The sequence below is a fragment of the Myzus persicae genome, unplaced genomic scaffold (genome assembly GCF_001856785.1).
Source record: "Myzus persicae strain clone G006 unplaced genomic scaffold, MPER_G0061.0, whole genome shotgun sequence".
In the NCBI taxonomy this organism is placed as follows: Eukaryota; Metazoa; Arthropoda; class Insecta; order Hemiptera; family Aphididae; genus Myzus; species Myzus persicae.
This window is the reverse complement of record NW_019101298.1, coordinates 1,685-73,773: the sequence shown is the minus strand read 5'-3', so window position 1 is coordinate 73,773 and position 72,089 is coordinate 1,685. Positions and strand designations below refer to the sequence as shown.

At 28.2% G+C, this 72,089-nt stretch overlaps 5 protein-coding genes across 9 annotated transcripts in view; 3 read left to right on the top strand and 2 right to left on the bottom strand.

The window, feature by feature from the left end:
* LOC111028574 overlaps nt 1-7,698 on the bottom strand; it is a 12,506-nt gene extending 4,808 nt beyond the window's left edge. The window contains exons 1-8 of one of the 4 annotated variants that reach the window (XM_022307267.1): nt 6,751-7,698; nt 6,303-6,472; nt 6,056-6,069; nt 5,875-5,970; nt 5,601-5,812; nt 5,367-5,516; nt 3,419-3,474; nt 1-9 (exon numbers count right to left, since the gene is read on the bottom strand). The exon at nt 1-9 is cut by the window's left edge and continues 44 nt beyond it. In XM_022307267.1, the coding sequence (XP_022162959.1) occupies nt 1-9; nt 3,419-3,474; nt 5,367-5,516; nt 5,601-5,812; nt 5,875-5,970; nt 6,056-6,069; nt 6,303-6,472; nt 6,751-6,798 (755 nt within the window). In that variant the 5' untranslated portion in view covers nt 6,799-7,698. Of the gene's footprint in view, nt 10-3,418; nt 3,475-5,366; nt 5,517-5,600; nt 5,813-5,874; nt 5,971-6,055; nt 6,097-6,164; nt 6,473-6,750 lie in introns of those variants that run through there. The other 3 variants (XM_022307268.1, XM_022307269.1, XM_022307270.1) reach the window with 3 other exon arrangements.
* Nucleotides 7,699-7,832: 134 nt separating this feature from the next.
* LOC111028573 (N-alpha-acetyltransferase 25, NatB auxiliary subunit) lies at nt 7,833-13,449 on the top strand. Its single transcript, XM_022307266.1, has 15 exons — nt 7,833-8,120; nt 8,191-8,276; nt 8,369-8,507; nt 8,565-8,758; nt 8,922-9,059; nt 9,138-9,292; nt 10,021-10,274; nt 10,513-10,682; nt 10,923-11,086; nt 11,146-11,318; nt 11,396-11,565; nt 11,647-11,814; nt 11,888-12,577; nt 12,657-12,788; nt 13,010-13,449. Exons 1-15 carry the CDS (start codon nt 8,051-8,053, stop codon nt 13,358-13,360), a joined length of 3,054 nt encoding a protein of 1,017 aa, XP_022162958.1. The 5' UTR covers nt 7,833-8,050; the 3' UTR covers nt 13,361-13,449.
* Nucleotides 13,450-26,221: 12,772 nt separating this feature from the next.
* Nucleotides 26,222-53,147, top strand: LOC111028572. Its single transcript, XM_022307265.1, has 4 exons — nt 26,222-26,482; nt 51,195-51,313; nt 51,376-51,499; nt 52,046-53,147. The coding sequence occupies exons 2-4, from the start codon at nt 51,201-51,203 to the stop codon at nt 52,877-52,879; spliced, it is 1,071 nt and encodes a 356-aa protein (XP_022162957.1). The 5' UTR covers nt 26,222-26,482; nt 51,195-51,200; the 3' UTR covers nt 52,880-53,147.
* Nucleotides 53,148-53,503: 356 nt separating this feature from the next.
* On the bottom strand, nt 53,504-62,698 carry LOC111028571 (squamous cell carcinoma antigen recognized by T-cells 3-like). Its single transcript, XM_022307264.1, has 16 exons — nt 62,424-62,698; nt 62,032-62,158; nt 61,284-61,388; nt 60,825-61,009; nt 60,530-60,748; nt 59,413-59,722; nt 59,156-59,335; nt 58,570-58,738; nt 58,305-58,463; nt 57,832-57,919; nt 57,314-57,437; nt 55,125-55,330; nt 54,919-55,066; nt 54,025-54,158; nt 53,797-53,963; nt 53,504-53,733 (listed from the first exon to the last, which is right to left on the bottom strand). Exons 1-16 carry the CDS (start codon nt 62,529-62,531, stop codon nt 53,604-53,606), a joined length of 2,559 nt encoding a protein of 852 aa, XP_022162956.1. The 5' UTR covers nt 62,532-62,698; the 3' UTR covers nt 53,504-53,603.
* Nucleotides 62,699-64,140: 1,442 nt separating this feature from the next.
* Nucleotides 64,141-69,538, top strand: LOC111028580 (apoptosis-inducing factor 1, mitochondrial). Of its 2 annotated transcripts, XM_022307279.1 has the most exons (11): nt 64,141-64,543; nt 64,629-64,751; nt 64,824-64,921; nt 65,648-65,782; nt 65,860-66,015; nt 66,955-67,021; nt 67,083-67,222; nt 67,288-67,983; nt 68,044-68,184; nt 68,258-68,369; nt 68,859-69,538. In XM_022307279.1, the coding sequence occupies exons 2-11, from the start codon at nt 64,709-64,711 to the stop codon at nt 69,260-69,262; spliced, it is 1,992 nt and encodes a 663-aa protein (XP_022162971.1). In that variant the 5' UTR covers nt 64,141-64,543; nt 64,629-64,708; the 3' UTR covers nt 69,263-69,538. The 2 variants fall into 2 exon arrangements, with proteins under 2 accessions (XP_022162971.1, XP_022162973.1); XM_022307281.1 differs by lacking the exon at nt 65,648-65,782 and having other exon boundaries at nt 64,147-64,751.
* Nucleotides 69,539-72,089: the final 2,551 nt, after the last annotated feature.

Genomic DNA, 72,089 nt, shown 5'->3' with positions numbered 1-72,089 from the left:
GCAACATCACTGGAAAAAAGTACATAATTGTAAAATCATAAAAAAAATGTTGATTTTTTAAAATTACAATTGTTGTAAATACTGTGACATGATTATATTCTTAAATGTCCTAAAACCTAAAAATTATTACTGTATTAAATTCTAAAATATAATATATAACTTATGGTTTAAATTAGATTCTATGATCTCCGACATCCCCACCGTGTGGTATCCAGTCTTTACTTGAAGCTCAAATGAATTTCAGTATATAATAATGATATTTACTTAAACCTGAATACAAGAAAAGGCTTGTAACTAGACTGTGAGGTTAGGTTAGGTTAAGAGATTAAAGAATCTAATAGCACTCAGAAAAAAAATATTCGTTTCCTGAATCAAGAATCAAGAGAAGAGATTAAGAATAGAATCATGTTAATCTATCTATACATCTACCTATGTACCTATAGTAATAAACCTAGATTTTTTTGTACTCGTATTCCTTAAGACTACTAATCCAATTCACATGAATTTCAACAAAGATATTAGGCCGGCATAGGGGAAGATCAGTATCCATATGATGATCACAAAATATGCCTATCTGGCACGGGAAGTAAAGATATGAGGGTTTTGCTAGTGGCGCGCTCTAATGGATTAATATTCTATACACATAAAACTGTTGTAATCTATATTAACAAACATTTTAATTGTTGATTTATATTAAAAAAGGAAAAAACTAATAGTGGCGCAGTCAAACGGTTTTATATTTATCAACTATTGGAGAAATATGAATGTCATACTTTTATCCAGCATGAAATGCCCAAAAGAAGAGAATATTGGATATGATTGCTATCTGATTTTATTTTATACAGTAAAATATAGTGTAGTACTCTTATATTATTGAACAGTACTCGATAATTTGAATCAAACAAATTATTACGAGACAAGAATTTTTGGACAATTTATTTATTCATTTATAAATTCTATAGATATTATGTGACATCAGGTATTTTAGTGACTGTTAATACACAATGTTCATGGTTCTTCCATTTTCACAATGTATGTAAAGATTTTTTTTTTTGATTAAGATCACATTGAACTTTTGGACATTATAATATCAAAAGCTTCAAAGAAAAACAGAGGATAAGATTGAGATAAATAAAAGTCAAAATTGGAGATTATAAATACATCAAAATTGTATCTCTAATAAAATCATCTAAACCAATAATATTTCCGGATTTACTATACTCTATTCAGAATAACTTTGCCCACTCGTCCGACGAAAACTAGTCGGGTTCGCGCATGTCTGTTGCCACGACCAATCACAGTGCACCTGACTCTCGCCGGGGGTCTGACGACTTCCGGCGGCTCAGACGCTCAGTTGCGTGCGCTAAAGAATGGAGTATAGAAGCGATAATGTATATGAATAGAAAAATAAAATAAACCAACGAAATAAAATAAATAAAATAAGTGATATAAGAAATAAAAAGACAGATTGAGACAAGATGTGATATGTATAATTTGGAAGAATCAATGTTCACAAAACTTAAAAACATTTGAAATCTAAAAAAAACCCGACTGCATATACCACTATAATTAAACCTATGCATTGATGATAAATTCGTTAAAACAAAATTAAAAAATAATAATTTTAGATGTAATAGCGGTGGTTGAAAAATTGGTGAATTCGACACGATATATTCAAGAAATGGGATAGTTAAAAAAAAAATACAATTAAATTATGACAGTAATAAAGCAAGTCTTCAAAAATAAAAAAATTATAAATATTTTCATATTTTCTAGATAACACTAACTTTATGAAATGAAAATACAGATAAATTCCTCGGAAAAAAATAAGTTTATATGATAAGAGTAATAGAACATGATTGTTTTGAATAAGCAACCACCCATTAGTGGTTCTTGGCTAATGACAATTTTTTTTTTAAATGTTTAGTTATTATTATTTAGAGAGTTAGACATTAAAGTTTAGTAAGAGGTCACGGCTGGAAAAAAAAAAAAAAAAGATATGACCATTAAAATAGAACGAGCTCCAGTGAATTTCGCCATAAAAAATATTAACCTTCAATACAATATGGTATTGCACCATAAATTGTATGACTTCTGAAATGATAGGGTATTTATTTGTATAATATTAATTCATGATTTTCATGTAATTTATTATTATTGTTAAAAATCTCAGTTCCTACGAATGGTACTCCTCATTGAAATATGATACAGTGGACAAGAAAACAGAATAACCAAAACCATCCTCAACAAAAAATATAAATGAAATATAATATCGTATTATAATACTATATTTAGATATCGTTATTTCCGATTTCTTTGTAATTAAATTATGGTAAACAGAATGGATAATCATTCTATTTAATATCAGGCTAATCATAAAAACAATTCTTAATTAACTTAAATTTATTGTTTCACAACCCAGGCAAATATTATAATAATATATTGGTGTACCTGCAGGTCAATAAATATAACTATACAATTTCTTAGCTGATCGACCAATGGCCGCCCATAGACCGGGTAACCACAGCTATAGTGGTTCACGAAATTAAAGACTCGACTTGAGCGCGACAGGTGGTGTATAATCAGTAGGGCTACTCAAAATGTGCCTTAAAAAGGGCGTGTGAATTGATCTGCTACACACGGCCGCTGTAATACAGAGATGCGCTCAATAATTCCAAGTTCACAAGTTCACAACACTTATACAAAGTTTAAACGACACTGAAATCCAATATTTGACCACCAGTTGCGCTACTGTCGAGTCCCTTATTTCGTGAAACCCACTGTGGTACAGCACATAATACGTTGATTACTTGGCATAGATGACTACAGAATTTCCATCGTTACAACCAAAGTTTTGAATTACACTTTTTAATTTTTACATATTAATATCGGCGGCAACTTTGTTATTATAATTTTTGATATCCGTTATCACTCCGGCAACTAATAGATAATCGGTTAAATTTTAGACCGAATCATATGATTTCTTAGTAGAAATAATTTTAAAGTATTATTCATTTAAAATTTAACGAAATAATATGTACGTATTTAAACCTTAGATCATATACTATGGATGGAGCCATGTGTATTATTTAGTTGCCGATATTAGTGACGAGTCTCCAAATTGGGTGATCGATGTGCGCATTATCGGTGGATAAATATTCGAGAGGTTGTGTTGAGCATGCGTATATCGAATACCTAATTCGGTGACTCATCACTGATATCGGCAACATTTTTTTGTATTGATTTAATACGCTGTGGCTCCATCCATAGTATATGATCCAAGATTTAAACACCAATTGAAAACAGTTTTAATGATTATCTTATCGTAAATTGAAAAGATACTTGATATGATAAAAAACTATGTAGCCAAATATGAAATGTATGATATTTTAACTATAAAAAAACTATTTTTAATTACCATAGAATATTTAAAGATGAGTTTTCGGTTGATGTTGTTGGAACATTTTCTTGTGGCTAGATATAAACAATGAGTAAAATATTAACACTGATCATTTACTTAAAAGTAATACATTGCACGATATCATAAAATATTATGTTATGTTACTTAAATTAGCACTACGATTTAAGATAGCATGGTTGCACAACGATCTACGATAAAACGGTATACGATTTAAATCATGATTCCGGTGCTAGCGCTTTTAGTGGACTATTTTTAAATTGTTGTTAGTTCTTTAATATATATAGATACATATATTTATGACATACTAACAAGTAATATTACTATCAATCATCATCATACTATATAATTTACTAATAAATTAATAATCATAAATATTATTTATAATATGATTATTATATATTTAACATAATAATTTTTATTAGTTTTCATTTTAACCGATATGAGCGCTATGTGCGGAAGCGTCACAGATCACGTGACTTTTGATTCAAATCGTATGCCGTGTGATAACATTTTTCTAATGGGTCGTTGGGCATTCATATTATTTTAAATTGTGGTTGCACCCAAAAGCGAAGATTGAATGACCTGGAAATGAAATCTTAAACATCGGGCAACTTAAATTTAGAACATATTAAAACAGGGGTGCACTGAAGAAATCGCAATAGAAAAAATGAATACGGTACTCTGGTTGGTCACCAGCTAAATCAGTGTGACCATATTCGCCAATCTAGATATAAACTAGTAAAAATGATATTTTAAACGATTATTTTTCGACCGTTGTCTACTAAAAACTGGAGAACGGCGTGGACGCGTGGTAGCTGACCGATGTGAACCCCGAGATTACATGATTAACATCAGGAATTAAAATATACTGGCTATCCAACGACCTATATGAGTACCTATTTTTCTTGGACCCAAACTGACTTGCCAGAACAGCTGTTGCAAACTACACCTGTGCTTGTTATTATAATAGTGGTAACTTTTATCAAAATAATTTAACTTGAAATCTGTTAATGCCACAAATTTAATTAATTACGAATTTAATGAATGCTTAAATTCTTTAAAATAATCATAACATTATATCTTTCTATTTTATATATTTTTAAATAGTCAATCTAGTAGTATACATTTAATTCCCTTGCAGCGCTAGTATACCTTTACACTTTTGGAAAGTCAGATTTGGAGCTCCCTATCATGTATCGTTGGGTATCCAGCATATTTTAATTTGTGATTAAATAGTTTCAATTTATCACAGACAAACAATTTTAATTTAAATATGAATACATGAATGCATAATATATTCTGTTTGTTAAATTATAATTAATATTAACGAATTGTTTTATATTGAGTCATTTAGTAGTTAATAATATAATATAGAACCTACAGTCAAAAAGCAAGTTTTAGGTATATATTAGATTAATACAAAAATTGCACTTTTAAAATAATAATATAATAAATCAATACAAAACAGGCGGTAGTACCAGTACCTATAATATTAGTTAGTTGATGAAGTTTAATACAAGGGGAATGGACAAACACCAATGGACCTACTTTTTAAATTTATTTATCTTAATAACATTAGTTACTATGCCACTAGTTATTATTAGTTATGATCATTATCTACATTATGTACTACACTAATAAGTATTATGTTTTTCGAAGTAATCAATGAAATATTTTTAAAATATAAGAATAGTACAATTGTTTGACTCGCATGGACTTTAATTTCCTTTGTTATTTTTTTGGGACTTTCTTTTTACCTATCAGTTTCAATCTGTTGACATGGTCACGCTGATTTCAAGGGAATATTATAGGACAGTTATCATTTACATCTTCATGAGTGAGTGCACAATCTGTTTTCATCACAGACAAAAAAAAAATGGACATAGTTCAGTTTTTTTATCAGCAACTACACGCTAAATCTTGCATAACAATTTTATCCTATTACCTTTTTATACATTTTATCAATTTTACTTGGTATGTTGAAAAATTTGTCCACAGGTAAACTGGGCAGTTCACATCGATTCCTCTTTGTTGTAATACTTTTAGTACCTAATAATCCACAACCAGGAGTGAAAATGTCAGGATATGCTAATTCCTATTTTTTAAAAAATATGTAATATACATGCAATAATATAAACAATAATTAATTATTAATTGTAAAAAACATTAAATGACTAACAAAGAAATCATCATGTGCTGGACAAATCCACCTCATACTGTGATCCCAATCACGAATAGGAGGATCCAAACAATTGAGGTGGTAAAGTCGAATGCAATAATGACATTGCACCAACCGTCCTTGAAGAACACCTTTTTTACACACAACACATCTATCACTCTTCCGAATCATTTTTAGTTTATCCAACTGTTTTCTGGCAGGAAGTTTAACATCTGATAAAAAATAGTAACAATATCGAGTGTTAAGGGTGTATAAAATTAAACAAAACACATACTGTATTTGCGCTGTATAGGTACTTCTTCAAGGAATGATTCAAATGGATTGCACGGATATTCAAAATCAAATATATTTTTAATCTTGAGTCTAACATCTGCAAAAAAAAAATAATGATTTAATAAAATAATAATTTTAATTTTTTTTATGAAATTTGGTAATATGTTAAACTAATATCTAACCTTCATATTTATTCCTGAAAATTAGGATTGAAAACATCATTCTAAAACATACAATTTAACTAGTTAAGACAAACAAATTATAAAGCTGTAATCATTAAATTTCACTCACATAATCGATTCACATACAGTCCCCGCTTGATCCATGCCCATCAAAGAAATTATTCATTGCATGAATACAAATATTTACAGAACATAATAATATATTAAGTACTTAATAAAATATAGAATATAAATAAAATTATTTTACGGGGTATCTGAGCATTTTTCATATTGGCCACTGCATACGATTCCTGTACTTTTGCTACATAGTTCACAAGTTGTAGGATCAACCGTCTTAGGTGGATGTTGGAAATAAGACACTTCCAGTCTTTTTTTGTTGTTGACCGAATTTGGTTCAGCAATTAATTTCATTATTTCCTAAAAACCAGAACAATGGTTTAACAGCCGATTCAGGTACAGAAATATTGTTAAGATTAAAATCGAATGGTATAGGTACATTCACGATCGTCCCTACAAATCATTCTCAATAAAAAAATGGCCAGACACAAATCTCACGATGTGAAAAAATAAACGAGGCTGACGCCCCGTCCGTCCGAGCAACGCAGCACAGCTCGTCGCCGCGTTTTGCTCGGTCTGGTCGCAAACTCCGAAAACGAAAAGGTAAAAGCGACGGCGGGGAAAATGTCATGGCTTACCTTCATCAAGTCAATGGGTCCGGGCGAAACTGATTTTTTGGAGGCCATTGCGACGACGATCGAACTCTTGAGACGAGTCGATCACCGTGTGTGCGCGTATTCGTGCTCGGTGTAATGGACGACGGTTGACGCTGTCGGCGAGCACTAACGCAGTTTACAGTTCGCAAGAGTCTAGCGGCTAGACGACAACGAAACGACTAACCGACGGAACTCGCTAAATGGGCGGACACGGATAACACTCGGAACGCACGAAAAATGGAGGAGTCGGTCCGGCGTGGATGACGAAAAAAGTTGTTCGAGCGATCAAACGACCGTTGGACGAGTCGGGTGCTCAAAGTAGAGCGACGGTGATAGATTTCCACTAGAATAAATTAAACGCAGTCAGCCGCAAATTAGGTCGACAGACAATGCGGTTCTGTTTTTCTCAATGTCGAACAGGTGGTCAAGCGAGTGGCAAACGAGCCGTTCGGACGGTAGAATGAGAGCAACACAGTGGTGGGCGCGACAACTTGCGTGTCGAGTACGCGGGGCGCTCGCGAGTCGCGATGGACGTCCGTAGTATCGGACCTATCGACGGAGGACTACAATGGATGTCGGCGCGCACAAAGCATACAACTTTAAGGCACACGTAAAACTACGATTGTACTACGGTTGCTGTGGACCTGAGAAATCTAAGCCGCTGTGCAGTTATTGGTCCGCCGTTCGTTCGATACAACGCGAACACTGGGACAACATGAACGACTGCCGAACGCGTCCTAAAACGTATTTTTTATAACATAACTATGTATTTATGACGACGATATAAAAATAATGTGACGCCGGCAAACGGTACGAGTAGGAGAACAGACGACCCAACACGAGTTTAACAGGTTAAAAGGACTAAAAACTATACTACCAAAGTGATTATTTCTTTGTTTACGACCGCACCGACCCACCGACAGGGAGTCTTGTATGATTTCACTTTCCATGACGCCATGTGTATAATCTACCTCCGACCTCCATGCGTACAACCACAGAACAATCGTACGATTTTCGTTGTCTCTTTTTGGGTTTTGGTTTTTATCAGTGCGAGCAACACTGATTGCGTTGTTTCTCTCTCTTAATTTTTTTTTCCTTTTTTTTTGTGGTTATAAAATATAAACACGGCAAATGTGATTCTCAATCACAATTTTTATTCAAACCCCATGATAAAGTACATTGCAAGTACAAACTCCAAGTCTTTTTTTTCTGCCATTCCTAGGTACTCTTAGATCTCGGTCGGGAACTTCATTGGAAAAAAGGGTAATTTACAACGGTACCGATGGCGCCCAGAAGCACTCTTAGTAGGAACGATAATTCTATGGCGGAACGGCGGTTGAGACCGATTTATGGTACTCAAAGAGTTGTCACTCGCTTCGACGTTCTTAAATTTAATTTTTGGTTTTTTTTTTTTACTTACAGAGTGGATAGACAATGGAAATTATAAAAAGGCCTTGCACGAGTTGGACAAATTAATAAAAAAATTACCCAGTCAGAATTGTTCTAAAGTATGAACCAAATGTTTATACTAGATATAATTCTTTTAAGTAGACTTGTATTCAAATTATTTGGTATTATAATCATATTTGATTTCATACAGGCATTGAAGAGCTTAACATTAGTTCGACTTGGAAAAGACCAAGAGGCACTAACATTGTTGAAAGAAGTTAGAGAGTGCAAACCATCTGATGAATCGACATTACTTGCGTTGACAGCTTGCTATAGAGAACTTAAAAAACGTAATATTCATAGTATTTATGTTAAAGCCTAAGATATATTTTATTTTAACTCTATAGCTCATATGGTATGTGAAGTATATGAAGATGCTTTACTACAAGATCCAGTCAACGAAGAGTTATTGTCTAGTCTTTTCATGTCCTATGTCCGTGTTTGTGATTACAAAAAACAGCAGCAGACTGCATTAGCTCTTCATAAAGTTAAACCAAATAACCCATATTATTTTTGGGCTATAATGAGTATTGTTATGCAGGTACATTTTAAGTTAATACAAGTATTACTACCATCTAGTCAACAAATAGATTAACACCTTTCTTTTTTTGCTAGGAAAAATATTCATAATCAAGGATTTATTAATATTATTAACATTGTCTTATTACATATAATTTCATAACTAAGATAAATATTATTTTAAGGCATATCAAGCAAATGATGAAATATCAAAAAGAATTACTTTACCATTAGCAGAACGAATGGTACAAAAATATATTAACGAAGACAAAATTGATGCTGAACAAGAAATTCAATTGTATTTGATGATATTAGATATGCAGGTAAAATTGATTTTATGCATATTCAAACATAAATTACATTTTTTTTTTAAAGTTAAATATACTTTACTAATTTTTTAGAAAAAATACAAAGAAAGTTTAGATATTCTTAATGGACCACTCGGTGAAAAACTACATCGAACTGTTGGTCTCACGCGAAAAAAAATTGATATTTACTTTGAATTGGAAATGTATGCTGAAGCAAACTCATACCTAAAAAGTTTACTCCTTAAAGAGTAAGTCATTTTTTGCGGTTTATTTTATCTTATTGACATTTATTAATATTTAATATTTTGTATTTGAAATCAATCTTTAAAGGTACTTTTATAATTTTACACAAAAAAAAAAATAAATTATACATGTGGACTTAGCTTACACAGTTTAATATTATCATTTTGTACCAAATGATTCATAATGATTCACAGATAAATAAAATATTAAGTATATATTTTTTTTTTAACTAATTTTATAAATTCTTCTGTAGAATACTAGAACCATTGATTAAGGTGTTATGGTTATTTTAGATGAATAGGTAAACTTTTTTAATTTAAAATATTTAATGTCATTACTATTTACTTACACCAAAGAAAATAAGTAGGAATTATATTAGTCGTATTTTTTCTTTAAGAATAAGTTATTTTTAATAATATTTTAGTATAATAAATTGAAATGTGTACATTTTGTACGACCTTAAATAACTTACCCTTATACATACTTAGATTAGATTGAAATAATAATATAATGTTTGTTCATTGTATTTCATATCCCTAATTGCACAAAGTTAATTGTTTTAAGTTAATTTAAAACAATTACATTATTAAAATTTTTATTATCTTGTTTGGAAAAAAAAACATAAATATTATTAGGTGTTAAACTTTCTTTAAGGTTTTTCTATAGTTAAAGGTTTAGATATCTATATTTAAATTATGATATTTTTTCTAACATACATTTATTTATTTAACAGCATAGATTCGTGGATTTACTATACTAAATATTATGATTCATTATTTAAAATAATTGAATCTAAAGATAAGTACCTAAACTGCAATGGCAATACTGATCATGTACCTCACTTTGACTCGTCTATAGAAGAAGCTTTGTTGTTCCTAAATGAATTGCAAAAATTAAATTCTGAGCAAAACTATCCTCAAAGAGGAGTATACCTCGCTCGCCTTGAGTTATATTCTAGATTAAAAGAAAATGCTTATAAATATATGGGTAAGATAATTTAGTTAAATAACAATCCAATACTAAAAACATACATTGTTTGTTAATTATCCTTGATTAGTCGCCTTAATTTTTTTCGATTCTAGAAGAATTTATCAGTTATCATAATAGTAATTATTTCAATTATTCTTAAATTGTTAGAACATTTTATACTTGTTAGTTACCTTATTTTTTTGTTAGCTGTTTTTGTTCCCAAATTATATTCTATATTATAAATATACTATTTCAGGCGATGCAGTCAATCTTTTAACTGAATATTTTAAGATATTTGGACAAAAGCCATGCTGTTTTTACGATCTAAGACCGTATATGTCACTTTTAAAAGAAGAATTACTTGATGAGTTTTTGAAGGTATTGGATAAAATTGTTGATTTAAAAGAAGGAGAGTTCCCAAAAACTGTGAGTACCTATTGCTTTTAAGAGATATTTATTAAACATAATTCCATTAAAAAATACTGTGGCTAAATTTTACTCGCATCAGTGAAATGGCTCCACTGAGCAGGATAACACATTCATTAAATAACACTGATATTTAACATCATAGTCACAGTATTGAAAACAATTATAATTATTTACATATATCTATATCACTAATTTTTGTGGATAACTTATAATTTATAATATTTCATATATTTTCAGAAACCTCAAATGGAATGTTATTTATCATTTCTCCAATTAGCTAGACATGTTGGAATTCATGACCTCATGAACACAGAAGAAAAGTTAAAACTTGCTGATCGCTTACTCAGGTGCTATCACAGATGTGAGATATTTAATAATAGCAAAAGATCTTCAGAAATAATGTAAGATAACATAATTGTTTATCTTGAAAATTATATTTACTGGAAATATTTTCTATTAGGGCAAATGACACTTTTGTTATAATGATGGCACATTTAATGTATGACATTTGGGTTGAAAACAATAGACTCACATATATAAGGGAAGCAACTGTTGTGCTTGAGTATGCGTATGCTCTAAGTCCCTCAAACTTCCATATAAAATTGTTATTATTAAAATTTTACCATATGTTAGGTAACTATATTTCTATTTTACATAATATATTAATTGTTTTTTACTACAATAATAATGTTTTTTTTTTTTCTTCTTAGGAGCATCTGATGCATCAAATTTAGCATATATAAATTTAGAAATAAAAAATACTCAATTGGATTCATTAGGTTACCTACATACTTTTCAATTGTTCAATGAAGGTCGTTTCCAGAATGCATCCAAACTGTACTCTACAACTGTCAGATTCTTCTCACATAACTATCGAGAGGTGAGAAAACAATGCAAAATATCAGATTTTATTTATATCATTAATTTTATTGAATGTTCTTTTGCTTACATTTTTTTTTAGGTTGCGGATCATTTAACAATATCATACAAGTTTGGATCTTTTATCAAAATTATTGAATTTGTAGAATTTAGAGAAAAACTAAAATATTCTATTCATAATTCTATGTGTATTGTTGAAAACTATTTAATTTCGTTACTTGATGTTGATAATCTGGAAGATTGCTTAGAGGTATTTCAAATATTAATTGATTTAACTAAACATTATTGGTCACAATATAAATTGTGTGTTTCATATTTATTAGATTGTATTAAAAATGAATGATGTGCCTGAAATTGCTTCAAAATCACAGCTCAAAAAAATGATTAATAATAGAGACTATTCAGTTCTAATCAACTACAATCCTCCTACACGATGCTTAACTACAGAACATGCAAATCAAATATTTTCTCATGATTTGCGTTTACTAGAAATCCGTGCTGTCTTATTAAGTTGTATTTATTACAGCGCAAGAATGTTAAAACAGTTCAGTGCTCGAAATATTAGGTCAACTTCTGAAGTAAATGAAATTAATCCTGATGACGAATCTCTCAATTCAGATGGCTTAGAACAATTGGATTTTCATTTGAAAAGTCTGATAAACTTAAACAGTCAATTGGAAAGTGATCCTCCAATGCCAGTTCCTAATAATGTATTTGGAAGTTTTTTTGGATCTAAGTTATTTGGCTTAAATAAATCTAAGTATATGTTGAACATTGTTATCAACTTCATTGAACTGATACAAACAATAGGATCAGATGTAAAAAATTCTGTTTCCCCAGATGATGAGTGGACATCAAAAATGAAAATTAATGCTAATGAACTAACCATTGCATTTGAAAAGTCAATTACTTATTGTAATTCTATCATTTCAAAAACAATTAATGAAATAGATTCTAGTCTAAAATTAGAAGGAAGAAAAGAAGTATTAGAAATACTTACAAATATGATAGATGTAAGCAGTATTATTGTATTTATTATTACTACTAAATAATGGATGTTGGTTTTTAAATATTTTATTTTTTAATTTTCAGACTTTGAACATTTCATGTGTATTTCTTTCCTTAGCAACATACTTTATAAAAAGTTTTCAAAACAAAATAGTTTCTGATCCAAAGAAAACAAAAGCAAAACGAAAAACTCATTCTTCTTCCTATAATTCTGAGGTAAACATTTTTGATAATAGACATTATATAATTTATTAAATTTAAAATGTTGGCGTTGTGTGTATCCTTAGTTGTGTACGCTCTCTGAGTATATACACAGGTCGGCGTTGCTAGCTCCTGGGTGGGTGACAACCCGGGATTTTTAGTAACAAAATTCTTTCCACACATACAATACATGTTCCAAACCAACCATTCCAAAAATCATATAAATTTTTTTTTAGGCTCAATATAAAGGCAAATCAGAAATTTTACGTGAGGTTGTGAAAACTGTTCAAAATAGCACTAGTCAAGTACTTGTTAGTGTAAAGAATGTGGAAGAAGCATGGAATCGTATGGGATGTGGCAATTCCAATTCTTTGATGTTAAAAAAACATGATGCAGACTATACAGTTAATAATACTGATGAAGGAAAGGAAGCTGACAAAATACGACAGATCACTGCTGACAGGTGGCGACAGTTAGTAGATACTATTGATAAGAAGATAGGTGACAGTTATAGTGGAGCGTTAGATGAAATGGTAAAAATACTAATAAAGAAACAAACACAAATCAACAAACTACCAGCGTTTTAAATGGTAATTTATAACTTTAAGAATACATGTAAATATTTTATATTTATTACAATAAATTGGTACCTAAAAATATATGAACATGTAATTGAGCTTTGAATTTTAGTTTATATGTCTACTATTTACTATTGACCTTAACATTTTAAGGTACATCATTGTATTCAAACAATATTTAATACATATTCATTTATCTTATTCAACTATAAAAATTTTTTTTTTAATTTTTAAAATAAATACATAAATTTTCATTTTTCTTAACCAGACTATAAAAAAATACAAATTAGTCACTTTGGTTATTATGTTGCAGTAATTCATTACCATGTAAAATCTTAAGTTTTATAAATAGTAACTTTAATTATTGAATTCTTCACTCAGAATTGTGTATGAATGAACAAAAAAAATATTTTGCTGCAATAAAAACTGCAACCTAGATGTCTCATATATATTGTCAACATTGTAATAAATAACTTCCGTAACCCAAAAAAGTAAAAATATTCACAGCCTGCATGGAAGTTTTTGTGTGTAAAAAATTATAAAATATGCCTAAATATTATGTTTTTTTACTAATTCTTTCACTAACTTATATTTCACATTTTTATTTCCATCAATTATATAGTTATACTCCTTAATCATATTTAGTATAAATTAAAAATTATCCAGTAAAAAATTGACATTTTAAGTACTTCGTAAACTTTCAAAGCAATCAAATTGTTTTGACTGTATGAATAAATCTTACTAATTACTGTTGGTTATGAAAATATATTGATGAGTTTCTATTCGATATATTTAGTAAGGTTTGCTAATAAATCTGTCATGGTGTTACATATTGTTAATGACTTAATCATGACCTATAATATTGATAAATATGCTAAAATTAGTTAAACTTGTATTTTTAGTTTTTATCTGACAAAATAGTTATATTTCTATACACCAAGAATTAAAATATTTTCAACAAATAACGAACAAAAATGTATTATTATGAAAACGGTTTTATTACTCTTTTAATATATGTGTATGTATATTTTATTACAATGTTTAATACTTAAGCTTGGACTTTAATACATGGGTTGATTTAAAGAAATAATATATCATTTATATATCATTGCAATCTACAAATTGGTAAAATAACCCTTGGACTCTTTAGTTTAGATTTATAATTTTTTACAAAATTAATTTGTTTACGTTAAAATGTTAAATTCAGTCTCATTCTATTCTAGCTGTCTCGTCCAGCATTGTCCGTGCCAAAGATTTGTTTTTTTTTTTATAAAATTGTTTGAAAAAAAAATGTATAGCCCATATTTCTAATAATTATAATAAAAATAATATGTATAATACTACCTATATTATATGTAACCATTGGCACCCATATAAATTAACAAAAAACGATATAAACGTGGCAAGTTGATTTATGATATTACCACATCTGCCCTAGTTTCTCTATCAGGAAAATCTCTGAATCATAAGTATGTTTTTGTTTATAAGTAACCATGACAACAAAAACCTTACAAAATATCGGTCAGAAACCGGTGTAATCATTCTCAAATTTTGGTTAGGTTTACGAGAATGAAAAGAATATCATTTTTATTATAAAGATTATTTATTATTTTTATTAGAAAAAAAAATCGTAATCTTTCTTAGACAGTTATATCAAATAGATTGGTACTGACTCTTTCAACATTTTTTACAGTTATAAACGAATATTAAATGTAAGTCGTTTTTACAACATTATTATTCAATTTCAAAATAAAAAGTCTTGTGATAAAGTAAAAGAGAACACCAAGTCTTTAAATTGTTTAAAAAAATGTATGTTCAAGTTTTTATAACTAACCATATGAAAATTATCTTAGTATATATTCTTATACTCTTAGTTTGTTTTGTACAATCAATATTTTTTCAATGGACTTAATTGTAATGGTTAAATTGATGATTAAATTCAAATTTTAAATTAAATTGAAAATTCACAAAATATATGTACCTACTTTCAATAGTGTTCAAATTGTACCCTAAATATTAACAATATAAAATAGTTAGAAACGCTTAGGTTACTTTTGAAATTTAACAGACTGCAAATGTTGTTTATGAGTGATTGGAATAAAAAAGTAAATATTATACTATTATTAAATCTATGTTTTAGCGAGTACAATTATCTTTGATTTATAAATGTCCATATTATATACACAATTTTTACAAACCCTTTTGTACATAAACATTTGTGTCAAATTGAATTTATAATGTTTCTATAATAACAATAATATCCCAGAATAGAATAATATGTAATATATATAATATAATGTATGTAGTATGAAGTATACATACATATATATGAACTACATAGTAAAGTATAATATACATATTATACCCATATGATAAGTACTTTGTATTTATTAAGTTAAATTAATAACATAAACAGTTTTTATGTAATTTACAGTTTTATTCATCAATTACTTATTGTTATTTGTTTGTGTTTACCTATTATAATTAATTTTTTTTGTATGTATTCAATAAAATTATGTTAAACTAAATAAAGTAAAATATGCAACTATTAAGCTTGTATTTTTAGATATGTATTAGGTACACATTATTTATTACCTATAATATGATGATACAGCATACTGTTTTCAATCAATGTAAAAAACTATAAACATGGGCACATGGCAATATGAGAGTAAGTCACACCTAGTCAGTACTCAGTAGTCATTAGTAAAAGAAAATAATTAACTTGCACTGTTATAATACTTAAAGTAGGTAACATGTGGAGAGATATAAATCATCTTTGATCAGTGAACATCAGTAACAATATGTCTTCTAAATACTACCTAACTTACCACTTGCACATTCAGTACAATTAAATTGAAAAAGATTGACAAGCCAGTACCCGCTGTAATGAATCAAAACTGAGCTTGCGCGTTGCTATTGATGAAACCTTACTTTATAATAATATACTAACTAGGATGTATAGTTAAGTGCTTTTTATAGAATATAAATGATGGGAATTTAAATGTCGACTTTGTTTACTTTATTTTTATTCTTTATTAAAATCTATAAATTATTATTATCATTAAGAATGTATTTTAGTAGGGTTAGTGAGTAAAGATTTATATAAGGAGATTATTTTACCTAAATTACCTAGGCTTGTATGCCTATTTATTTGATGATTTAATATATTAATATTATTACATTTTTCATTGGTTATGAATGAATATATTAATATAATTTCTTACGTGTGTACAGCGAACAAATAGGTATTGAGTATCTTCTTTTATGGAGAGCTCAAGAGATGAAAGTCCATAAAGGGAATGAACTCAAAACAAGGAATTACTTCTTAGGTAGTTAAATTACTTTAAACACTTTAAATTGAATAAAATAGTATTGATTGAATATCTCGCAATAAGTAGTTATGGTCAACGTAATGAAGTAAGGCTAGTATTATACCAGCTCTGAACATATGCACTATATGAGACAGGTATGGCTGTTATGAACAAGGTGAGTTGCTGAAGGCAGATAGTTTGTAGTATCAAAATTGGGCCCTACTTATATCATTGATCTACTGCACTTGTTGTTCAATTTCAAATTGTTAATGTTTATTTGAAAAGGTTATAGGTACAAAATGCGTTATTACAAATGCCTATTTTGTCATATTATTTAAAATATATAAATATATATATGATTATCTTAAGTGATATAAATATTTTTTAATTATAGTAAAGTACATGGTACAATTATTTTATTAGGTTTTAAGAGACATAATTAATAGTATTATGATGATATTAACAGTGCGTAGCTTTTGAGTGAAACGATAAAAATAAAATAAAAATAAAAAATAAAAAACATTCATCGTTTCACTCAGAATCTAAAATTAAAAATGTAGAGTGACCGATCTCAAGTAGACTTGACGACAAATCCAAATCTGTTTTCAGAATTCTTATCGCTTCACTTTATCAATCGGTACGTTTGCCGAAAAACACCTCTGAATTCTTATGTTGCGCGTGTGTTAGACAAAGACAGTCGTCACCGCCACCGATCCCCTTAACAACCATAATTTAATAGATTGCTTATATTATATTTTATATGACGTACCATTAATAATTTGCAGCGGAAATACCTGTTATAGGTATTCACTTTCCTGTACCAGAAAAGATTCTAAAGTTGAAAATCGAATCAGTTTTTCTAGTAGAAAGACACATAATTATAAAATCAATACCTATGATGTGCATCGCTCAGCTAGAATCTATAATAACTAATATGCACATATGTGAGTGGTATTACATTGAATAATACACCTACTGAGTACTGTCAGTACTGATGCAGACAACAAGCCAACAACTAACAGGTACCTACCTAATAGGTAGGTACTATTATTTTTTAAATGTGATGACCTATGGTATGTATAGGTAATATATTAATTTGTTTTTGTAGTTACATAAATATTCAAAAATCAGTTTAATAACTAATAACCTATAGGTGATCACAAATAAATATGAAATAACAAAAATTTTATAATTTTTTTTAAATCGGTCTTGCACGGTTCCGGGATGGACGATGGTATTATGGTAAAACTGCCGGAATCATCATCCAGCAACGATATACATACGTAATAACTAATAATCAATTTGTAATATATATTTGGATTATAGAATAGATATTTTGAGTTCATTTTGCGCCATGGATTTGGAAAGTATTCCTTATTTATATTTTCGTACGCTTATCAAATGGAATTTTGAAATCTATAGGCACTATAGCCACTATAGGTACCTATTATATAGGTACATAAAGATTCATATATCGGTGTATATAAAGGAGGCCACATCGAATATCTGGAAAACAGACTATTGTATGTTTAAATTACTGCAGAGCCAGACAAGTGATTGGTCGGACGATTTGGTACATTATTGGTACCTACGTATCTATTCAAAGCATGAAAATCATAACCTTTTATGCGAATATCGATAATAGTACCCGTAAGTATAGGTAGGTGTATGGCCCATCATTACTTTCATTCTATAGAATTGAACATATTTATATTTTATATACTCGTAGCTAGTACTCACCTCTGTATATGTAAATACAATTTATTCTAGAATAAATGTACCTAATAGCAAATATATAGACCGTAGCACACTTTAAAGTAGGTACCTACCTATATAAATTATAATATACTGTAGTAGGTACCTACTCTACAAATCTATACTGTATAGTATATAGGTATTTATATATATACTTATAAGCATTGGTGCAAATGCCAAATAACAAGTTAGTAGGTACCTACTTGGTATTAAGTGAATATAATTTTTAGAAAATTTTATGAGGAGATTAAGTTTAAGCTTCCCCCACTTCCAAAAAAAAAAAAACTTGGGTTATTATTTGGCCTATGCTTATAATAGTAATAATACTGTATCATTAATCTATATATATAAGAATCTAACTTGATTTTGGAGACGAAGGAAACCGGTTTTGAACCCTCATTATAATAATAATAATAATTAACTAATTACCAATTATTTTCATATATGCGCCGATAACTATGTCTGTTTCTTTTTTTTATTTTATAATCATTGTATTATTTGTATAGCCAAAAAATAGTCTTATGTTTTTAAATTAAATTTTAAAAAAATAATTTCTCCCGGAGGAAGATCGGGCAGCTAGTTCATTATAAGACCATCAACTTTAAAGTAGGCTTGATTAAAAATGTGCGGTAATGCATGTTAAAAAAATTAAAAATAAATATATAATATATTATGGCATTATAAAACGTTGATTTGCAGATTTGAAGCAAACTTTGTTCAAATATTCAAAGCGTGTAAGTTTCTCATTAATTTCATACTCAGTCATACAGTTTTCCGAGTATTGGTTATTTCTTTCCTGTTTGCTGATAAGTTTCCTTGCATTATTACTTCGAAATTTAATATAACGCCAATATAGGTAACATTTTATTGTATATTCTATAGAGTGTAGGTACATTTATATTTTTTACTAACTAATTTATATTTTGTACCAATACAAGCACTTAAACATATAATTTACTATTGCAAAATAATGTTCAAAAATGAAAATTGTAACTTTTTGACCTAAACACAAACGGGAACCAATTCGTCCAAATGGGACCAATGCTCCCGTACCTACTCAGCCTTATACACCTGAGCCTAAAATTAGGTATACCACTATAATATAACCTATACCACCTATATTATTCTGGCGTCAATGTTTTCGACCAAAATGTACCCTTCTCTTTTCGGCCAGTCACTTTTCGATCAAAAATTTTTTATAAAAATTATTACCTACTCGTACAATTGTGTATTTTAAATGTTTATAAAAAATTAGATTTTTGGATACAATTATATTTAATAAAATATAGAAATTATTAAGTTCTTGTGTTGTTATAATTGTATATTTTAAAGACAACTATACTTTCCAAAAGAGAACTCTAAGTTTTGGCCAAAAAGTGACAGTGGCAGAAAAGGGAAGTGTAAAACAGTGTTGGCCAAAAAAAGGAGGGTATATTTTGGTTTAAAAGAGGGCTGCCCCTTTATTCTATAAAAATCCAATATAGTATATATTGACTACTGGTTAAGACGTTGAGTCACTGATATTACGCATCAGTTAAACATAAATATAAATAAGATATTTAAAGTTTAAATTTTATACTATTTCTTTCTCAGAATTGATTAGTTTCATAGTCATAGCTTAATTTATTTATTTGTGGGATGAATAATTATTATTTTGAACACATTATTTCAAATGCGTTAAAATAATAATAATACTAAACCAAGACAGGATATATATATTATGTTTACTCGAGTATTAAGGTTTTTGCAGTGACTGATAATATCATCGTTTTTATAAATTTAAACGATGAATCATCGCATTAAATTATCCTGGGTGGAACTCGGTTTACTATAGATACTATTGTAATAGGTATACCCAATATAATATATATATCGGCATAGACTCATTAGACATAAATACCTAATATCTACTATTTTTGTTAAAATAATCGATTTTGTCACACCCAGGTAAGATTAAGTGGGCCAAATGTATTTAGGTAGGCAATAGGCGTCGCATCTTTCGAGTCATCTATAATAATGAAATCATTTTTTCATTGCTATGAATAATTTTAAAAATAAAATAATGGTAAAATGTCAAGCAAAATCAATGTTAAAGAAATGAATAATAATTGAATAGGTATAGGTCTACACTACATTCTACATAGTATATTATAGTAAGAATGAGGTTCTAGAGTGGGAAGAAGAAAGACGGACCAGATATTCATAATAAATAATAATTATGACAAATATTTGACGATTGAATCAAAGAACTCGGGAGTCAATAATGTGTATACGGTAGGTATATAATACAAATATTCAAATTAATTTTAAGTTATATATAGTATATGTCTATAACATTTTCAAGAATTTTTGGCCTATAGCCTATAGGTAGTTAGAATTTTTACCAAACAAGTTTTCCTAAGGCCTATCTAATACCCTAATGGCCTAATCAGTTATAAAATGCATATGTAATTATACAATGTTTATTTTAACCTGCAATTCGTATTTTGTCGTATTCACTTAAATTGTTAATATTTTTTGTTGATGACGATAATCATTATTTTGAAAAACTCGTAGGTAAATTTATATTTATATTGTAACTGTATTCAAAATATTAAATAAGCGATAATGTGAACAAATTATAATTGTAAATAAAACAATTTTTTAAAAAATGCAATTCTTATTAATAATTATTTCTTATAGGCCAAATAATATTGTACAAATTAATCGTATAGTACCCAATAGTTTTCGAGTGTTCATTGTTAAAAAAAAATTGATTGAATAAATAAATATATTATATATTATTTTGTTTAAAAAAAAATCATAAAAGTGTAAGTTATAAGAAAAACGTAACTTACTCTAGTCACGTAAAATTTAACACCACTACAAAGAAAGTTGTTGACGTTATCAGAATTTAAAAGCGGTTGTCGGCGCATAACATTATTTAACAATATAGTGAAATTCTGAGACGGGTTTCGTTTTTAAATTGTAATCTTATATAGTAATTGCCACTATGTAGGTACTATTCACGACTTAGTAGTCATATATATAAATAATAATAGGTACAGATAGGTTAGATATTTGATAGGACATCATACTTATGTTATGTAATTCATCTGTTAGTGAAATTATAATAATTGTCTTACTTTTCTTACAAGTAGAGGGTAGGTATGTACAAATAATATTATTATCTATTACCGTCTGTATTATTTTTTTTTTTATTTTAAAAATATTCATGTAGCCAGTAATAATTTACAATCTGGCAGATTCTATATTCTTATAATTGTACTGAAAATTAATTAATATTCTATTTTTATACGATAACAATTTGTTTGTAAAACCTATGTACTTACAAACAGCAATTCATAAAGAATAGCAAAAGACAAAAGTATATCTATTAATGTGCTTGAGCTATTGATACTCATTCTACGTTTTACAAAACTACATTTTTAAACACCACTACCTATTTAAATATAAGAATACATAAAAAGCCCAACCTCAATAGTAGAAGGTATTTATGAGAAGTGATATAACATTGTTAAAATGGCGTTATTATTTATTTCAATCATAGAATTGTTAAATTACAATTATTGCCAATACAATACCTACACATTTACTGCATACAAATTATTTGAAAATAAATGATTTGACTTTTTTTTTTAAAAATTGAAAGTTATATTAACGTATAATTGATGTACATTATTATTCATTGCAATGAATTATTGTAAGATAGATTATAACTTATAGACTATAATTGTGGTATAGTGATATGCATCACAAATCAAGAGAAATAATGATGAACTTTTTTATTTATTATATTTTCTTAATATTATGTTTAATATGTATAATGTACATGGTAGGTAAACCAATCTAATTTATTATTCAAAATGTAAATTGCATATTATGTTAAAGTTCACAAATGTATTATAAAATTGTGTTTGTATTTCGGATACGTACAACGTGCCTCCTCAATATGTCTATAATATATTTCTTTTTTATGTTAGCTTTTAGTCTTACTACTACAGCTCAACAATTATATAGTCGAGGGATTCTCAAACTGTGGTACGCGTACCCCTTGGGGGTACTCAAAATGTTTTAAGGTGTACGAGTCTGGCCAACAAACCAACAAGGAAAACATGCTTTAAATATTTTAGTTTAATAACTAAGAAGTAACTCAACAAAATTAATTGATAAAAAAGGGTACAGTGTTTATTACATTTTGAGAATCCCTGATATAGTCAATAATATTTATTGAATCCAAAATCAAGGTCTTTAAAACTTAGGGTATATTTTTACCGGATGTTTTTTTTTTGATTGTTTTATATATCTTTCCCAGACATTTGTTAAGCACAATTATAGTAGGTATACCAATAGGTACTTTATATATTATGTAAACACGATTGGAATATGTGATATTGGGATGCTAATTATTATTATTTGTCTACGATTTGCGGAAGTATTTTTAGACGTACAAGTTATTATAAAATATTACAGTACCTAGTTGCAAATTTGCCGTTGACTTAGGATAATGAATATATTTTTATCGTAAGATCCTAAAAAGATTGCATAGACGATAATAATAATGATAATGATAGTAATAACAAAAAAAGGTTATTTCATAATGTCGTATATAGACGAATTACAACAACGTTAAGTACCTACCTAAGTCGTGTCTAGTCAATTATATAATATTATATTCAACGTGCATACACTATTTAGGTATAGGTACACGCGGTCTCATTGATGTGCGTATTTTTTTTTTATACGAGTACGTTATATTATATTATGTAGTATGTACCCACTATATTATAGCACGTTACATTGTTATTGTATTATATTCCACCATTATATATACCACGGTTTTCATTGTTATCATACTGTTAAGTGTGTACTTAATGAAGCCGGTGGAGTGTGGGTAAGACTGTAAGAGAAATCATAATATACAATATATATTAAGAGATAGAAACACGGGGTGGCTTAGATACAATTTCAAAGTTAAATTTTTTGTTCATATTAGATAGTTTTTAAAAATATATAATAGGTACCCACATTAGTCTCTAACAAATACCTACCTATAGTAGTGCCACTAGTGCCTACCCACAATTTTTTAAGTATATGCTTGTGGTTTTTATTATTTTTACAAGTTATTAATTCAAATCTAAATATATGACTGTTATGACTTTGGAGTATATGCCGTATGGCACATGTGTAGGTACACGTTTTGTAACTAGAAAATATTTTTCTATTTCTAAATTTCCTATAAGTAACTGCCACTGCAGTATTTAGGTGACAATACAACTGTCATTAAATTCCTATCTATATAAAAAAAAAAAACACTTCGGTAGTCTAAATAATTTCTCACCAACATTTCATAGTAATTATGGCAAAGCTTGATGATCACGGCCATGTATACAATTCGCTGAGTATCACCTATACAGACATAAGCTAATAGTATATTGTATACATGTGAATTGTATTTTAGGTTTCTAAAATTACGATCACAATTATAAATTACTTGATTTTTCTGTCGACCGCATGGAAATTTATCTTAATTTCAATACAATTTATATTGTATTTACTATTTTATGATTACTAATAAACATGAGCACATATCTCTTATATACATATCAAACATTTTCAAGGACCTACCTAAATAAAAATAATTTGATTTAACTACTTTTCAAAATAAACATTATATAAATTGATTAAATCAGCATTGGTTTTAAAAATTTAAAACGTTCAGACTTACCCGTCATTTTATTAATCAAAATTTAAACCGAAAAACGTGTATTTGCAGCCAAAACTAGAAAAACATAAATAAACAGGCAGATATTTTTTCTCACGTTTAAGTGCTAATAAAATGGCCCATAAATCATAATCCACGAGGAACGGAAGAAACATTAACAAGCAAGCTATAAAAATGCCATTTTTTTTTGACATGGTGATGATAAAATATTTATCACATAGTTTGTTTGGTTCCGGTATAAACAAATATAATGCACATGGTTGAGTCACAGTCAATAAACACCGATCGATTTATTTTCTTGTATAGGTACCTGCCTATGTAATTTTGTCCAAAACTCTTCCGTACGACCATGATAACACGAACTGAATGAATACAAATAAGTGTACACGATGATATACCCTCGCAAAAATGCTTATAAGAAAAGAATATAAAATTATATAACACTACCTATGACTATATGATTTTCAATAAAAACGATCATTTATACATTGTGTTTGTATTTATTATTTACATGTTACAGTTTCTGATTCATCGAGTATCCTTCCTAAAAATTTGACTCCAATACGATGAGTCATTTACGAGTATGTTAGTATGTACCTGCATTATACTTATTGCTACTGTAAGGAGTTGGTATATTACACAAAAGATTTTACTGAACAGACAACAGTATTCATTTCATTGATCCATCGATCCTCACTGAAGAACAAACCATTGACAAATCAAATGTACCTAGGTAGTAATTAGTAGGTATCTTGCCAAACATTATAATAGGTATACCAATATTGGCTATAGTTATAAACGCATATTATCATATGCGTATGATTTTTGATTTAAAAAAAATATTTATATGTATTGCTAAATATTCACTATTTTTTAATTTTAATCTGTTGACTATTATTTATAATTATTTATGTTAATTATTTATCACCTATCTGGAAATCATAATTGTATACAAAGTAAAAATAATCCGATGGCTGAAACTTTGAACCCATTTAAAAAGATATACCATCTTAATTATTTACTTAAAAAAAATTATCTTTATAACATAAATAATTTCAGCCTTAACAAACAACTTTATAAAGCTTTCACACATTTAGCCATATTTAATTGTTTGTCCAAAAGGTAACCTTTGTTTCACGTTCAAATGTATAAGTTTTTATATTTTTGTTTACATTAACTAAAATATTGAGAGTTTTGTTGCTGCTAGAAAACAAGCATTTCCTATCATTAAACATTTATGTCAACACATTTTTTATCTTTTTTTTCAGCAAATTTAAATATTGTACTCTAGGTGGAGATATTCTCAAATACAGTAAAAAAATTAACTAAAATTATTTTAAGCAGGTACCATATATACATTTTTTTGCTTGAAAATATTTCTTTAATTGACTTTAGTTTTTACTTCAAACAATTAGTATTGAAAATTTAATTTGTATATTGTAAATTAAATATACAAAAACAAAACGACTTTATAGGTACTCATTTAAAAACTATTCATTCAATATAATTGAATATGATATTTATTTGTGAAGATTCAGTTAAACGAAATTCGTTTAACGAATAATTTTCCTTTTATGCTGCATTATATAACATCGAAGAAAATCTCCCTAACCTAACTATAGTCTATAATTATTGAAATTACCTACACATTTGTAAGTACTGCCTAATCGTAACTAAAGTTAAAATTTGTGTTATATATATTATAGCTACCTATCTACTTATTAGAGCTAATTATATTTGTATGTACAATCAAAAACATTTAAAAATACAAATTAGTTATTACATGATATTATACAAACAAATTGAAATAGCTCTATAAATTCAAAACTTTATTTTATAAAAAAAATCAATTAACTTGGAATTAATGTTTATATTTCACTGATTTAAATCAGGTCAGTGCTTATATCCTAAAATCTTGTTGTGAGGCGAGTTGATAATTTTTATTTTATAGAAAAACTGTAAACAGAAACCATAAAACCACATGCAATACCAAAGTCCAAATGGATGTTTAAAGTGGGAGTAAAGTGAAAGAATCGTTAGTCGTTATAGATGTTACCGTTAGACGGTTAACGCAAACGTACCACTGCAGTATCGCGACCGAAACCACCGATAGGTAGACGTGCGGTTGGTGTACCTTGGATATATCGATTTATGATAATAATATTATTCTGTTTTTATTCAAACAAAGTGAACTTCATTATATTTTTTAATAAATAACAATATACGTGCATTGATAGTTTCGTGAATAATTGTGCTTAAAGTATTTAATTCACTGTAAAGATTTTAGCAATCATGACTTCGTTTCCCGGTGCTTAAATTGGAAGATTCTTTAAAAAGGTAAATGTTTTTAAAAATAAATGGATATCTATAGAGTACCTACTACCTACTAGCTGATTAGTAATGAGTAATGACTGATTAATGGTTATATTGACAATTTAAAGGCTACTATAAATCAGAACGATAATTAGGTACTGATTTGCACCTATTTATATTTTACTCGTACTGATTTTTAAAAATGTTGAACTAATTATAGAAAACTATTTTTAATATATTGATTCCTTTAAACATATAAAATAAATATATCGTGTATAGTTAATAAGTTAAATTTTAAATTGTCAAAGAGCTCAATAGTCAAAAATTAAAAAAGCAACGAAATCTTGGTACCTATCACTAATATCAGTGGCGCAACCTCGGCTGGTAGGGATGTGTAAACTAGTTGGAATTTTTTTTCTTAGTTCCAACTATCAATTTTTGAGGTACATAATACATAATATATTGTTCATTATTGTAAACCAAAACGAATAACGATTGTATTGACTGTATTGATGACGAGTGTGCGTTATTTCAATTTTTATATCTTTATTCACTAAATGGTATGATACTATAAAGAATAGTACTACACACAAAAAAGTAGATATAACCCACGGTTTGTCGGCTGATAATTGATAACAAGTTGAAAAAATAATTAAATATTATTGGGGCACCTATATTTATTACATTCGGCAGTTCACATTTAGTTTTGTGCGTTTTTTTTTTAGTGAATTTACTTAATATTGTCAAATTTAAAGGTAATAAACTAATAACATATTATCTGTGTTTTCTCTGAGGTTTTTATTATATTTTAATGTCCAAGTGATGTTATGAACGTTTTCTTAAAAAGCTTTAACATATTTTTAACTCTGTTTGAACTTGAAAAATCAAAAAAATCCGAAGATAGGTAGTCAATTCACTCAAGTATTCAAAGAATTAAGTAATCAAACCAAACGTGATCTGCGAATATAAATTGGTGTTGTAAAATTGTCTCGTAAAATGGAGACAACAAATGCGTGACGTCCTTTTTGACATGGAAAATTTTTAAAAAAGATCAATTTAAAATTATAAGTATTTTGCTTAACTTTTTGCTATTTTATGAATTGTAACTTCCATATAGAAATCACTTAGTAAAGGTATAGAATTTATGGTATGGTTAATTTTTTTAGCTTAAAATACGCCCAAATCGTTCTTCCTTTATTGCCCAGTTAGGTATAATTAGGTATAACGAACTAATTTATGTGATTATTAAGCAGACGATAAAAAAAAAATACTATTAGAAACAACGCAGAGACACTGCCACACTGGCCAGAATACTGGGAATTTGTGTTGAGAAATCGCCTGGATTTTAGCGCAAGTCAGTGTTGGAAAACTATAGTACCTAATATAAATTTAAAAATAATCGCTGCATTATCATTTATCGACACTAATCATAAGTTATTGCATTCATAAAATTATTTTAAACAAATCGTTAAAAATATCATGTCTTTTGGACTATTTTTATTGTTACAGAAAAATAACTTAATAATTATCTTTTCTATACAATTTTAAAAGTGACCTATTAAAAAAATATCAGAATTTTTAAATTCCAAAATATTAAAGAGTCAGAAGCCGTTTAAAATGTTTCCATACATTTCCCATCCATTACTAATTAATTTATCATGATTTTAATATCTTATTATAATTTAATAATTTTCTCGTGAACTGTAGAATACATGAATACATCCAATACAATCTGACATTAAATATAATATTTCTTACTGTCATAATTATACTACTTAGTACTTACCCATTATAATTCCTTACAGTGCTTATTGCTTAATAAAATCACCTACCAATATCTTTCAATGAACTAATAATTTATTTTTTGTTTAAGCAATTAATAATACATACAGTTAGACAATAGGATCATAATTTAACTAAACTGAAATTGATTAAACTTAATATATAGTTATACAACAAGTTAAATACCAAGTCTAAAATATTTTTTTATTATTATTTAGTTACCTACCATAGTAATATATATGTGTTATTTGAACTATGTTAAATAAAGCAAAATAATTGTCTCGGTGAATATTTTTTTCCGTCGATACGGTTGCCAATTAATAGCTGATGATTAAATCAACTATGGGAAAGATATTTTTTTTTATATACGAAAGTAAATCTTAAATTGCATTAAACTCTCTTAGTAGAAATATTGTTTACAATACAACTAAATCGATGTCACTATTTAATGTAATTAGAAAATACATCAGCAGTGAGAGCATGAACTAAAAAAAAAAACAAACTTATTTTCGTATAGTTGTTTAAATGTATAAAGATAAACTATAACAATAATATTTAATTGTTACAACAAATAAAAATAAATCATTTAACAATATAGCTGGATTTATTTATGAAGCCTGTGCCGGGTTTAAGTTATTTGTCACCAAGAGCAAATTTAATTTTGGCTCCTCTTAAACTACCTCCCCCCAAACAATAAAAAACATTTTTAATGTTTTTATATCAACAAATTGTATAATTATGTACATAGACACAACTATACGATTATTAACTATTACATGCCTCCGTCTGTTTTTTGGAAAAGTTATTTAATTCTTCTTCTCGTTCCCGATTTCCAGCACCACTAAATTTTTTTTATACATAAATACATTAACATTATTACAAATACTTCGAAAACACCGACTGTGGTAGTGTCAGCTGACTAGTTTACAGTAACCTGTTGAAATATGTAATGAGTAACGACTATAATAAATAATAATTACTGTACTCACTATACCCTGTGTCAAGTTCTGTACCAAATTGTAATTATTGTTATAAATATAAGAGCTAGGTAGTAACAGTTGTATAATAATCTTAATTTAAATTAAATATTTAAATATTCAAGAGTCTGTCACTGAGATTTGAGGCGCCCCGACACCCTGGGACAACAGCCACTGCTTGCCACCCCCCTCATTCCTATATCTGCCGCTGAATGCATCTATGAAGCTAGACTTACACTTACGTCTAAACTACATACAACATCTGTATCACAGCCATCTAATATCAGTACTATCAAAATAACATAATATACTATTTGTTGAAGTCGTCAAATTTAAAAAAGAGTAGTATAACTATCTGGTTAGATTCGTATATTACATTTTGTATTATAACTACTGAAATACGGTACTATCAAAATTGACAATCACTAAGAAAAATAAAATATGGAGTTCATTAAAGAAATTTGTAAATAGCAATCAACACATAGGTACCTATCTCATTTTTACGGTATGTACATTTTATGTAAGTACCTATGTATTTGATTTTAATTCATATTTTCTGGTATATTGGAGGCTTATGAACATTTTTGTGATGAATGTCCGAGAAACTAATAAATTAAATATGGGAATACACTATACGCAGTTTCTTCTATACACGGTTATCTATATGAGTAGGTAAAGTAAAATAAAAATAATATTTTTTTAATCTATCGACTACGCTATCTTCCTGTACCCACTAATTAATAAATAATAATTTTTAATTATAATAGTTGTCCGACGTTATACCGTGAAGCCCATCCGCGGTGATGGTTCCTTATGTTTACGATGTTTACATACGTTTCACCGCCTCCCGCGTTATACTAGGTCGAGATCGAGACTGGTTAGTAAAACTCTCCCCGCGTTAACCTCACGCCGCTAACCTCGATTTTTCGCGTGTTAGTTTCAATTGTGGAATAAGATGAAAATAAAACATCATCATAAACGCATTATTATTGTCATGGCTGTACACCAAGGAAAACATCAAATGGCATATAATAGTTTCATTTATTATACATGAATACACGATACCTATCTATAAGTAGGCAAGTAGGCTCATTGGATAAAGATCAACAGACGTTTATTATTTTTGTATTAGATATATCAATGATAAAAAATACCATATCAGACCCCTTTGTTTTTTTTAGAAATGCAACGAACCACGAAGGTCACGTTCCCTACACGTGTCAATCCGATTATTTCCTATTGTCTAATTTGTACACATTACTGTAGAACATTACTCAAATGTGTGAAATTGCCGTCTTCATATTGTCTATATGTGCGATGTATTAATTGGCGGACAATTAACCTGTGCACTGCAAGTGATGAAATAAGCGATGGGGTTGAGACTAAAATTTAAATCTGCGTTAGCTGCAGTTAAAATCTTGATAATGTAAGGCTTACGAAAAATATGGTTTTGTTCTTATTTTATTAATAAATAAAATTTAACTAACTAAACATAATATAATGAACTATTAACTATTTTTACAATAAGGTAATACGAGTTAAATATATATTTTTTTATAAAGGGTGATCATTGATATACATGAATTTAAAAGTGATTTAAGAGTATTATTTTATACGTTTTTATCTTGAACAAAATATTTATTAACTGCTTAGGTGCTTGGTAAATACTAAAAACATAGCTATCAATACAATGCGATAGAGTAGTTTACTATTTTGAATTGATGAGGAGTATAAGAGTAAATATAGAAAAAGACTAAAAGAGTATACAGAGTAATGAGTAGTAATTATGTGCCTACATAATGTATACTTATTATATATCGGAAAATGCAAGTATAACTACCAGTAAATTGAATAAATATTTGAATGGGAAACAATTAATATAAACGCTCAAAATCTAAAAACGTTGAAGTTATTTAGCATTTTAATTTTGACTATTATTTGAACTCAGCCCAGACTATAAAACGAATAGCTGATAAAAAAAAAGTATTATTTTTACATGAAGAATCCGCATAGTATATGATACCTAGGTACCTAATATACCTATATCGATATCGTACTTCAGATGATGGCCGTATAATATTATAATTTATAATATTTATGTGTACCTACGTGCCACATGGCTATGTTTTATGTGTATCGTGTAAAAATATTAAATAATATAATATTACATAGAACTTGTGTTCAAAATTGTGGAACTGGAAAAAAATCGTTATTACTGAAGGAATTCTCGGTCCATTGACATTATCAAAGTGCACGCAGAGTCCGACGGCACATAGGTACAATTTATTATATATATTATATATAATTATATAGGTATATAAAAACGACATATAATATACAATAATATAATAGTAAAGAACGAATTACTGTCATAGAAATGTTAACCGAAGTTTTTCGCCTGTTAACTATAGTTTTAGAATTCCGAATGTTCGAGCCTATAAAAAAAAAAATCGTCACGTACGACTATTATAAACGTATTAACCATTACAAAATCATCTACGCATGCAGTGCATTGTCCCCATTGCAAATAGTTATACCTATATCAAATATACGCCAATAGATGTAATATTACCTGCAATGTATACACGTACATAGTATTATACGTATTACCTATATATTTTGTACATTTGGGTATTCGATGTGCGTTCCAAAGTTTGTCAGTGGCACGCGCGATGGGAAATGCATATTATATATTATATCGGACGAATAAGTAGGTAGGTGCCTACGACTGTTATGTATTATATTGTGCAGCCGATGTTATACAGCCGTCGTTAATATTCCAAAATATCGTGTTCGTCGTCATGGTTTATTGGTGGGCCGAGAAAGAGTGCAAATCTTTTGACTTCGACAGAAATAAAAACACTCCTGCGCCCGCAATGATAATATAATATAATTATATTATACAGTTGTGCGTGCGTCGAGCGACGTTCGTTGAATGAACACAGTACACTTTCTTCCGCGGGGTAAACGCGAATGATCGTGATTGTGGTTTTAAAAAAGAATTTTAAGTACATTTTAAATCACTCCGATCGATGTCAATAGGTTGACACGGATTTATAAAACGAACTTTTATCTTTATTCATTTGGAGGATCTGATGGGTGTTGTAGACGGCTATCTATCGACGTTGCAGGATAACAATAATTGTATACCTAATAATATAAATATATTATAATGATCTGATTTTATAATTGAAGTTAAACATCAAAATAATGTATGTGATTTTTACAACCATGCTGACCATGCAAGAGAAAAAATTGAATATTGAACAATAATTTATATCGTTTTTGAATATATGACTTATTTTACAGCTGCAACTCTGCAGACCATAGAGAGCTCCGAGACATTTTAAATAGTTTTAAAAATGCATTACTTGTATACTTATTTAATTTTAAACAACAAAAATATGTATATTACTCGATTACAATTATTCTATGGTTTTTGACATTCTGGTGGGTATGTCGTTGTAAGCTAAATTTAACCTTAGTTGTTGATGCTTAACCATGAATACAAAAAAAAATATAATAATTTAATCATCATCTAGGTAATATAGGTACTCTAATTGAGGGAGTTTACATTTTTTTTTTTTTTTAAAACAATGTTGAATGAAGAATGATGATTGCTCGAGTTTGAGACGAAATGTATACAAATAGCAAAGAGTAAAATATAATACGACGGATGAACAAAGACATTTATTATTTTATTATATTTTATAATATGTTTGTAGGTATATAAAATATTTAAATTTATTATGTGGCCATGTTCTAGGTACCTACCTATTATAATTGCAGATAATTATTTTATAGTTTGTATTTTTTGATAAAAATGTTTTCAATATTTAGATATTTAAAATATTAGGAATAATTTATTTAAATACGCAATTCATGTCACCGGAATAATTAAACTCATCGAATGACATAGTAGCTATTATTTTATTTCAGATTACTTTTTTTGATTATTCATTCTTTTAATCAAGATTTAACGTTTTTATTTATTTTTTGTTTGTTTCATCTGCAATAATTTTAATTAACTTGTGAAATTAATACATACTATATAAAATATATTATATTTTATAATTTAATTAACATTTTCTTTCAGCATGAGTGTATTTTAAGATACATTACAAATATTTACAATAGGTATTTATATTTTATTTGTTTCGTTTAAACTTTAAACACTATTGTTAACAAACCAACCCTTTTTTTTTAAACATTACCAATACTCAATACAAATTGTAAAAACCACATATATAAAAGATAAATATTTAACCATTTAAAATAATACCGTATATTAGGTAAAATATAATAATCAGTTAATTTCTACTTAAAAATGAACTATATTGTAATTTATAATAGTATTGATATGTACCTTCTATAAATAAGTCACTAATCAGTATAAAATATTTAAAAGAATACACCTTTAAGTATTACTGTAATAGTCGTGTTTATTATTCTAAACAAAATATGTAATGATTACCTATTATGAGTTATGTATTATAATAATATTGTATTATGGTTATTAAAAATGTATTGTACAAATAAAGGCATCACGTTATACACGCATCTTACCAGGTCCACACCTATAAATCACAATTCGCTAAAGCCATAATGTTTCATAGCACTCCTACGCACGCATGGTCCGCCTTCTTTTAGTTTTGAACTTGACCTTTAATGGATTGCATACTTTGAAAACTGCCAAAAATGTTGCTTTTTATATACATACATCGTTATTTCATATATAATATATTTATATATTCACTCTCGCGGTTTATGACCTTCTGCAAAGAAGTTAATTAATGAACTTTATTCACTTGACTTCTGAACTTCAATCGTACTACAATAAATACATTTCTTACAAACAATTCTATAAACCACAAAGAAATTATATTTTGAAAGTATTTTTTAAAAATTTTAAACCTTTTTTTAAATGATTATTATCTACCGTAAAAGAAACAATAATAATAAGTTAAGGGAATGTTAAAGAATACATAAAAATTGTACACTTATTATAGATATATATATATTGGCCAATGACTCTCCAACAATAATATAATATTTAAGTGTTAAATTGTAATTTTTGAATAGAATACATATACACTATAATACTATACAATATTATAAACAAATACTATGTATTATTTGTTGAGTTATTATTTTGTAAACTGTAATACGATACTCACTAAAGAATATATTTTTTTATACGTATACATTATAAATTGGAAAATTGCTCAATTTTTTGAAAATACATCAATGCTATTAATATGTTTATGCAATTATACATAAACATAATACACTTCAATAAATAATTATTTATTTATTTCTAAAAGTTACTTGGATTTAAACTGATTCTTACAAATAAGTAAGAATATTTTATTTATTGAATTAAAAACGTAATTAAATTAAAAATAATAAGACACTTTGAAACAAAAATAAAGAACAACAAAGGTCTAAATTTTAACAATTAATATTATTTTATTGTACTTTTTTAAACTGTAAATATTAAAAGGTGGACATTTTTTCATTTGATTAGTATAATTATTAATAGTATTTATTATCATGTCTACATAAGTCGTACCTAATAAGCATTCAGCTATAGCCTATAACTTATTTTTTTCCTATATATATTATCATAAATATCCAAACTTTTTATAAAATGATTTCAAGTATATAGTAGGTAATCAGTTAGTATCATATTAGAGTTATAGAGAAATTTAAGATTAATTTAAGCGGTTTTCTTTGAAGCAAATCCAAGGATTTCGTATGCAATTTTAATGTTTAAAAGAAAATAATAAATACCTGGGTAGAAATGTATAGTTTGAAACAACAATTTTTAATTTTAACTCGTAATGGTTCAGCAGCGTTTTTGTCCGAAATAGAAATCAAAACCACAATATTATACTTAATTCTATTCCCTCAGGAGCATCCAACCTATACATGCGATGTACAACACTGGAGTCTACCACAATCAAACAGGTGTACCGAATTGACAGCAAATGAATAGATATATGTTTCTAGATTGAAGACCCTAATGTCATACAGCGAGAACCAGGGGGGTAGTGAAGTAACGTTTCCGGTGCATTAACCTCTGACAACATAATAAAGATAATTTTTCTTTTTATGTTAACCGTAAATTAGATATTTTAATATTTATCAATGTTTTTTTGTTTGGATATCAAATAAGAACCAAGAGCTTATAGACGTTGCTTTTGTGAATAAAGTTAAGTTTTTTATTTGAGTAATATCACAACATTCAATTAATTCTTTGAAAATAAATAATCGCCTATTCCAATCATTTTAAGTCTTTCATAATAAGTTGCCCTAAGGAACGAAAGTGAAGTGAAATTTTGATATGATACATTTTTTGGATAATGATTATTGGCAGTACCTACATATTTTCACTAAATTGTCTAATAGGTAGGGAACAACTAATACATTGAATTATGTTGTATGTATAAGTATCTACGGACTAATAATGAAATTCATTGGTTGGTTTCTAATGTAGATTATATTTATTTGCAAGTATACATTTTATTATTATGATCTATAACGTATAACATTAATTGATGAAAAATATATTATTAAGTATAAATAATAACTTAACTTTTATAGCTTACTATTCAATAAATTAATATAAGGTATGCATATCATTGACAATCAAGTATAAAATATAAATATTTATTTACATTTTGTAAAAGAATCCACATATAGAAATGTGTTTAAACATAATAATACAATTTCACTGACTACCATCATACATCTATGTGCATAACTATAAATTAAGTATAGATACCTATGAATAAATATTTTAAGACATAATGTATTAGTGACACAAAGACCAAACCTCATAAAATGTAATCAAACAACGCTACTACCCAACTGCCTTAGTATAGTGTGTTAATTGTCGTCTGTCGATAAAGTAAATCAAAATAGTAGTAGTTATTATAATTTAGAAATTTAACTTTAGCTTCTGTATGGCAGTATACGGATAGACGTTTAGTGTACATAATATATAAACTTATATATCTACATTTGGCAATACAATAAAATCATAGTATAGGTATAGTGTAAATTGTAATGAAAATGTCCAACTGTTCTTTATAGTATTATTATTTTAACTGGTACCTATATAATGCCGTAATAGTGGGTTTTATTCAAATTAGATATTCGCCATAGTAGATTCGTTTAAGTTCGACATCACTAAACACAAACAAACATTCAATAAATTAAAGATAATTGTACTGATATAATACATACATTGTATATGATATATCCTACTTCCATAAAACATTGTAAAAATTCGGAGGTATACATTATTATTTGTATAAAATTATAAAACTATTTATTTTTGTGTTGAAACTATATATAATATTAATATTGGTATAGTAATATGATTTATTTAGATTTCGAGAACGTGAAATATATATTTTTTTTATTCTATTGCATGAACTCCCATTTGTTTTTAATGTTATAATATAGTTCTTTCGTGCAACTGTGTCGTGTTCCTTTCGCCAATCTAATTTTATCAAGGTCCTTAATAAGTATTTTTCATAGAGGACTACAATAAAATATACCTAACATCTATTTGCTCCAATAATGAGACTGGAGTGGACCATACAATATCACGCTATACATATTGCAACAGTGCAATTACGTCGATTACCAACAATACGATCATAATATTTAATTGTACAAAGTTTGGAGCTATATAAAACAATACCAGCTACATAATATCATATGAAAAAGACACTTTGTAAAACAATATTATTATGTTATATAACACATATAACACTTGCCATTTGCGTGTTGACTATTGATAAAATACTACTGTCTGAAATAATGAATTTATTTTAAATTTAAAACGTCAATAATAGATTACCGTTTTTTAAGTTATTGAATCGTTTCAACGTCACTTAAAAAATATATGTTTTATGAGGATACAGAGTTTGAATTATAGCAATAGCAATATTGTTTTTCTGTTTGTGACTATGAACAAATTTTTAATCAATTTCATAAAAATAATTTCTGCGTAAATATGCAATACAATTATTATAAATATCTCAAATATGCTTCTTGAATCCTTTATACTTAATTATCAGATATTAATATATTATACCTAGATAGACACACACATATAAAGTATAAATATGGATAATACGCGAGATGCGTCAATGAGTACAATATATCTGGTAGTTGGTATTTAGTACCTGCCCATAAACTGCTACACCCAGACTGGGTAAACTTTTTATTAACAAATGAACACTTCAGCTGTTTAGTAACTAACCTAACCAGTAGTTACGCTCTGCAATTTTAGAGATTAAAATAAACACATGATTGGTATATATTATGATGATGGTTAGGTAGTTAATATTGGTAATAGGGATGCAGTATGTAAACTCGTAATATTTGTTGTATGGCCTTTTATAACACTAGTTGTTAGAAGTTGTAATATGGGTATGGGCACTATCGAATATAAAATTTGATGACTGTGAATTTAAAAATATAAAAATAAATTATGCAATAACATTTTTGAGAGATAACATTATATTTTCAAATAAACATAACAGTTATGTTTATACAAAATGTTTTAAGGTTTCAACAACTGCTGTGAATACTACGTAGTTAAAAGTGAAGCAGCAGGTATACCTAGGTATATATTTTTACGGAAGCTTGGTCATAAAATTTTAACCATTGGGTTGACTAAGTCATCTATACTCAATAGGCCTCTCAATAAGGCCCCGTCGATTTCAACTTGGATGTGAACTTAAGTTTTTATAAGCAGGTACAACAGTACAAGGTACTCATTATTTCCAAACTGCAAACACTGAAAATATGTAGGCATACTTAATCCTCTTGAGCCTTGAGCCCTTGAGCCTTGAGGTCTGTACCTATATTATGTTGTTTGTGTTTTTACTTTGTAGCCGTTAAGAGTTGTTTATTGTTGTCTGTAAACTTATTTGTGCCGATCGGAATGTGATTGTATTATAATTAATAAGTGCTTCAATAATATTATTTATTTACTTTTAAACTGTTTGTTTGTTATTACTTTGAAACCTATTTGCTTAACTTATACCTATATAAAAAATAGGCTTTATTTAACGACTTTTATGACATTTAACTAGAAAAAGCCAAGAAGATTATCGTTATAGGTATTAGACAAAAGTATAGGTATTATTATAACATCGTAATTACTTCAACAATTTACCCCGAAATTATGAAATTCCTATTTTCAATTGTACCCACTAGTCAATAGTATGAAATCAACAATACATAGTGAATAACGAAAATGAATTTACTTTAATACCTAGCAATGAAATTATACTGATTCAAGGTCTAATAATATAACACTAATTATAATTACTAATGGAGTATTAAGACTTAGCTGTATACTTACCAATTTTTGAAAATATAACTATATTATACACAACTGCAATTTTGTTTTACAAATTGTTTGTAGGTACACAATATTTTATTATATGTATTAACTACACAACGTTTATAGTCCATAGTATAGTCTTAAGGGAGTTTTCATTGATATAAAATGTTGATTTTAGTTACATAGTTATTAGTTAACAAATATATTATATAATATCCCAAATTAAAAGGTTTTCGCTTCCAATTATTCTTATACGTAGTAGGTAACTCGGTAAGGACAAGTTAAAATAGTACCTAAGTATAACTTTAAGATGGAACTATAGATTCATTTAAGTTGTATCCAAGTAGGTACGTACAATAAGAACCGCAAGAGCAAATTAAAACTGTTTTATCGTGTACATTTGTACAAGCTTGTATTAAAATAGAATTTGAGTAGGTTAGGTCAACAACACTAAAATCACCCACGTGAAAAATGTTCTCGGAGGAAGTCGAATTATTGGTTGTGTAGTCCATTCAACTATAAGCCACCTAAACAAAACAGTAAAATGTATTTACCATTTTAACCGATTTGAATAATATTTCATTATAAAAATGTAATTACCATAATTTATAGATTCCTATGGGCTACGTAGTAAGATCGGTAGGTATTTTAAACAATATTATAACGATAATGCTAGAAAATAAAAATTTAACCAAAAAATAGTACCTACATAAAGTGTTTTGAAGAAATTAAAGTAATTATTCATTTCCAAAATAAATCAATCAGTTAACATATTGTTTGAACTCAACAAAAAAATTAGCTGTATAGTGCATATTATATAGGTATACTGTATACCTTTAGTATCACTTTCGCGCGATGTCCACTTTTACAGTTTTCTAAAACAATTGTATTTTAATAAGTAAATAATTAGCATTTCTCACCGTGGGATACATTTTAATTGCAATTGAGCGTATTCATTTTAAAATCACAAGATTGGACTGAAATATGTTTTTAAAAAGAAAATGTTATTTTCTCATTAGAATATTGATATTTTTATTTTAGGTATTGTGTTTAGTTTAAGTTTTTTTACACTTATAGTTTAAATATATATTTCATCTTTATTAATTATTGAACGTTTTAAAACCAATTACAAATAATAAGAACATATTTTATTTAGATGCATCATGTTTAACGGTTTTTAGTTAGGATATTAAATGAAAGTAGTAGGTAACTTAATAAACAACATTCAAAATTGATTAAATTTAACTGAAATCTGAATCAAATACATTGAAGAGCAAATAAACATAATATAATACTTTCAGTGTGTGGTTAAATGTAAAAGTGGTTTAAGAAATGTTTAGAAAAAGAAAAGCTCTTTAAAAAAATATTGTGTTTCCAGTTTTGGTCTATTTAAACTGGTTTACTGGTTTTCAGTTTAGTTACTTTAACAAAGCGCTTATAGAATACGTCATGTGCATTCAATATTGCAATGAATAATAATTTGAAACCCCTTTCAACACTGATGGTATTATTACTTATACAAAACAACATTTAGCACATTCAGGGACATGACGATTTATAAATTATGCAATTTCCATACCTAATACAAATATACAATATCCATCTATCTATCCAGTTCTCGAAAATTTAACTTAATATAGTAACTACTAACTAATCAATCACTAAGCTACTTATTTTAACATGTTTTATTTTAAAGTATTTTTTTAGATTACTATATTAAAACGTTGTTTGTTAATTTCCAAAACTCGATCTGTTTTATTAAATATGTTAAGTAACATTTATTTCTATAAGAATACTTTTTATCAACAAAAAATTACTTGTTGTTTCGTTCCTCCAATAAGTACCTATTATTTGTAGCACATTAACTTTTTTGTATTATCTAACATAACGTTCTATATTATACACGTGAATTACCTAAACTTACTCATTAGATACCAGTGTACTACAAGGCACACAATTAAGTTAATAATTGAATATTTCAATTGGTACTACAACATTTTTCAAGGTGAACAGGTTTTCAAATTGTATACATTTATCGAGACTTGTTTCATGTGTGTCCTAAAATCACTTGGTTGAAACAAAATCCACAAATAACTTTGAAGACATGATATTTTTATAGAATATTATATGTTACAGAAATGAAAATTAAAAATATTTTGAACTTATGAATTTATAGGTACTTTACACAAATACAAAATCATTCAAATTAATTTATCAATTTGAAAAAATTGTATTGACAAAATCAGCGATAAGTACTTACCTAATTTGTTTTTTAAAACATTTAAAATTGTAGGTATTAGGTTTTTCCAAACTTTATAATTATTAATTAAATATTAATTTATCCATACTTCAATACTTGAATTATTATCAAGCTCTACGTTTTATTATTAGGTACCTATCTATACTATAATGTTATTTGACATGTTAATGTATTTCATATTTTACTATATTTACCTATAACAATATCGGATGACATCCCATTTCTTCTGCCATTTAGGTAAATGTTCAAATTTCAATAACTTTATCTATACAATTAATCTTTTATAAGTTCGTAGTTAACCTGTTCATTATTATGTATCTGTTTTTATCATTAACAAACATAGAACATTATTGCGAGGTCATCAACTCTACCTATTTCAGTAATCTTCATGAAGATCGTTAATCTGGCGACAGACAGTAGAATATTTGAGATTTAGCACCTACTAAATCTGGTAAACTACATAAACATTATTACTATAGTACCACGGTCTGTTGGCTGTTTTTAATGAATAAAACAAAGCTAAGAAAAATAAGAATGTAGGAACATAAAAAAAAAATAACATCACATTTGAATTTATTTAAACAGTTCGAACATTATTATTTATTAGTTTGAATCGGGATCTTAGAGGTCTAACTTGGAAATAGATAACTTACCTATTCACTTATACTACAGCAAAATGGTGAGAGGAGGGGTTCATAAGTAAAAATTAAATATTTTATCGTTAATTTTATAAATTATAAATCAAAATGTTCATATTTGAGTATAAAATTCCACTTGGGAGGTTATCTGGAAAATCTATTTACAACATCATATACGTCAAATTCATAACTTCGGTAAACGATATTCATCGAAGCCAAACCAACTATCTAGTACTATCACAGATTAAATGAAACTAATTTTTCATTTAATCTGAGGTACTATATTATTCAGTAGATATTATAATTTGGCGGTAACTATTAAAAGACCGCGGAAATTTGAAAAAAAAACACTGGATATTTCTAGTACAATAATTGTTTATAAAGTCTTTTTCTTTCACAGTTTTTCATTTATATATAAAATATCTATATTATATATTACTATATTAGCCATTAGGTACTGCTAATTTTTGTTAATCAATCGTATATCATAATTTATAAATATTAAGTACGAGGTACCTACAGTTATTGTTTATATTCGGCGATAGGATAAGAGATTGTAATTTAGGCATAATATGGTAAATCGCTCTAAAAAATTCACTTGCAAATAAAATGATCCAGAAATAGAAAAAATTATGTTTTTTTTTTAAAAAAAAGGTTCCGGGGTGGTCGCCCAGCTATACCTACATGTGTCCGGTTATACCTATACATCGAAAAAATACTAATTTAATATATAAAGCATACAATTTAGGTTAATATGTGGTACTATATAGTACAGTAGCCAGTAGGTACTGAACTACTGCAGTACTAGGTGGTATGGGCCAGAATCATCTTAAATCACATAATATTATATTCTCAGTATTATTATTGTTGCTGTCGCCCGCGTATAGAAAGTTTTCAAACGTCCACTTGGCAATATAATACGAGGGATGTTGCGTCGGCGTAATGGGGTATCGTATACATTCGTACCTATATATATATATATATATATATATATATATATAAACTCGAGCACGCACGCGTTCACGAAAGTGTTGCTAATCATATAGTAATAGTAGGTATATGATAATGTACGCGAAAACGCGTGCACGCAAATTTGAACCTGTGAACAGCGGACACATAATACAGGCGCGGGTACCTATATAGGACCAAATGAAGTAATATTATGTTACACGCCTAAATATACCTATAATAATGTGGGTACCGCCGTACGAAATATTTTAGTAATTTACATTTTACCTGCAGAACGCACGCGAGACCGTTTGCGGAAACCACAGAGCCGCGGCGGCAGTCGTCCGGTGAAAGCGCACGCTTATAGTACTATTATAATATTATTTCGCGACCGCGTTCATCAAGTATATTATTATGATTATTATTTGAATCGCTTTAGAATCGCTTCCAGACACGGCCGGTATGAAAATATACAATATTATATTATATTATCCGTTAGGCCAGTGAAACAATAGAAGTTCGCAGCGTCCGCGATGGGAAGACGACACCGCGGCCTTATGACGTTCTACGCGCTCGTCTATTGTACACCGAAACGGCCTACAATTTTCCACGCCATATAATAATAAAATATAATATACATGCTAAGCGTTATATACTTATCTATACATAATATTATAAATTTATAATTTATGTACAGCCGTACAGGTATATCATGTTATCATTATTATTATTATTATTATAGAAAGTGAGTCGTATCGCCGACTATTAGTTTTTCACCTCGTCGACGTCGTCGCATGGCAACCTACCCGTCTTGTACCTGTCCTGTACCTAATTAACCTGTAACTTTTTCATTTTTTTTTTTGGCGGTAACATTCCGTCGTCGTACTGCATTGTGTACACTAGTCGAATATCGTCCGTCATATACATATACCTATTATACGTATATGCCTATACTCTATAATATAATGTCTTTATAATAACTATATAAATATACACACAATACGTGCGTCATGCCGTCATATAATGACATATGCATACTGTGATAATATAATATTATACATCAATATATCATTATATACTTCAGAAAAATAGGTAGGTACTACAATGTTATACATATATATATACGCATAGGTAAATGTATTATTTACGTATACGTATATATATTATATATTTAAGCCACCGCGAAACGTGCGAGATAATAATATTATGTCCGAGACATCGCGGGGTGTCTGCGGTAGTCGTGCGTGACATACCTACAACGATTTCGATAAGTAAATAATAATAATATGTAAACTTACCGATTCGATTAGCGAAACGCTGCGGTATACAGGGTGCACCACGCAGGTAGCTGGTTGCTTGGTTTAATCATCTCATTATCTCATTATCACATTATTATATTATTTACACGTCGTTACGTAATGTCTTGTGAACGAGCCTATTTCCACAAGAGCCAATAATGACAATATACCTAAACATTTTTTTTTTATATATAACGACGGCAACAGGTGTGCTGTGCGTATCACGCCGAGCAATATTATTGAGCATCGGCTCGGTCGGAACCCGAATAATATGTATTTTGTTCTCGGGAATATTCTACCGATCGATCAGTATAAACGAGGACGAGCAGATCAACGTCCCTGGGCTCGTTGTGTACCGTCTCGTTTTATTTACCTACTTAAGTATAAATCTATATTATTTATTATCATTGTTATTGTTCTGTGATATTGTGGTCCATGAATTTAACATGTTTCGCTGCATCGGGCGGCTCTATTGATATATTACGTTTTTATAACGCCATTGATTTTTGTCATACCCCAGTTTATCAATTCATTGATACTAACCGTTTGTTTACTTGAAAATAATTGTTGCTTATTGACGAAACAAAGCAGATATTTTTTCGGTACCTTTTATAGAATAAATAATAATAATAACCGCATCTATTGTGTACTCTGTATATTGTACTCATTGTTATGAATTATAATCATTCGTTTCACCGATCGTAAAAATGAAGTGATTAACGTAGTTTGTTATACCATCAAATCTTTTCGAAATTTTCGTTCGACCACACTGCAGCGGGGAAAGTGTTAAAATATACAGGATCGAATTATGATGTGTACATAAAATATAACAATATATGTTGTAAATAATAATATTATACATATACGATATGCGATATACCTACAACAACCATGTGTTAAATATTTATATAGTGTGTAAGGCTCTAGTGTGGTTCCGGAGGATTGCAAAACGGAAACTGTTATGGGTAGGTACCACAGAATAGATTAAATATTAACCTACCTACCTACTGATAATGAGGGTCCTAGAAAACTAGGCAACTGTGCAACGGCACAGTGTATGATTAGGTACGCGCGCCGTCTGTTCGGCTGCAACGCTTACTATTGTTATACATTTTAAATTATCATCATTATGTAGTATATCTATAGTATCTACTATCTACCATTTAATCGAATTATAAACCAACAGATATTATAATAATTCTGGTCGTTGTTTGTTCACTGAACTGTGCCAATTGTATTACTATTCATGTTCATACGCACATCATATTATAGATAATATACCTACCTATTAATAGTACCTACCTGTACCGTATTATTATTTATTAGTTTATCATAATATTATTATTATTATGCATTCATACCGTAAGGCGTAGCTGCAGTATAACAAAAATACATTGTTGCAATGGTGCAACAACATACAAAACATGCACATGTGAACTAAATTTGATTTTAATATTTTGTTATTTTACGGTAGATAATGCCCTAACTATGACACTTAGAGAATAGTTAACAGAGATATCCGAGAAGATGTTGAACTTATGGTCTTGTCCCAGTGTCTCGCCTTCAAATGTTTAATAAAATATACTATAACATTTTAATTTCTGTATAATGTCAATTACCAGCTACTGTAAAAGTAAAGCAATTAAAACATAACAAGAATGAATAGATAAGTACTAATAAATAAAACTTTAAAATTCAAATGACTCAGCAGTCAGTTTGACAATCTAATATCACATTGTGTTAAAATGATTTATTTGGGAATAATTTGTATTCGATCAATTGTAAATTATGATGTTTTGTCAATTGTTATTTTGTATAGGCTGCAGCTTGCAGAGTGCAGGGTTACACAAACAGTTTAAATAGGTACAAATGGTTCAATCAATAACCGTCTAACTCTAAACTCTATAATAGTACACATTTCTTGGTCACTCAATACTTATTGCACGTGATAAAGTGAAACCCCAAAATAACCCATTTACCCATAATAATGTGAAGGAAAGAACTCTAGTACACGATAGTTTCACATGGGAATCGGGATGTCGAAACAAATCCACATTACAACGACGTACCTATGACTTTTGACGAATTCGTCAAACAGATAGTTATAAACTTATTATAGTAAGTACCTAATTTAAAGTAGCTTAGAAAAAGTTTCTAAAGACTTGTTTATATTATATCAGACTCATCTAAACTTAATGATATAGATAATTCCCATTGATTGTATCTATATATAATGTACTTTTTGAATCAGTAATCATTAATCGTCATTGTTCAAAAAAAAAAAAACAACATATTAACTTGGTTTTAATTGTTTTGAAGAAACAATTCTTAGAAATTAATTCATAACTTTTGTGTACTTTCAATCTTATAATTTTATAAAAACTCATTAGTCAAAACCAAAAAATGTTACAACAATTGCAAATTTAACTAATTTATAATTTCAATTGAAAATGACATAATGTAATGTTATTGATGGGAACGGACACGCAGTAGGTACCTATAGCTTACAATTCCTAATATAGGCCATCAGCAACTCGCTATAGTCGCTACGGTCGTTGATGTATCTAAACTCTAAAGCTTCCCAAATAATTTTCAGCAGGACTAATACTATGGTATAAACTGTGAAATCAACTAGAAATGTATATTTGTTAAGTAAACATTGTCCATCACTTAAACAATTATTTTACTCTCAGACATTTTTTTATTGCTTGAGATTATTTTTAGTTTATTTTAGGTAAATTGAAATTTTGAACCACAGTATGTAAGTATATTTATCAGGAACAACTAGAAAAAGGCTATCATTGTATATAATCAAACTATATCATCTACTATCATTTCATATAATTATTATGTAGGTACATTTTGAAATTTGGTTAAGCTTCTAAGGTACACCCATATGCGTCTTCGTCTTACTAACGCTTAACATAGCAAATTGTACGTTCTCAAGAAACCACTTAACTCTGTTATAGTATGTTTAATATTACTTTATTAGAGAAAACTGATGATTAGGTCGGATTAGGTGTTTTCAATTAATGAATTCTATCGTTTTTTCGAAGATTCACCCACACGAAAAATTTGCTATGTTATACGTTTGAAAGACGGAAACAACGCATGCGAGTTTACGTCCTCTTAATTTAAAAATAAAAAAATACTAAAAACCATTAGAAATGAAAAAAAGTAACTTGCGAATTGTTAAAATTAAAATCAGTAAAGATAATTTCATAAATCATGATCATAGATAAACATATAATTTATATATCCCCATATGCGTATTTTTGTTGGTAAAACAATAGTCGTGAATCATGCAAATTGTTTATTTATACTGTTAAAACTTTAATAGTTTAGTATAGCTGTACCTATATGATAGATCATATAATATTATTGTTTCATACATAAGGTATTACACGTACCTATAATGTGGTGGGTGTTGACTGTTTAGAGTTCATGAACATTTTTAATGAGATGTCTATGACCGATGTACGTATCTAACACATGTGTACAGAAATAAACATACACATAGCGAAAGGTAATATAGGTATTGTGACAAGTTTTCAAATGAATACAGTTTTAGGCCTGGACTTTTTTTTTCGGCAGTCATTGCACAATATCTATACAATATTTATTATTCACGAATGCATGTGGGCAGAGCACTAGACGTTTTAGCATCGTAACTATGTATAGAGTACCTACACAGAAAATCGTGAGTTGACAAATGTATAACTATGTAAGTGTCATCAGCACTGTGAAAATGAAAAATACCTACAGTTAATGATAGCAGCAGTAGGTAACGTCAAAATGTCAAATCCGTGCAGCAGCACTGCTGTCGTGTGTGTACTGTACTACAGCTTACATAAAAATACATATACAATTGAAAGTACCGTGTTAGTACAGTGGTGTGCATAATATAATATGATATTATGTGTGTACGATATATACGACGCGAAATAAACGATCCAGCATAGATGAGGACCGTGTGCGAATAAGGTAAAGTAGGATGTTTTTGACTGTGACGGCTTGTCGCCTGTGGGTGTAAAATACTTGTGATTTGTGAATGCGTGCATGTAAAATTATTTCGCGAACAATAACAAGTAGGTAGGTACCTACCCAATGGGTATTGGTTGAAATGACGACGGCATTATTTGACACTATAAATTTAAAAACACATTATTTTCGCCTTGTAGTTGTACCTTATATAAATATATATAATATTATAGTTACCGGACATAATTCGTGAGTCGTGACCAATATGTCAACATCACTGCAAACATCATGATTTGAAACAAAGTCGTAAATATTAAATTGCTAATATAACATAGTAATAAATGATAATATTTAACAAAACTATAAGCTATAGAAGATAGAACTAAATCTTTGCCCATATTTTGATAAATTATACACGCACATCACACATGGCACATATATTGCAAGCAGTAAAATATATTGTGCATCGATTCAAAATTGCCATTAGATAGCCATTAGACTTACTTAGTTTTTATACTGTGCCATAGTAAAATCTACTACTTTAGCAACAGTACCTATAATAGATTTACAATAATGGGAAAGGATTTAAAATAAATATGAGAGTTTATTTATATAATTATTCTTCAATAATATGTTCGTTGACTATATAGACTCAAAATTACCCAACCAATTTCAACGAAAATTTCAGAGATTGTTCTAAGAGATATCAGGAAAAGTTGGAAAGGTTTTTGAACCACGTTCGAAAATACGAGTGTACCAAGAGCTGAACAGAGTTACAATAAAACCGAGATATACCGATATAATGCCGTATTTTATATTTGTTCATTATTTCTCGGGCCAAATCATATTATACAGCTATAGACTATAGTATCCTCCATATTTGCGCTTGTATATGATATAGTTACATAGATATCCACATTTTGAAACATAAAATAATAATATAAAATAAACTTTAAACAATGCATATAGCAGTGGCGTAGCCAGGGGGGAGGCTGAGGGGGCTGCAGCCCCCTCCGAAATGTTAATAAAATTAAAAAATTATTTTAACGGTCTATGGTATTCGATCAAAAACTAAACCACCGCTGTGTAAAAAATTGATCAGCCCCCCTCGAAAAAAAATCCTGGCTACGCCACTGGCATATAGGTAGATAAATTGATTATAAATAAATAGTATTTATAATCAATGGTAATACTGTAGTAGGTACCGAATGTACTGAAATTTAGTTTCAATAAAATCGAGGATGTATCGTCAGTCGTTCTATAATGCGTAACTAATTAAAACGGAAGCTGTTTTAAAGAATGCACATAGACATTGTTATGTAAATTAATAAAGAAAAAAACATTGCGAAGCGAAGTCGTCATTCAAACGATAGTTCTGCAGCGATATTTTATTTATTTTATTTTTCTGAGGAAGGTGATTTTATATTACTATAGCATATTTTATATTTTTGTTTATTCTATTTTACTGTATAATAAGCTATTTAAATTAATAGAAGAAGGTTTTCATTTACTGTTTACACTATTTAAAACAAAACTTCACACAGGATGAACACAATAATATATATATATATATACTATATAGCCCGTGGACTGTTCGAATTGTATACGCTCTGCCATATTCATCAAACGTATTTAAGAACTTTGATCATCGTTAATAAATAATATATAATTCATTATTCCCGAAAATATATTTATTCCGACTACGATTTTAGTTTTTATGTGAATACGATATTTATATCGATATCTTATATAGTCATATCACTCATATATTGAAATATTTTTCATCTTACCTAGATTGCCTGCCCAAATATTTTTTATTTAAATGTAGGGACCCGTCTGGCTGCCTATAGGTTTAGGTTCCTAATCCTTACTACTGAATACTTATTTCATATTTTTAATTTAGACTATAATTTTACAATAATCGATAAAATATATTTTATATTACTTCCACACCAAATATACGTTCAATTAAGTAATACACCTATGCCCTATATGCATTAACTTAAACTATTGAAACTATTATATACCTAATATCTATACGGCAATGGCTATATAAGTATATTATGTAACTGTTCCTTACTGAACAATAAGTAAACGTCAGACGTACCTCGTACAGTCGTATATGCTCGGTAAAATATCTCGCATTTAATAAGTTATACACTAATAATACCTACATTTACATAATGCTTAGTCTTAATGTTTGCTAATAGTTTCTATAATATTGTCGAATTATTTATTAATGATAAATACATTTTAGTATTCTATACATCTATAGGTATTAAACTAAATATACACATATTACATACCTATTATATATTTGACACATTTCTGTTTTTTTAAATGTTATAATATAAAATATTAAAATTCATGGATTTTTTAATTTTTGGTACGATGGTTACATAGAACTCTATTGATTAAGTAATATTTTTATTTAATTTTTTTTGATCAACAAAAATATTTCAAAATTACGAAACAAAATATTTACCAACCATTTTCAAGTTATAATACCATATCTATGCGTATATGTGGTTTGTATTGTTTTTATAATAAGCCATCACAATAGGCTTGTTAATTAAATATTCTACATCATTACCTACTAAATACTATTATAACATTTACTTATTGGTAAATTATGAATCTCTTTCAATTAAATTTAGATACTTGTACCTATACATAAATGTTATTTTTGTCACAGTAGGTCACGAACTCACGAATAATCTATAGAAAATAGTAGGTATAACTATCTAAGAATATTTCATAATTCAATAATGATTAATTCAAAAGTGCAATTCACGTCATAGGTGATCATCCAGAAAAAAAATAATTTCTAAAGATATCCCACGGACTTCTTTATTTGGTACCTCGTTGTGAGTATGAAGTAAACGTAACTCCAGTACCCTAACATTAATTTAATATAATAACACACAAGTCGCAGAAGCAGCCTGAATTTAATTTTTCTAAATCTAGTTTAGTGTTAAGCAATGCCAATGTATAATAACTTTAAATCTGAAAGTTAAAAGGTATTATAAGATTAAGTTGTTTAAAATATTAAAAATAATTAACATACCTATACCTAATATTAATACATTATTATGGACTTCAAGTTTGGCTCGTATTAAATCTTGTTTAATCAACTGGTTTTTTGAAAATAAGACAGTTATATTATACACATAATAAGTTATAATAATTAACTGGGTATATTATATAGTTTTACGATTTTCACTTTTCTTGTTATGGGTGAAGCGTGTCAATATATTCTGTTCAGGAGCCGCGGATCCGGTGAATTCGAAAGGAGTTAACGTGATAAATGATAATTATAGATATTTATGGACACATGTATTATATATAACCCTCTGTGTACTGTATAAATGTAGAATACATAAATGAAATTGTATCTCTTTATATATCAAATAACACAATAGATGATCTCTTCCACCAGTTCCACCAATCAACAACATTAACGTTTTACTTTCTTTTTACAGATCATAATGATTTTTGGACCAAAACTGGTCATCGGATTCATCCTGTGGGCGCTGGGATACAAAGAAACCAATGGACACGGACGACTAATTGAACCACCCTCCAGGGCATCCATGTGGAGGTGAGTTTTTTTTGTTTTAAATCTCAGTGATATCAATTGAACCCTGACAATTTTCTCGATAGGTATGGCTTCAATACACCACCAAATTACAACGACAACGAGTTGTATTGCGGCGGCTTCACGAGACAGTACCAGACGAACGGAGGCAAATGCGGTATATGCGGCGACCCGTGGGACGCTCCACAGGTTAGAACCTAACACTACTTAATATACGTTATTGGACATAGCCATTTTCCTCCCAAAACAAAAAAACAAAAAAATCTAGACCATTTTCGTCTACTGTTAAAATAAAAAATTGGGGCCCCTTAATTAATTTGAATAGGTAAATAGGTTAATATACTTAATAGGTAGATATCTAAAATATATGATATAGGTATTATTTTTATGCATAACATTTTTAACATTTTCTGGCCAAGAATATTTTTTTTATTTACTTTAATGGACCTATATAAATATGAAATAAATAAAAACTAAAAATCATTGTGATGAAATATAGTAGAATATTAATTCTAAAAAGAGTGTTATAAATTTATTAATACTATTAAGGTACTATATATTTATAATGATTTTTAGTTAATAATATAGATTTAAATATTAAGAATATATACTTGAATTTAAAATAATTCTAAGTTAATGAGGGATCCTTGCTCAGCAAGTCCAAGCATGTGGGAGGAAAATGTCCGAAATTCCAATAAATGAGACGATTGATAACGCTCTTTTGTTTTTCTGCAGCCGAGACTACACGAAGCTGGCGGAAAGTATGGCCAGGGAGTGATTGTGCGCCGTTACAAAATTGGACAGCCAGTAATTGTGCGCATCGAGCTGACAGCCAACCATCGAGGGTACTTCGAGTTCAGGCTTTGTCCGAACAATGCACCCAAGCAAGTTGCTACCCAGTCGTGTCTGGACAAGTACGTTTTGCGGAGGGTTAAGACTAAAGACGCCATTGAAGCGTTCCACGACACTCGATTCTACCCAGGCACCGAGAACAAGGTGTACGAAATGAGGTACCTGCTTCCCGAAGGATTGACGTGCAGTCAATGCGTGTTGCAATGGAAGTACATTGCGGGCAACAATTGGGGTGAGTGCAGTAATGGCACTGGTGCGGTGGGCTGCGGGCCTCAAGAGGAGTTCCGGGCATGTGCTGACATATCGGTGTCAGACAGAGATGGCACAGTCGATACGTCACCATACCCAACTCCGATAACAATAACGACGTCTACTACCAGTGCCACTGAGTCTGAAGACACCAACGAAATACCAGATACGACAGAACATCATAAGCCACAATCTACAGGATTCAGCTTGGCCATATTTATCATATCTATTATATTATTGTCATTGGGCTTCATTTTGATGGTATTCATGTTTGTGTACTGGTACTTCTATCATGCTGGAGACACCATAAAATCATGGTGGAGAAGAATGGCTGAATCATCTAATTCTTGCATGCGAAAAAGTGTCAATGAAGAAAAGAAAACAAGCAAAAATGAACAGCCTATACCACCACCTAGGGTAAAGAAGACCACAATAGGTTTTAAAGGTGTACCCGACAATCTAGTGTAAGAGTATTAAACTATAAGTCATAATTTATAAGCTGTAAAGAAACTTTAATATTAATTTTACAATTTACAAATTGTGATCACACTTAAATTAAATTTACTTAATTAAAATCTGTATATATATTTAATATATTATGATATAACTAAGACTATGTGTGTCAAATGAAGACATGGTTATTATGAGTATTTTTTTTAAAACTTGATTTTATTTATATACTATTAATAGTGGTCTAAAAATTAGATATTCATAATAATAAGTAAGGTGTTAATGATTGTAATGATTATTTTATAAATGCATCTGATGTTAAATATAGTAAATACTAAATGTTAAATTATCATGGCAATAAAACTTTTGATTTTAAAAAATGTGTTTGATTGCCAATTTTTTAATTGAAAATCAAATTTCTTATGGATTTCTTGTTTGATGAATTATTTGTAGTAACTCCTGTTTCTTATGGAATGACCACAGAAAATATTAAAGAAGTAAATTAACATAAATCTTCTAAATATGTTTTTATTATTTTTAGTTATAAGACAATTTATTTAATCATTTTAATCATTTAATTGAAAATACTCACAATAAAGTCTATTACAAAAATAATTAGGTTTTATAGAAGAAAATTGAGTATTCTCGAACGATAAAATATTTTTAATTATACAAAGATAATATAAAAATAAAATAAGTATTATTTTAGTATTTTAAAACAAAAGTTATATTCAAAAGCTATTTACTTGCTACCAAGTAACATTTTTCTGAAGTCATCATTATTAAGTGGAGTTTTATCATCAGCAGATGTTGATGCAGTTTGGACAGACTTTTTTTGCAATACACTTGGTGTAAAAGATAGTTTTGAGCGACTAATAAAAAATAACAAAATTTATATCAAAAAATATTATTGAATGAAATAAAAATGAACTTACCGCCCTAATATTAGACTTGAAGATTGTGATTTAAATTTAGCAACAGGAGGATAAGATTTAATTTCTGAAGGATCTTTACGTTCTGGTGGCCGACTTAATGCTACTGATATAGTTCTATCTTTGATGACCATGTTGTCTGTTTTTAACAATGCTTGAGCAGCTGATACCTAATAGAATATGCAATTAAATATAAGGTTATAATAAATTATTATACTTATATTATTATACCTCGTCCTCAAAATCTACATAAGCTAATCCTTTTGAATGACCATTTCTAAATGTCACAACCCGAACATCTTTTAAAGCTCCATATGGCTTAAAAATATTTTCTATATCAATTTTTGTACAAGTGAATGGTAAACCTACAAAAAATTACAATCTTCTGTAAATAACTAAATGCGATGATAACGGGTTATATGACATATAAGTTATTTCAATTTTTGACAACAAATAACATTACAATCATTTTTTTTAATACTAAACATTTTAACTGACTGGAAATTCAGCATTTTTATTCTAATACAATTATATTGTTAGGTTAAAATTTGAATAAATTATGATTGAATACTTTGCTTGCTTTTTCATAATTTGTTTATAATATTGGTAAATAATAAAGTGTATTCCATAAGCAATAAAAAAAAAAAAGTTAGTAATTTATTTCAGATTAAAATCATGATTGTTTCAATTTTTTTTTAATAAGACAAATTATTTGAATTCTGAAAATTAGTTGATTAAAGAAATGTTTAGTAATGTTTTAAATTACTATATACTATATTAGACAAAGTCTAACATGGTCATGACTTTTTAGTTATAGTTAATTTGATAAATATAATATTCTATTCTGAAAGAATATGATTTTGTAACTATTAAAACGATGACATATTTTAACAATTATTTAGTACACAAATTAATATTCCCGTTACATTTTTAATTTGCATGTGTTAAACTGGTTAAGTAACACTTAAGTAATGTTAACAATATTGAATATTATGAATTTAAACAAGCAATAACATAAATTATTTTTGGTACATAATTTACTCATAAAAGACGAAAACCACATAATTGGATTAAATTATACTGTTGGTTTTCTTGAATTTTATAAAAATAACCAAAATGTTTTACCTTTAACAAATAATTTGTTTTTTTCTAGTTCAGTAGGAAATCGTAATCCTGATGATCTACTTTGTTTATCAGGTTGACATTTAGACACAAACATTGGTCGATTATTTACACATTCACGATCTTTTTTCAATGCTTCTGCAACCATTTCCTGCAAAACATAAATAGATCAATAATAATATTAATATTTAATAACAATAAATACTTACAGGCTTTTCAAAAAGTACATAACCAAATCCTTTAGACCGGCCTTTGAAATCTCTAACTAATAATACTTCACAATGACCAACTGAAGACAATGCATCTTTCACTTCCAATTCAGTCACAGCAAAATCCAAGTTGCTAACAAATACAGAACGATTTTCTTTACCTTCAACTTCCATATGTCGACCTCCTTTGTCTAGGTTTATTTCAGCTAAAACAATTTTTAAAACATTAATGTAACATAAGAGAAACATATTTATTTGTTATTAATAGTATTTTACCCATTTTTTTAAATATTTTCCTCATGTTTACCATAGTTCAGTTAATATTTTATGTAACACAATAGGTAGAACAAATTAAAATGAAATAATTGAATAATATATTATTGTAAATTTAGTACATTATTTAGAAATTCCAATATCAGTTATCTAAGTACCCATATTATCAGCTAATGTATGATTAAATTGAATTTAAAACACAGATACAGATAGTAGATACTATTGATGTATAAATATATGTGTTTAAAAGCCATATATTATTTTGTTTTAGCAGATAAAAATATCTATAAATCTTAAAATAATAGAATATCTGAAATAGTAAAAACTGAAAGTTTCAAGTTAATATTATTGATTCACACAGTTTAAAATAAACTGTCTACTTAATTATTTATCAATGATATGTATATTATAATATAAATCAAACTAACAAAAGAAAATAATGTATAATTTCCATAAATTAATACAAAAATTAAATTTGAAAAAAATAGTAAATAAAGAATAAATTACAACCAGTGATTTTAATCCTTATTAATAAATGAAAAAAAATATATATACATACATTTGGAGTAACGACATATTAACATATTATTTTTATGCCCATGTTTTTAGCGATGATGTATAACTATAAACTCAATAAGTATAATGAAATCAGTTTTAAAATAAAACCCCAAGAAACAATAAAATTGGTGGTAAAAACATAAATAATATTATACATCAATCTTCTCCATGAAAATACTTTTATATAAACATCATTGCTTGTCAAAGGCTTTTAAACTTCTGTACTGTTTTTTAAGGGTTTTTCAAGATCTAATCAAAAACAACTAGGAAATTTAATTAAATTGGCAATGGTGGCTAAAACTTTTTTTTTTTTAATGATTTTGTAGAGGAACAACCACTACTTGATACACAAAATAATTGACCTGAATCACTTGAAATCACTCTGATAAAATCTACTTCTAATAAATAATCAATTTGCATTACTGAAGAAACAAAATTTGAAAAATTGGGAGTTTACTGCTTAAAATGACCTTTCCATATACCAATTAAGCTTGGTCAATTTTTGGATCGATATACCAATTACACTCAGTCAATTTCCGGATTGTTTGACCAATTGAACTAAATAACAGCCTAATAATATTTATTTCATTTAATTGAACATAACATTATTTTTATTGGAATATAATCAACATCAATAATACATTCATAATCTAAAAGACATGAATATAGAATTATAATTTAATAAATAACTATGATAATATGATTCTATACTACAGTCCATTTTTGTGAAAATTATTTATATTTCATTAATAGTTTTTTTTTTTCAGATTTAATGACAAAATTGTGTTTACAATGTTTACATACATCCACTTAATTCCATTTATTGTCTTACTAATTTTTCAAAATTTTAACTCATTGAGATTTAACAATGATTTACTTTTTTCACTAAGACTTGGTTGCTAACAATTTTTTTCTCATCTATAATTCAAATGCATATTTTAGTTCGTTGATAATAATGATGTTTCATAAGAGTTTCGATATAATCATAGAATATTGGCAACTAACCAATGTTAATTTTTGTGTTTCTCAAAAAATCGATATATTTTTGTTCAAGATAGGGAGAGCAATTGGTATAACTGACCTTAACATACAATTTTTGTTTTAGGCGCAACTGATCTATGCCCGATAAATTGTATTTTATTTTAGGTAAGTGTGTTGTATGTAACCCATAACCTAAGAAAGATTGAATAATTTTGTATGATATATAAATATAATATATGATATGTAAAATATATATTTTTAGTATCTAAATAAACTGTTAACCAAAAAAATAAAAAAGGTACACATCATTATTAAACCACTTGCCTATCCCCTCATTTCACTCTAAAATAGCTAGTAAAATTATGATTTAAATTTACCTGTTTTAAATTTCTTGACAGGAGAAGATTCAGATTCTTGTCTATTGTCATTTTTGGCATAAGGCACTTTAAAGTTTCCATTTGATTTTTCATTACAAGTTTTAGTTGGTTCTTTTTCATCCCACTAAAAAATGAAGAACATTAGTTTAAAATGTAAAATAGATTATTACTTGGGGGACGAGGTGACCGAGTGGTCTGACTCTTCCGCTGCGACTCAGCCGGTCGCGGTTCGATCCTCGGCCACCGGGCGGCATTTTTCTCCGGACAAGTCGCGGTGACCGGAGAGCAAGTGCTGCCATCCCCCACCCCCGGGGCATGGCAGAAACCTACGGGTGCCCCATTCGAAATTCTGCCAAAAAACAAACACACGTGTTCCCCCCTACCGTACCAAAAACATACAAACCATCAATACAAAAACCTACAGTACCTACTAATAGCTAATGGCCACAGTTGCCGGGCTCAGGATCAATTAAAAAAAAAAAAAAAAAGATTATTACTTATTGCTAAAAGAGAATTACTTTTCTTTTTTTTGCTTCTTTCTCTTTAGTTCCCATTTTATTTTCAGATTTTGAATCTTTTTCGTGTGTTTCTTGAACTTGTTTCATTCTAATAACAAAATATAAAATTTAAATAAAATCAAATTAAAGATATACAACATTTTCCCTAATATTTTTTACTAACAATAATATTGCTTGAATTTGATTTACCACGGTTTAAACTGTAAATATAATATAAATTATAGATAACTATCAAGCAATATTTGTTTCTTACTAAGTCACTATCTGCTTGCTTTTATACTATTATTAATGATAATTCTTTCATTATTTAATAAAAGCTAATTTAAAAATGAAATATTATTTTTCACATACACAAATTAAATTAATGTGAACATTTTTTTTTTTAATGTCATAATATTAAATAATAATAATAATAATTAATATCAAATATGTTAAAAAGTTAATTCTAAAACTGAATAACAATAATCACATACTTAGTCTTATATTTTTCTTTGCAATTTAATAAAGTATCTAAATCACCATACAAAGTTTCATATCTAATCCACTCAGTTCCAATTGTTTCAGGTAAATCTGTGTTGGTCATTAAGGCTCTAGTAAAAATTTTACGTACATGTTTTTGATCACCAAATTGGCTGAAAATAAAAAATATTTTATACATTTAATGAATTGAAATTCTAGATTTTATAATTTATGTAATTATTCTACTTTTTTTTTAGTTTTAGGTTTTATTATACATACATTTCAGTATTTATGTATTTCATCCAATATGAAGAATATTGATTAAGACCTGCATTTAAAATTTCATTCCACATATTTCTTACACGTTCCATATCACCAGTTATAATTGCTTCAAAATCAGTCCACCATAAAAGCAATTCACAATTTGGATCTCCAGAATAACCATAACCTTAAAAGTGTATTTTAAGGCTATTAAGACATTTATTAATCATTATAATATTATAAAACTAAACTCAATAATATATCAATCTATTATTTAAAAACATATAAAAAATAGAAATTATATCCAAAGCTATACTCTGTTCAGAATGAGATCGTACCTTGGCGGCCAACTTGTGCGCATGGGAGTGGCTTCGTTCCAGAGCACTAACCTTGCAAACCTATAGGTGGGAGACGCGTCTGACCTCTGACCGTCGCTGAAGAAAACTGGTCGCCGCCGAGGTACGAGCACATTCTGAACAGAGTATATTATGTGGTATCTTTTTAAAAATTGACTGTAAATTCGCATATAGTATAAAATATTTAGATATAATGAACAAGAAAAGAAAATTTATATAGATTTAAATAAATAAATAAATATTCATACTTTCTAGAAGAAATTTTTGTCCTTGTTCTAACATTGATCTTACATCTTCGATTCTCTTCAGTTTCGTTTCAGCATCTGTATTACTTAAACGACGTCTCAAATAAAAAATGTATGAAAGATACAAGGAACGATATTCTGCTGGGGAACTGAACCACGAAGATAATGCCTTTTCCATAATTGCTAAAACAAAATAGATAATATATATTTTGATAAAATTAATATTCAAAAAAATGTATGTTAGAAAAAGAATAATAAACCTGTAATTTCTTCATGTGATTGGTTATTAGCTTCAGCTTGAGTTAAATAAGTAGTCCAAAGATCTGATGACCACGTGCAGTTATCAACAGACCTTTTACAAGTAGATAATATGAAATCAGCTTCTTTTATTGTTATGACAATGTAATCAATATAGTCAGCCCAGAGTGTTTGTGTCAAGGGTATATCAGCAATAGCACGTTCATACAAGCATATAATTCGACTTGGCTTGTTTCCACCTTCTTTAGGATTTTTTTCCCAACGTATATATTCTTCATAAGAATCTAATCGATCTTTAGCCTCTTTTGATAACTGAATAAATAAATACAAATATTTATAAAGCCGTTTTAAAAATTGGTAGATTTTTTCAATGAGGTATGAACTTAAAATTTTGTAATATAGTATGAAGAGCACATATCAGCAATTAAGGGGGTAGAATTGTATGAAGAGCGTTTTTTTCTAAGGAATATTTGATAGGCAGTTATGATAATGCTATACACCGCTGTACTGTAATTTTCTCCAGTAGCACCCATATATTCAAGCCATTGTATTCAATAAAATAAAATATTGACATAAAAGTAACAAATTTAAACCTACTTAAATTGATCAAATTTACATCAAAAAAAAATGATTTGAGCTCTTTATCTACTTTTTCAATGTTATTTTTGAACTGTTAAATTTTCTTTAACAAAAAAAGACACTGGTAATAGGATTTTATTAAGATATAAAAATTGACTCTCACTATTACCTAGAATAGAGAAAAAATGAATTTAAACTTTTTTACATAGTTAAAATTTGATTATTCTGTATTTAATTAAAAAAAGTAATAACCAAATAAATGAATGGGGTAATAATGTAACACGAAACTTGAGACCCTAATACTTGACGCTCGTAAAAATAGGTGGAAGAGTGGAGGCAGCTGTGCCAAGGCAGTAATGTTAGTAGTTCATAAGTAGTTTTGACACATTTTTGTTAGTCAGCCCTAACATTTTTATTCTGAATAGTACATAGTATGTTTTGCAAGCTTTTAAGGTTAAATCGTGAAATTAAAATCTAACTAAAACGCCACTTCAACTTACTTTAGGAATTATTAATAAATAATAATTAATAAAAACTTACTAAACGATCTTCAAAAACTTGAATTTGTTGTAATTTACTAAGAGCTTTATTATAGGCATCCACTGTTGATTTTTCTATTTCAAGATTTTCAGTAGTCAACCATTGTTGATACTCTGCATAAGTGTTTTCCATATCAAATAAAGGCACAGAAAGTTGTCGACGATACAAATTATTAATACGACGTTTTTGATCATTTATAGCTTTTTCATCAGTACCTTGCTACAAAATAAAACCAAATATAATTTAATATTTATTAAAATTATTTAGAATGAGTAAAATAAATGTGTTTTTTCACCTTCAGAGACATCAAAATTAATTTTTCAAATTCATTGTACACTTCAAAAAGAACATTGCCATTAGGTACATGAAGACCACCTGCTGTTAATGCACGTTCCATTAAGACTCGTATGATGTCTGTTCCAGTAGTATCAGACATGCAACCAATGCTAAATTGTACATATTCTAACCATAAATCTATACCTGTAAATTAATATATATACATATAAATAAAATATAGTAACATATACATTTTAAAATGTTCATTAATCCATTTTTTATACATTTATAGCACATATTTAGAACAATTTTAGAATTTTGTAATACTGAGGAATATATTCAAGTGTTATTTCAACAAAAGTATAGTTTATGAATTTTAATAAATAAGAAAGCATTCATCACAAACAGATAAATGCAATAAAAAAGTAGCAATATAAATCTTTAGTGACATTGAGTAAATTAAATATTTAGTAATTACTTAAATAATCTTTAACTGCTTTTTCACATAATTTAACTATGTTCTCTTTTTCTTCATCGGTAGTTACTATAAGTATTTCATCTTTTATCCAGTCCAACCATAAATCTGAAAAAAGTATATAAAATAAATAATAATTTTTTTAAATTTTTTATATGTTGGTTTATTTTAAACCTTGATTGGGATGTAAAAAAAATAGTCTAGCATAATAGTTAATCTATGTATACTAAAACGATTAATTTTGTATTGAAAATGATTGGTTTAATAATAATTTTATTTTTATATATTATCACCGAGACGTATGTTGATAGGCTAGTTAGTAATACCCACAGTCTTGCAATTTTTTTTTTTTTTTGATAGGTGAGAGTCATTGTAGAGTCCTGGATTATAATTTATTTTTAAATTAATACTATAGTTAAAATGAATATTATACTTAACACAGTACTATATTTTTAATTAATTAACAACATTTAATCATATAATTTATATTGAATAAAAATAATAAATATCTTCTTGAGAATATTTAGGAGATTAGACAGAACCATGGTAAAAAATTAAAAATAAATAAGAAGACAATTGAACATGTGTTAGCCACTAAAATCAAACTCAGTAGTGTTTCTTCTACCAAACAAGGGATCATGATAATTCTAACTTTTAGTTCAAAGTTATTAAACAATAATTATTTATTACATATCTTCTAAATGGTGTTAGTTTTATTAATTGCTAAACATTAATAATGAAAATACCATACTTGCGCTTAACGGATATTTGTCATTTAAACGTTTTCTAGCAACTCGCAGTTGATCCAAATCATCTGCACAGCGAAGCACTCCTATTAGTTCAACATGTGCATCATAATCTGATGGATTATTTAGTATCTATAAAAGTAAACAAAAGATTTTTTTTAAAAATAGAGTTAAACTTTTACTTATCAATGCATAAGTATAAATGTTAATAAAATTTATCTTCAATAAACAAAATGTAATTCTAAAACATCAATCATCAATGTGATCTTTCAATATAAAATATACTATTTATTTTTATTCAGAAGTCCAGTACTTTTTATTAATACCAAAGTTTGTTATTCATTAAACATCTTAATGATTAAAAAACCGAGAGAACAAACTTTTATTCAAAATTCACCTTATTCTCTAAAACATCGATTTTTTTTTTCAATTCATCTTGCTTATACTTTTCGAGCTCTTCGTCATAAGAAGAAGATGAGGACGAAGAATCGGAATCTACGTCCATAACGAATTAATAAGTTCACACTCGAATAGTTAAATACACAAATATAGAAAATAATAAATCAAATTAAGACAAAAAATAATAATAAATTCATAACAATAATAATAATATCACGTTTTTGTCGATACAACCATGAGCACAACCACTTTACTACATTACTATTTACTATAATCAAATACTATAACATTATTATCTAAGTTCGTGGTATAAACAAAAATCCAACCATGATAACAAGAAAATATGAAGTATCGTGATACCAAATGGGGCTATACGACCTTCCCTACATAGGTGCGTAATGCTATATGTCTAAACATCGTCACTGTGCCGACAGTATTACCACAGGAAAATGTACCATATAGTCACATAGTCTGTGCTGAACTATTAAAATGTTTTGAATTTTGAAATTTACTATCCACAAAACTAAGATCAATAAGATCGAATTCCTGGGATCAATCGTTCAACTATATATTGTGGGAAACGTGTTCTGTTCATATGTAAAGCATTTTCGAAAAATCAAAACCAAATAGACTGTTGTCTGTTGACAATATTTTTGAAAATACTGTGGTCTGTAGTCTGTTCAAAATACAATTTAATAAACAGAGTGATCTGCCAAGCATGCTCACCCTCTTTTTTCTTCAATAATGGATTTATTCAAAATCTGATTTTTGGAATATTTTTAAAAATATTTAAGACCATATTTTCAAATTCTTGAGATTTTTTGTACTACTTACGTGTTCTGAACTCCTGTAGTCCCGGGAGATACAAACTTGTGTTTTCAACTGTTTTCCCTATTCAACTGTATATTAGACAGCGGATTAATTGTCTGAGTGATTTAACTTTGTGTCCTAAGAATAAAAAGTCTATAGGGACACGGAGATTGGGAGCTATGGTAAATGGTAATCTGAACATTTTAGTCATTAATAAAATATAATATTATCCATCAATATTAATAATTTGTAAGAATGGCCCAAATATAATAAATACTAGACCCAAGTACCCAACCGTACTTCTATTATATAGTTTTGCAAAACGAATTCGGAATTTTAAAGAGTACCTAGTACCTAGCCCTTTAGTACAAACATTTTAATAACTAAGAAACTACTCATTCGAATTTTGAATTAGATACATCAAAATTTTCAAAAAAAATATGAACTAATTATGTACAGTCAAAAAGAGGGGGTTCTCATTTGAAATATAGTAGTTTGTATCGCAACAAGACACTGCTTAAGTAGTGCAAAAAAAATTAAAAATTTGTAAAAATAGTTTTGAAGTGTATTTGAAAATTCCAAGACTCAGAATTTGAATAAATTCATTATGAAAGGAAAACATGGGGGAGAATAAATGCACGATTATGTTTTTAGAATATAGTATTTAATATTAGGTAACTAAATACCTACTATATAAGAATAAAATCTAAGTAGTTCCGTGACGAAAACCGGTTCCGATTAGCATGCACCATGCATCGGCATGGAGGAGATGGACCCTACCACCAGGCACCGGTTGCGTATTTGAACTAAAATAGATAAATTATGTAAATTATTTTCATCCCAAATCCAAAACTGCCCAATCCTTGATGTGTTATTCCCATCTCCTACGGGTATTTTTGGTGAGCGTTCATATATTATTGTTCGTACACATCAGTATCCATTATTGGCGCGATACGTAAGAATTAGCCGAAAACAACTTTGATTTTTTCTTCGTCCAATAAATCAAAAACCAATATAATATGTTAATTTTGGCTGTTTCCCGTGTTCCAAACGAATCCGTAAAGACTCGGAACGCCTAAACCGTGTGTATACGCATGTCCGCCCGGTCCACGTCGAATATGCCGCCACCGTCCGCGCCACCAACGGCATTCGGTGGGACTCACCAACAATTTTCAACGTTCCATGAAAAATGCCATTTGGATCAGATGTAGGTGCCCAAGTTTTCCCGTCGAACACATTTTATTTCAATGTAGAATGAAGCCGAACCGTGTATGAACTCTGAAGCCGTCAGTCCGTGTTATTATTATTGTATTCGTCTGATGATATTTTAATCATTTTTTAAGTGCTTCTACATTTCCTAGCCATTTTGTTGTTATTTCCTTTATTATTTTAGAGACCGATTCGAACATTTTTAAAACGTCCGGCTCGTCGAGGACGAATAATTGTTTTTATCAGCTCAAGTATTGAATAGCTATGCTGTCCAAGCTCAGACTACTCAGACCGCCGGTTTCCCCGGGTTAGTATAATTTAATACCACGTTTTTTTTTTACTTTAACATTATGCGTTATGCGTTCAATTGTTTTTACAGGAGCCAGAATATTAAATTCTTGGGAAAATAAAAATTATAGTGATAAAAAGAATGGCGGTGGAAAAAACAATAGAGGAAAGACTCCTCCATTGATACAGGTAAAGCATTATTTGTTATTTGAATGGGTACCTATTAGAGACAATGTTTGTTTTCATAATTATCGGCTTTTAATGATGAACAGTATAGATTCCTTTGTTGACAATACACACATAGTTAGATTACTTTGTAAAATTAATTTAAACAATTAGGTAGTTAGCATGACAATTATAAATTATTTAAATTATAAAAACAAATTTTTTTTTAAATCACTAATAGGTATTGAATGCATGGCTAAGGTTTTATTTTTATATTTTTAATTGACATTTTTAATTATAGGTAAATTTAAAGGTACTGAGGTACCCAGATAACATAAATAAATTTGATTTACCTAATTATTACTCAGATTTCTTACGCAATTTATTTAGACAACGTTAATTTTAAACAAATAATAACATTTAGCGATGCATGCAGTAGTTTTGTATCCAATTTATTAAAAACATAATATATTATGTAATATTAAATTAGATGTACTTCAACTATTAGGTATATAATACAAATTGATATTTTAGGTATAAATTGTACAAAAATGTTTTCAATAAATACCTATTATAATAATTTTTGTCTGTTTCATGTAATATTACCAAAAATTAATTTTTAAGTATGCTATATTGTATGATCTCCAATTATTTAATAGATAACACAATAATACTTAATATTATATACCTAAATAGTTTGAAGTTAATCAAATACTAACAAAATAACATTATGTTTAACCAAAATTTTAGGTCATTAAACCTGTTAAAAACAATTTTTCAAAAAAAACCAAAAAAATATATGAACCAGTCAATATACCTAAAAAAGAAACTATAATATCAGAATATAATGAATATCCTCTAAAAACGTGCCCTTTAGTGGCTAAGGTAGACCAAAAGTCGATAAAATTAATGTCAATGTTTTTTGTTATTCATGGCTAAAAAAACATTTATTTGTACCTTAGGATGAATTCTGTACCACTCCAAATTCACCCACATCAGCTCATTCTTCAGAATCTGAAAAAAATGATGGTTGGCAGAACGATTCTAAAAATAAACAGTCTTTTCGTAATTGGAGTCTTTTTGGAGGAGCTATTATTCTATCAGGAACAATATACGGTGTAAGTATTAAAATTGGTACTTTTCTGTTATCTCTACTACCTCGAGTCTCCATTCTGTTATCTCGACTACCACGCTGATGCTGTGACCACAACTCGCTCGATTACCTATTGCTGACAGTTGTTGTTTTTCCGTCATTGTATTTATTCATTTTAAAATAATTATGAATCTGTGGAATTTACCAAACAGTGAAAAAGATGCGATTGAATTTTTTCAAGAGAAGGGTTTACTTCCGGGGCACCGTGAATGAAAAAATAGAATTTTAGACTTCTGTAACCGTGATTTTTTATTTTTATATGTAATATTTAATATCTTGATGAATTTATGTTTAATGTTTTAATTTATAGAATAGACTTTCAACTGCTGTGATAATTTTAGAATATGTAACTTGACGTTTTGTGATAATTTTGATGACATACTAATATACATTATTATATAAATGGCAATTCATGTGTTTTATGTATTAAAATATAGAACTATCTGGATATTACTTTAGTAGTCGAGATAACAGAATTGAGTGGTTGCGGTAGTCGCGGCATCGAGTGGTAGTAGGGATAACAGAAAAGTACCTTAAAATTATTGATAGAGCTAAATTTCTAAAGTAAAATAAATTAACATAATTCATATAATAATCATAAACTTAATACTACTAGACAAGAACTGTGTAAAACAGTATGCGGTACGTGTAACAACTTCAGGCAGTGATGTAGATTGTTTTCACAAAAAAATACTATAACATATAAATCTTTCCCTGCTACCTCGCACTGCGTACGAGTAATCGAGTAATTAAAAAGCACCCTGTATGTTTTTACGCTTTCCCTACACTCATTGCTTGTCTAGTAGTATATTAAGATATATTAAAATAAATTTAAATAATATATAGTACCTACCAACTACCTTTTGGCTATTACTACTTATATTATACATTTCTTCTAAAACAGATCTATCATTTTGACATAATGAAACAAAAACAAGATGATAACAATACTACAAAAGAGACTACAAACGGTAATTTAAGACATTTTACTAAGCAAATTTTGAAATAATAACTCACTAATATTTAATTTAGCAAAAAAAATACGCAAACTGGTTCAAATTCCTTCATTATCTGAGTCAATACCTGACAGTATACAGTATTTGTTGATTGGTGGAGGTACAGCTTCCTTTTCAGCATTCCGAGCAATCAAGTCGGCAGATCCTACTGCCAGGGTAAAATAACTATTATTTTTATCTTATTACACACAATATGATTTATTCTGGTGTTCTAAATTAAGGTTTTAGTAATATCAGCTGAAGGTTATCTTCCTCATATGCGACCCCCATTATCTAAAGAATTATGGTATGGTGATGATACTGAAATGGCAAAGTCGTTAAACTTTCATCAATGGAATGGTACATCTAGAAGTCTATTTTATGAACCTGAACCATTTTATACACCTGTTGAAGAATTAACCACTGCCAAAAATGGTGGCATATCATTAGCGCGAGGATGGAAAGTTGAATCAATAAATGTATCAAAAAAAAAAGTGAAACTTAATGATGGCAAAGAAATTAGTTATGATAAGTGCTTAATAGCAACTGGTTCAGTTCCAAAAACATTAAAATTGTATGATGATGCAAGTGAAGAACTAAAAAATAAATTCTCAGTATTTCGGTCCATCAGTGACTTTGAAGATTTATGGGAACAACTGGGTCATATAAAATCTATTGCCATTATTGGTGGTGGATTTTTGGGAAGTGAACTTGCTGCTTCATTGGCCAACAAAGGAAAAAAAAATGGGGTTAAAATTTATCAAATATTTAAAGAACAGGGTAATATGGGAAAAGTTTTACCTAAATATCTTAGCCATTGGACCACTGAAAAAGTTAGGAATGAAGGAGTTGAAGTAGTGACGGAAACAGAGGTAGAAAACTGCAGTTTAGAAAATAATAAACAACAAGTCAACTTGATATTAAGTAATGGGAAAAACGTTAGTACATTTTGACTAAAATAAATCAAATTTAAAATTTTTAAAGTAATGGTTTTTTAGATATCTGTTGATCATGTGATAATGGCAGTTGGTGCTAAACCTAACACTGAATTAGCTACTGATGCTGGATTAGAAATTGATTCAAAACTTGATGGTTATTTAGTCAATTCTGAATTACAAGCAAGAACAGATTTGTATATTGTTAGTTTCTTAAATTTTTTTATTTTATATATTATGTTATTGACATTGTATTTATCTGAAATTATTTTTATAGGCTGGTGATTGTGCTTGTTTTTATGACAAACAGCTTGGAAGGAGGCGTGTTGAACATCATGATCACGCTGTAATCTCGGGCAGATTAGCTGGTGAAAATATGGCTGGTGCTGGTCAGTATCATTAAAATAATATATTAATATTTTTCTGGAAATATTAGTATCTTATTTGTTACACAATTTAATGTTTAATTATTATAAAGGTAAATTTCTCTGGTGAGGCTCACCCGCCAAGCCGCCACTGGCATTCTATAGTATGAAATTGACTGTTAACCAAGTGCAGTGTTTACAATTTTTTTTTTTTTTTGCAGTCTTATTATAAAGGGATAATTTCTAAGGCCCCATAAAATGTTTATAATATATTAATGATTACCACAATTCTAAATACACATTGCCCAAATAAAATCACTTGTATGTACAAAGAGATTAATAATTAACATTTAAAACTAAAACAATGTTATACAACATTAAATTCACACAAGAAATTAAGAACAAAACGTAATTAGTTAATATCAGGGTATTTGGTGTAGGGCATGAAACTTTTATATAACATAGTTATTATCTTACTTGATTCAGAAGATAATTTTATTTTTGAATTTTCAGCTAAACCATATCAACATCAACCTATGTTTTGGTCAGACATTGGGCCTTCTGTGGGTTATGAAGCAATTGGAATTGTCGATTCGTCTCTAACAACAATGGGTGTGTTTGCCAAAGGAAACCATAAAGATCCATCACTTTTGGCTAATGAAACTGACCAAAATACCTCAACCAATAAAAAAGAAATAAATGAAGAATCATTATCCAAAAATAATGAATCTATTTCTGAAAATGATTACAACAAAGGTGTTGTTTTCTACTTGAAAAATGATGTGATTGTTGGAATTGTGTTATGGAATTTGTTTAATAGAATGTCTATAGCACGCCAAGTGCTTAAATCCGACAGATGTTACAAAGATCTCAATGAAGTTGCTAAACTCTTCAATATTCATGGTGATTCTTCATGATGCCCATACTAAATTTAAATGTTATTTTAACATTGTTTAACTGTTATACTAGTATTTTTAATACTAGATAGTATGATAAAATATGAAATCTTTTCGTATATGTAAAAATTAATATATTTTTGTATAGACTGATTCTATTCTAGAATTTTTTATTTCATATTTTATTGACATTCCTTCTGCATAGAGTTGTTATTTCACTAGTTAGTAAAATGTTATCACTGATGCAATGTTATTAATAATCGTATGATACTTAAACAATACAATATAGTGTCTTTAGATTTGTGTATAGTATTAATATTATAAATTAATAATATGTTGTATGTTTTTTAATTATTCACAAATTAGCTAATGCATTCAGTACTTAACTCAAATAAAATATTCATGAGCTATGAGTATAATAAATAAAACACTATTTTATGAAATAAAATTTTCACAATCACAATTTTTCTAGAAAAATATTTTTATTACAAAAGGAATAAATAAATAAAAACCACACTAACTTAAAAAATGTAAAATTGTATCAAACAGTATTTTAAGACATATAACATAATACAGTTTATTATTTAATGTAAACTTTTTTAAATTAATCTATTGAAAACAGAAATAAACCATAATATACTTAACACGACTTAATTTTTAGTTACAATGTTTTTTCCCTTAACTACTTACTACTTTGTTCATAATATAGTGTATATTTCATGTTTTAATATAATTTATATATTTATAAACAAGTATTATTAGTTATTAGAAGATTTTCTAGAAAGTATTTTGCCTATCGGTTATTAGATATCAACATTATGTTAGCCATAAATAAATGATTCTCATAAACATTAATTAAAGGAATGGATTATTTATTATTATATAATATTATACAGATAATAGATGTACATATATAATATATATAGTATAATCTATTATTGGCTAAAACAGTTTAAAAAACAAAATAAACTCTGTGTTAACTATCAGTTAAAAATGCCAATTTGGCGTAGACTGTTTTACATTATTATATGAATTCTGAGGTAAAATTGTATGATCAATTTATATCATAAATTCATGATATAAACATATTAAGATAATGCCTAAACTACCAAAATACAATCATTAATTATGAATTCTAGTATACAATGTTTAAACAAATATTTGCATCCAATTTAGCTAAAAAAAAAAAGTGGTTTGACATATAAGTAGAATACAATTATATAATTTTTTAATTTATAATTATTATATTTCTATATTTAAAGATTTTGACAGTCCACACTGGTTTTATTTATTGAAAAATTCAATTTAGCCAGATCTGTGAACTAAGTTGAGGTGCGATGGCATTGTTATATGTTTGCCGTGTCGCGTGCATTCCTTTTAACCTAATGACCGAGGCCATAACTTCCAGACCCTAGACCCTCCCCACACCGCTAAATTTTTAAAAGTAACACAAAACTATATTTTGAACCTAAAAATGATAAGTAGTTAGTATTATATTAAAAAAATGTTTGACTTCCAAATTAGTTGTGGCCATGCAGTAGTAACCATAATGATATAAACAGTCAATTATTATTATTATTATTATTATTATTATTATATTAGGAGATTTAGCTCCCCGAGGTTATAAGACATTCTATAGCCAAAGCTTACTCATATTATTTAAAATTAAAGTTGGACTGATGAAAATTATACTGTAGGTAGGTACCTAATACCTTCTATAATATTTTAATAACATAAATTATCATTGTGACATTTTACGTTTTATTAAAAGAATTAAAGTTTAAAATATCGGGGGATCAGACGTCCTATCATTAAAAATGACTACAAATTAAGTATGAAACGTACGTGCCCAGTGGCCATATATGAGGGTAGCGAATCGTCTGCGATTCGATATAAATGTAAAGGTAGAACGATTAACCTTAGATCGAATTATAGGAACGTAAGTGATATAGTACGCAATTGGTAAAAAACGCTTAATAAAAGTTTAAAAATAATAAAATATAACCTTTTTATTTAATTTAAAAAAAGACATCTCTTTTTGCCATAGTTGACTTTTGTACCAATGTACATATCTTTTTTTTACTCTTTCACGTATAAAATTACATGTGGTTTTATTTTTGTTGAACTAGGGGTACTTTTAATTTTTTTTGCCAAATCTTTGTGCACTTCCCATCTATTTACACGGCTTACATACGCTATATAATGATCATGTCCATAAAAAACTGCTCCGGATAATAAATATCTAAAAATTATTTAAAACAATTGATTAAATAATATATTATTTTGAAATAATTATGTACAATACCTGTTATATTGTCGATTGTCAGACTACACTGCAAGTCAGCCAATGAGTACTCTTGATATTCAGTAATGTAATCCGTTTCAATAAATAAATGATTTCCTAGAACTCTCGTTACATTTAAAAATCCCAAACAGTACCTAGTTCTGTGCATTTAGTTTTTTTACTTCACTGTATTCTTTCAAACTAAACTCCAAATCATCAAGATTGCTGAATGATGATTTTAAAATTATTGTTGGACTTGGTATAGTTTTCGAGTAGCACAGTTGAAACAAAGTCGTTTTTCAATGGTGGATGACACACTTTCAAACCACGAAAATTATAAGGAGTTGTGAGTTGTATATAGTAAAAAATAGGTACATAAGACTGCGAGTAAGCTGCATTACTTTTTTTTTCTTTTTTAGATCGGGTAAAATTTGTGAAGTTGAAATTTCGAAAAATTTTCCAAAATATGCAAATTAAGCACAATAACATAAAAATAAGCGTTGTTCAACAAAAAATGTATGACCATGCAAAATATGCACATTCAAATTTTAGATTTGGTATGAA

Bases quoted from the DNA above. Each gene is read 5' to 3' on its own strand.
- LOC111028572 (XM_022307265.1), top strand. From the start codon at position 51,201: ATGATTTTTGGACCAAAACTGGTCATCGGATTCATCCTGTGGGCGCTG. The intron at 51,314-51,375 runs GTGAGTTTTTTT...TTTTCTCGATAG, and splicing joins TCCAGGGCATCCATGTGGAG to GTATGGCTTCAATACACCAC. The intron at 51,500-52,045 runs GTTAGAACCTAA...GTTTTTCTGCAG, and splicing joins ACCCGTGGGACGCTCCACAG to CCGAGACTACACGAAGCTGG.
- LOC111028571 (XM_022307264.1), bottom strand. From the start codon at position 62,531: ATGGACGTAGATTCCGATTCTTCGTCCTCATCTTCTTCTTATGACGAA. The intron at 61,010-61,283 runs GTAATTACTAAA...ATTAATTTACAG, and splicing joins AGCAGTTAAAGATTATTTAA to GTATAGATTTATGGTTAGAA. The intron at 59,336-59,412 runs GTTTATTATTCT...ATTTTGTTTTAG, and splicing joins ATCACATGAAGAAATTACAG to CAATTATGGAAAAGGCATTA.
- LOC111028573 (XM_022307266.1), top strand. From the start codon at position 8,051: ATGGCGCCCAGAAGCACTCTTAGTAGGAACGATAATTCTATGGCGGAA. The intron at 8,759-8,921 runs GTACATTTTAAG...TATTATTTTAAG, and splicing joins TAATGAGTATTGTTATGCAG to GCATATCAAGCAAATGATGA. The intron at 11,566-11,646 runs GTGAGAAAACAA...ATTTTTTTTTAG, and splicing joins TCTCACATAACTATCGAGAG to GTTGCGGATCATTTAACAAT.
- LOC111028580 (XM_022307279.1), top strand. From the start codon at position 64,709: ATGCTGTCCAAGCTCAGACTACTCAGACCGCCGGTTTCCCCGG. The intron at 66,016-66,954 runs GTAAGTATTAAA...CTTCTAAAACAG, and splicing joins TATCAGGAACAATATACGGT to ATCTATCATTTTGACATAAT. The intron at 68,370-68,858 runs GTCAGTATCATT...TTGAATTTTCAG, and splicing joins TGAAAATATGGCTGGTGCTG to CTAAACCATATCAACATCAA.